Source organism: Eupeodes corollae, chromosome 1 (assembly GCF_945859685.1).
Source record: "Eupeodes corollae chromosome 1, idEupCoro1.1, whole genome shotgun sequence".
Lineage (NCBI taxonomy): Eukaryota > Metazoa > Arthropoda > Insecta > Diptera > Syrphidae > Eupeodes > Eupeodes corollae.
Window position 1 is genome coordinate 265,144,244 of NC_079147.1, and position 72,089 is coordinate 265,216,332.

At 31.4% G+C, this 72,089-nt stretch overlaps 2 protein-coding genes and 1 non-coding gene across 3 annotated transcripts; 2 read left to right on the plus strand and 1 right to left on the minus strand.

Moving 5' to 3' along the window:
- Positions 1-15,754: 15,754 nt before the first annotated feature.
- Trnad-guc (transfer RNA aspartic acid (anticodon GUC)) lies at positions 15,755-15,826 on the plus strand. The gene has a single exon. It is a non-coding gene; the product is annotated as a tRNA-Asp (tRNA).
- A 5,190-nt stretch (positions 15,827-21,016) lies between these two features.
- On the plus strand, positions 21,017-22,158 carry LOC129941416 (enhancer of split malpha protein). The gene has a single exon (XM_056050038.1). The coding sequence runs from the start codon at positions 21,093-21,095 to the stop codon at positions 21,564-21,566; it is 474 nt and encodes a 157-aa protein (XP_055906013.1). The 5' UTR covers positions 21,017-21,092; the 3' UTR covers positions 21,567-22,158.
- A 20,545-nt stretch (positions 22,159-42,703) lies between these two features.
- LOC129939296 (enhancer of split malpha protein) lies at positions 42,704-43,516 on the minus strand. The gene has a single exon (XM_056047267.1). It carries the CDS (start codon positions 43,390-43,392, stop codon positions 42,916-42,918), a length of 477 nt encoding a protein of 158 aa, XP_055903242.1. The 5' UTR covers positions 43,393-43,516; the 3' UTR covers positions 42,704-42,915.
- Between the last annotated feature and the right edge of the window lie 28,573 nt (positions 43,517-72,089).

Consider the following 72,089-nt stretch of genomic DNA (forward strand, 5'->3'; position numbering starts at 1 on the left):
TTTAGCTCCACGTTCCTTCCAACGAAACGGTACGATGGAGTTCAACACAAAATATGTAACTTTAGTTTTTAAGGCTTAGAGTAAGAAAATCATTGTCTTCCGGTTTGTTTGTTTTGCTTAGAATTAAGAAATATTTTGTAAATACTACAAAATATATATAATAAATAAAATTTGTATATATTGTAAAAAAAATTATATTTCTTTTTATTTTTCAATTGAAAAACAAAAACACTTTCTTCTTATTTAGGTTGGTGTTGATTGGGAAATGTGTGGTTCACTTTTCGATTTTCTCTTCCTCATTTGTTGTGATATTTTTGATGCGTTGTCTTATAAGAACATTTCAAGGGATTCAAAAATTTATTTTTGAAATCACTCTGTCGAACATTTACAAATATTGGTCTGAAAACATTTTTTAAATTAAAAACATGCACATTTTTTCAAAGTTAATGCTGGTTTTTGTTTAAGTTTTGTTTTCATTTACATTAAATGCATTATGTTTGTATATTGGACGATCATGTCTCAAGACTAGAAATTGAATTTTGATCTAGCTATTATTGCATACAATTGAGATGTATGTTGTTAGAAAGCTTAGCCCTATAACTTGCTTTCTTTTTGTGTATGTACATTTTACAGATTTTGTTTATAGATATTAAGCTGTAAACCATGGGACTTGTGCAATATGAGGCAATAGACATCGAAATAAAGGATATTTTGTACCATAGCCCATTAAAATTAATGAATAACATGGTCGGCGAATAATTCATTTAACAATATGAAAATGTTCCTTTTATATTCAATTAAGTTAATGCAATTAATGGAAATAGTAATGTATCTGGTGCGCACAATTGTGATGTGTAACGTTCGAAAAAGCGTCATTTCTGATTATGGCAAATAGTTGTGAAGCCAATTTTTTCTAAGTGTTTTTATTTTTTTTAAGGCACTATGCCCATTCTTATTTTTTTCACATTTTTAAGGTTGATGTTAAGTTATAATATTCTAAATTATAAAAAAAAGATTATTTTATTATCACTTAAAGTTTTTAAATCACATAAAACTTTATAGATCCATATGATTCTTATTTTTAATTCTTTTTCAAATTTATATATAAATTGGGTAGCGCAACAGTCCATGAAGAACCAGGGCCTAGTTACTCACAACTCTCAACCATTCCCGTGTGCGAGTTATGTTGTCAGAGATGAAGGGGACCTACAGTTTATATGCCGAATCCGAACTGCTGATTTAAGAAATCGCTTTTCATGACAAGAATTACTCTTGGAGGATTTGTCAATTCCTCGTAAGAGGCAGTACCCTTGAAAAAAATTAGTTAGTTTTTCAAATTTACTTGTGTTTTTAATGCCAACGTATTTTGTTTAATAATTAAATATTTGTTTCTTTAAACGATTTCATTAGAGGTATACAAATTTAAAATCTTTACCTTTGTCTTCTTTTCACATAAATTGAAGTCCTGAATGAAAACAGGAATTTGAATTAAAAAATAAACACAAATTGAAGTTTAAAATAATCCGAAGTTTTGACTGGTTATTATAATTTTATGGCCCAAAACATTGTTAAACAAGTTTCGTAATCGTTTGGTGTTCATGTTGATAAAAATAATAGATATTTGACTAATGATACTTAACTGATTGCACTTATTTTGTTTTAAATCTCTTGCTTTACTTACAGACAATCATAATCTCTGACAATAAATGAACTTTTAAACAAAAGAGTTGATGCAAGAGATTTCTTCGTGTGGTTTGTGAAAGCACACAACGTTATTTTTCAATAATTATGGAAAATCTTTTTCTTCTAAATTTCAATTGTAAGAATGTTAAGCTTCAAGAAATCGATGTTTTCGAAAAAATAATCTTTTTATGTCTCGTAACTCAAGAGGACCTTAAGAATTAAATATGAATTGAAGTTTATCTAGTGCTTAACTACTTTAAATATTTATTTTCAAAGGAAACATATTTGTTTTATGGTTAGAATTACATATACATATTCAGGTTGTTTATTTATATGATTGTACTTATTATTTGTCAACAATTTTAAAATGTGTTTAACGTTTTTTGTATCTAGAGAATACATATCTGTTATGAAAGACCTAACAAAGCTCAAAATTTACACTAACATTACTTGGAAACAACAAAGTTTTAAGAGATTAAAATATATTCTTAACATATGCACAGCCATGGACAGAATAGACATTTTTAACCACAATGTCCGTCATAGTAAAGGTTTTTTTTAACATTTTTTGTTGTTTTATGTTGTCAGCAATTAAAACAACAATTAAAATTTTAGCAGCGCAGTTGATGTCATACATTTTCATTAGTTACTCAAAAAACTTATTTAATTTGATTGTTTTACTAATATTGCTAAGGTTAATACAAAATATAGGCGGAAACTGCATTGTTCTCCAGAAAAAAGTGGCTTAATCTTCGATCTTAGTGAAGAAGGTAAGATTACAACTCAAATTTAGCAATTATTGAAATGATCAACGAATAAAATAGTGTAAAATGCAATTAATTCGGCTGGCCCTTAGTTAAAAGCAAAAATACTCCATATACCAAGATCGGTATCTTTCATGAGTTTCACTCTCCAAAACCCGTTTGTTTACATTGTTGTATTTGTAATTTTGACAATTAGTCCATGAATATATTTGAAAACCAAAAAAAAAACGATGCCGTGGGCTAGCGGCACCTTGCAAAGCAACCACAAAATGGGGAGGTTAATAAGTTTTTTTTCCATATTTTTCTTTTTACTTTTTTCGATTAAAAAGTTTTTAAAGATTAAGCTTTAGTTTTTCAGTCATTTTGTTGATTGCGTCTTGAAAAAAGCATGTTCAACATCAGTTTAATATAAATAATTCATTCATTTACAGCAGTCACTACGAAATTCTTTAAATTTCATAATCACCTTCGGATTATTGTATCAAAGATGCGTTCGAAGAACCATCAAGTTAAGGGTGCGAGCGCAATTTATTATATTCAAAATTTGTTTGCAAGTAATTAAAATCTGTAACAATTTAATTAATCCAAGTATATTTATAGTTTGTTTTTGATGATTTAAGCTTGTAACTATTTTTCAATTCCATTTTGATTACAAAATATTAAATTTAAAAAAAGAATCGAAAAATACCTCATCCATTACATTCTTGATTGATGGAAGCATACATATATTTGCTATCAAAACAAATTATGCTTCAAAGGAACACCAATATTTAAAAAAAATAATCAGAATGATTATAGCGAACTTGTTGAATAAATTCAGATAAAAAAATGCAAATTTTGACGTTTATCACAAAATGAAAACGTCAAAAAATCGTTCTGAATTCATGCACAACTCATTCAATAGATCATGTAATCGACATGAATGTTTATTGTCGTACAAAACTTTCTTTTAGGGAATTCCCACAGTTTAACGCAAAATACAATTTTCATTAATTCCTTAAAAATGTTTAATTACCAAAGTTCTAGTTTACTTATTATTGTTTGAAGGGTATGTTTAGTAAAAATTCTGCTAATAATGAAAACAAATTAATGAGTTTTACGTATATGTTTTTCGTTTTCTTAATATAATAAATACTACCATAGATTACTTTTTATAAATGCAGAACATAAAAGAAAATATACATAAACAATAGTTTTGAGATATAAAGCAGAGGTTAGCTTAGAAAAATATTTTTAAGGAAGCCAATAATATTTATTGCATCCAATTATTGGGTGTTCAGTTTCCCCATGTTGGAATAAAAAAAGTTACTTAAATCTATTTATTGCACTCATTTAGTTGGTATTGTGTGTAACCATATTGCCTATTTCTATTCCTTAAAGATGATTTACACAAAGCAAATTATTTTTAAAACATGGTTCCCTCAAATTTTTATTCCAAAATCTAACTACAAACAAAATTCTTACTCTAACATAGTCCCTCACAAAGAAATTTTCGGTAATATTTGTGCAACAAACAAAACTTAAATTCGGTCTTGCAATTACCGAACTGCTTAAATGATGAAAATAGTAATCTAATTGAGGAATCTGAACTAGCTAAAGTTTGCAATGTATGCTTCCCGCCTAGCCTATTGTTTCCACCTGAACTTCTAACTTCACCAAAAAACTGCTATAAGCTGCTCTAAGCAAACTACAGCTGAACAAATGTTCTGTTTTGTGGTTTTACAAAGTATTGAGTTACACTTTTGTCCATTTGCAGTTATACTTAGCCAGTTGCAGCTCATATTGCGTTCGCAAATAATTTAAATAAACAAAAAAGCACTAATAATTCATTAAATATATATTTGCTCAATCTTATTTCATTTAATATACATTTACAACATTTATTTGGATTGAAATTAAAAAGCTATACAAATCTTCCAATTTAAGACCGTGTCAGTACTTCAGATTCTGTTGGTTCGGATTGTTTCGTTTTTGAACGAAGGCCAAAATGAAACATTTAGATGTGCCTGAGGACAAAAATGAAGCATTTTGATGGGCCGGAACACTAAATGTGATAATGTGTTTGGTTTTTGCATGATTTCACGCATACTATCTCACATTTAGTGTGCAGTTAGCTTGTAATCGAACCGATATGTCAGTCTGAGATTCCGATTTTGGTAATGGAATATTTTTGGTTAAAAGTAAACAATACAATTTCGAATGCCACATCTTCGAAAAACTTCAACGTGTGCTGTAGGACCATCGTGAGAAAGAGCAATATCGACCCATTTTATTCATCCCGTATCATCAACATCGAAATCTCAACTTAAAATTATCGAATAGGCTTGTAAGAAGGCAACTAAACAACTACCTAAAGAAATATGTATATTTTTAGAAAATAGTTGTATGGACTGATGACCCTAAGATAAACCTCATCATTCCTCTCAGAAAAACGTTTGTGCATCGCCAAGCCTACAACCCAAAGTGTACTTTAAAGACGGTCTAATACATAGCGTTTTCTTGGTCCGTTTATGGGTCAGTGGGTAAGAATAAATGGTACGATGGATAAATTTTCATATTTGAACATAATGAGAACAATATGAAACCATTTACGTTTGAGCCAATTCCGAGTGACTAACCAATAAATACATCAACTCTTTGATTTGCCGGCCAAATACAGTCAGTATCTAAACCCTATAGAAAATGTATACAATGATGTAAGAGTTAAGATCCGGCACCAAGAATTTAAAAATTTAATGGAACTTTCATTCCCCAGAGTAGGTACCAAAAGTTGGTGGAAAATTAAACTCGAAGATGACCGGCAATGTTTGAAAACTTTGGTCGATCAACAAAATACTAGTTAGGTAAATACAATACATTTGGACATTTGTTTTTAAATTAACATGTACTTTTTCAACAGTTATTCGAATGTGTGCTATTTCTACGTCCAAGAAAAAATACGTCCTCACATAATGTTTAAGAAATTATTTTAGTTCTATGCCTATTTCTTCACTGCGAATAAGAATACATATTTCGTTATTTTTTTATAAATAAAAAACTATATAATTTTTTGAAAATAGTGTGCTAGTTCTCTGCCCAAAGCTTATGGCTAAATTCGCTCTATTCTTTGAAATCCTAAAATGTATACATTATATTTACAAATTTACTTGATTCATAATAAGAATATTTTTCGGCGATATGATCTCATTCCGTTTTTTTTTTTTTAATTTTTATTTTGATGCTTTGTAAAGACGTAAATGTTAATGATCATAAAAACATTCAACAGTTTAAGGGTAAATAACAAGAGGGTTTGGATCTAGAAACAAAAAAAAGAATGATTGAAAAATTCTTTGAATAAAATATTATCGAAATAGGATTCAAATTAAAATTCGTCTAAATTAAATTTGTATCTCCTCCAACTCGTAAAAGGAACCAGGAAATATTGGAAAATTATGTCAGAAATGGAGAAGACTACAGCATGACAGTCTTACATGCACCTAACAAATACCTACATAGAGATTCAACTTTACCTCCTTAATGCAGAAAAGAAGATTGTACAACATGTTTATAAAATAATACTTGTTACAATTTGATTTTCTCAAAAAGTGTATTGTTTCAGTTATTGTGTCTTACCATTGTTTTTATTATTATTATTATTACAAACAAAAACGACTGAAAATATCAGCTTTAAGTTCAATCAACTGAATTTTACTAAAGCCTTCTTCAAGCGCTAATCTTCATTATTTCATGTGAATTTTAAGAATTTTCTTTCGTTTTTTTTTTGTATGATCAAAAAATTATGTACGATGGGAATCAATATTATTGAATACTTTTTTTTACAATAAATTATGATACTTCAAGGATCTTTATACCTTGGTCATATCTCATCACCTTCAATTTTTTGTGTCTTCAAACAGGTTTTAAAGTAAGCACACCAAAAATTGTTATCAAATTACATAAACAATATAGCAACTTGATACTGTCACTTTGGTTGGATCACACTTGAAGTTGATGATGCGATGTTGAAAAAATAACCACAATGTGACCATATGCCACACCATATCAATTTCAAGCTAGGAACAAAAAACCATCAATAACTCAAATAAGACACTAAGACTCCATCAAACAACAAGAATATTCCCATAAGTCATATAAAGTAAACAACCAGTATTTTCTTTTTTTGATTTTTTTGTAAAATGTTTACAAAAAAATATTTTTTATTATAAAATTTACATATTTACAATTCCTTATAAAATAAATTTTTCAAAAGCAAAACAAACAAACCGGAAGACAATGATTTTTGTTTTGTTAACTTAACTAAATTGTTCTTAAAACTAAAATCAATTCGGAAGACATTGGATTATTTAATTCTAAATTCTTCTAATGCGTTGCTATCACAGGCTGCATCATTCATCATCGTTTGTGAGATGACGAATTTATTAATTGGATACTTTTAGTTTTTTTTTTTAATTAAAGCTCTTCTCCTGAATGCGTCCAATGGAATTTGATTCCATTGCCTGAAGGGATTCTTCTTTGAAGGTGACCCAATTTTTAGTTAGTGTGGATTGGTGTTGTTGTGCTTTTCAACTTCTTCAATCCAACTGAGTGATTTTGAGCGATAGTTGATGGAACCTCAGCAGAATATCCAAGACCATATTATCCCGAAGGATAAGTCCTCTATTAACAAAGACACCTTACATCGATGGCTGTGTGAGTTAGACTGATTTTTTCCAAACCCAGTCGCTTCTTTTATACCCGAGAAGAAGAAAATTCAAGCACCTACTTTAAGATTTCAGAACGTTCTCGATCTCTCATTGGTATCGAAATCGAGGGTGTCTCAGGTTGAAGGATCAATTTTGGTTTTCTTTTCTTTGCACTTTGATTTTGTTTTCTTATTCAACTTCTTAGTTTTCTTATCTTTTCGATTTCGGTTCTATACAAATAAATAATACAGAAGATACAATATTTAGGGGTCTTTTTTCTGTTTTTTGTGTGATAATCTTTTGTAAAAATCGTGGGAAAGTAAAGAAATTCTTACAACCCCTATATTAATGGATGGTAATAAAGAAAATATGTCTCATGTGACAAATATATTCCAGACTGGTTGTGATGGTTTTTGATAAAAATAAGGTGCCATCACCTACTCCTTTACTTTTTTGTGTTGAAGATAAAAAAGTATCTAAAGAATGTATGTCATGTGTTAGCCATAATATTGTGGTAGATGATACCCTGTGGTGCCATCAATATCAACGGTTTTTTCCTTAAGATTAAATACAAGAACAATATTTGTTGATTAGGATTTATCTATCTGAGTTTTATTTCAACTTACTGAAGGAGTTAACACACACCCTTTTATGAGGCTTTGTCAATGTTTGAAGTTCATTCTTAGATCGCACGTGTTTTGGACATCACACTGAATTCGATCTTAAGGTTTGAGAACAAAACAAAAACCGAAATTTTTGGTTTTACACTTGTTTCACACTTTTTTTTTGTTATGTTTTGTTTGTCTATTATTGGAATTTTTGGGATATTTTAGGATTTTAAGTTAAGAAAATTCTATGGCTCATAAATATGATGATGGCAAGTGTTGTGTATAGTTCAGTTCATTTACTTGTTTGACATTCCCTTCTTAATTCAGATAAATTAGTGTGTCATTGTTAAATGGGGTAGTACTCTTGTATGCTTGAAGGTATGCGGTATGTAGGTATGGGGTGAAGACTCGATCTTTTGGTAACCCCGTTTTTTTTTCTGGGGATCTTCCACATACCGCGGACTAATCAATGCGTGGGTCCTTAGCGTTGGTATTTTTAAGAAATTGCGACTTGTCTATTAACAATAAAAGGGGAGATTTTTAACGAATGATGTTCTTAGAAATAATTTCCCATGAAAGGGGTCTCATTACTCATTTAAGAAAAAAATCAGTTCAAAGGCCCTTGAGACAATCAAAAGGGGGGCAGATAAAATGTATATGAGTTAATATTTTAAAATTTCTTCTAAAACGTTTCAACAACTTTAATTTATTTTAAGCTGTTTTCTATTAATAATTCGAGTTTTCAAATCAAGTTATTAGTATTGTTGCAGATTTTGATTTTCTAGAACAAAGTCTGTGCATTAAAATTTAAAATTTCAGTCAAAAATTACTTAACAAATAATTGCTTGACATTAAAAGAAAAATGATTGAGATCAAAAAGCTCTAAGTTTATTTTTTCAAAAAAAAAAATACCAAATGCTAACAACAATATCTCGTTTATATGAGACTAGCTGGTTTACCCGACTTCACCCGGGAGGTATTTAACTATTTTATATAAAAAATTAGGATGAAAAACTACTATTTTCTTATATTGTACCTTTTTTATTTAATAATTTTTATAAAGTATCTCTATACATATTTCTATTATGGTTAAAATACTCTTTTGTAAGCATACAGATTTTTTGCCGAGCTGACACGGAAGCAAGCAACATAAAATTGTCCGTGGGTAAAACAGGGATTTGTGATATAAATGCCTGCAACCCTCAGTGTCCGTGTCTTATTGATAGAGCTTTATAGGGCATTCGTTAGTAATCATCAGTATCCTGGGAATGAAAACGCTTTGGCCTTGAGCTGAACCGGAAAGAATTTTAGCTTCAATCGCTTTCTCCTGCATAGTTATACTATCCGTAATCTAGTACCATTGCATAATTTCGGTGCATTTAATTCCTTATAAGTATTATTGGAGCCGCAATTTTCAAGTCTAGTTTATGCCAAGGAAGTTCTAATGCATTCAAAGTATTCAAAAATTCGATTGGAATATCAATAGCATCATCTTGATCAGTCAGATTATCAATAGAAAAATAATTTTGTTGATGGGCTTCAAACATTGAAAGAATTTTATGATTTATGCTTGGAACAGAATCGTTTTTAGGTTCTAAAATCACTCGTTCGCGTTACCAGTCATCCGTTTTTTCTGAAATTTGGGCGACGGGAAAACATTAGCTTTTAATTCATCTTGTCTAGTTACGCTAGTAGCAAATGTTGGTTCTATTAGTACTTCACCATCATTATTTAAAATATTTACATTTCCTATATCCAAAAGAGTTCTTGAAAATTGTGCTGCATTACTATCACCACCCAAATGTACGCGCATATTTGTGGTCAATCTTTAAAGTTTGACAGAAGTCCACAGAAACGACGATTTAATACCTCTTGGCACACCTGCAAACAGCATCACAACACCTCTCATCGGACGTTACTCAGTTTTAAAATTCCTAAGTGTACGATCCAGAGCTTCAGGCTGGTCGCGGCATTATTAATTAAACTTCACTTCACTTTTAATTAAACTTCACTTCACTTCAATCCATTTCTCAATTATTTATTTAATAGAAATAGTTTTAATATTGATTTCTTACAAATATCAAATTGTCATCCATACATAGCTGTCATTTTACGTCAATTACATAGCTGTCATTTGCGTTTTGTTATTCCAAGTCTGATTCTTTTTTGTTATACCACGTTTTATAGTGACTGACGTTTCATGTCAAGTCACACGGGAACGCTGTCGAACGGGATAAAAAGTATCCTATGTCCGTCTCCTGGCTCTAAGCTACCTCCCTACCAATTTTCAGCCAAATCTGTTCTGCCGTTCTTGAGTTATAAGTGGTGTAACTAACACGACTTTCTTTTATATATATAGATAAGTTTCAAAATCAATGTCTTTATTTCTTCAAAAAATATTTGAGTCAATTGACAATTTTGTCAATTTTAACATTTTTAGTCATTTTCTTTTTGGGAGTTTTTATTTGTGTAAAAAAAAATATTATTTGGATTAACGACTAAAAATCATTCTTTATCAGTTTTAAACTCTTCTTAAATAAGCATCATTTTTGTCCCTATTTTGAAATTCCATTCTGCTTAATTAATTTCAGGAATATTTCTATAGATCGTTTATAATATCTTCCATTTCTAAGCTAACTAAAAATATCAAGTGTAATATGAAAAAATAATCATGATCGGTTTTTATATAAGAAATAAATAAATTCGTCATATATATTACAGCAACTTTAAAACATATCTGGAGCCCTAATTTTCAGCTATATATTACTCCATTAAGAAGCACACACAAATTATAACCTCTCAACGAATCCTCTGTCCTGAAATCTAAAACAGGTATCCTTGCAGGGTTATTAAAAATTTTAACTCGTTAGACCCGTTCGAACTTGATTGTCTATTATCAGTAATTTTTTTTAAGTTTCATGGTTTCTTTAAGATCTTTTATGCTTATTGATCCCTTCATACGTACCTCTAAACTTCGTTTACAAGTGCCATTTAGAAATTCTTTAAAAGGAATTCATAAAACTAATCCTTTTTTTAAATTCTAATTGTTCAAGCCAATGAACCTTGAAATCCTTTTACAATTTACCTTGAGTTGTATTAGACATCAGTTTTTAAATTAAAATTATGCCTTTCAAATGGATCACATTACAAGACACGGATAGATCTATAATGATTTGATTATTATTAACTTCAAAACCCTTTTCAATCCAGTAAATTATTAAAACGATGGTCATGTCATGAATATTTTATAATTAAATAAAAAGGTCTAATATTAAAAATAGGTATTCCTATGATATGATCTTTGTCTTGTATTTAAAAAACTTCTTAAATAGTCTCGGTGGTAAGGTTAAATTTTCTTGAATACAAGTTTTTCAACATGATTTCCTTAAATTCAAATATGAAGAAAGTGTCAAAATTAAGTAGTTAACACAAGACTTTGGGCTCTAAAATAATGTTTCAATATAATTTGTGTTTCATTAGGAAAAATTATGTACTTTCCTTCCATCATAAATTCTTTAAGAAAATCACGTTTAGATATCCAAAGTGCAAGGAATACATTTTTTGAACAACCATTCGAAACGATTAGTTGTCTCATTTGTTGGAAGATTGAACTCTCAGACTATGAACTTAACCATTCCTTAACAATTTGTTTGTTATTAATTTTTCAAAATAAGATTGAAATTGAGATCAAACACGATATGCTCCTGATATGGTGATTGAAAGAATGAAACAAAATAAAGAGATGAAAAATAATTTTGAACTCATTTAATAGGGAAAGGTTATATTATACTCAGTAAGCTATTAAATTTCCTTTTGTTTGGGAAAGACTCGTGAGGAAGGTAAAATTACAATTTTGCGGTGGCGGCCGCCGCCGTCATGGCGTGTCTTAATAATTTAACCTGCATCGTTGTTCTTTTTATTTTGTTATGGTTTTTAATTAAGTCGTCATGTTTAACTTAATTGTTTTTCTTTGTCAGGTATAAAATCTTGGAGGTACTAAAATATTTGTTGAGAATAGCATATCGTTGTCATCTATTCGAATAGTAAGGCTTCATATTAGTATACATTTGTACATATTACTTAAGCTTTTTCTTAATGTATAAGTTTAAAAAAAATATTTTGTTTGATTGTTAACAATTTTTTTTATTTTATATATTGCATTCTATAGTTTTGCTCATTTCATTAATTGATTTTATTATAATTGTGAGACTTTAGGGAAAGTTGTAATTATTTACAAGTAGTTTTGGAAAATTTAAAACACCGAAAAGAAACCTGTGGGTGTCAGTAGTGTTACAGAATTTTAATCAAGTTCCTTCTTTTCATTGGCAGCAAAGAAATGTTGTCGGTCCTTGGTAACCAAAAACGTTTTAAAATAATATTTCTCCTTTAAAAAAGGAATACAAAATTTTTAAAAATTGTAGTAATACTACAATTTCACAAAAAATTGTGTACAATTATTTTCGAAAGTCTTCGCAGATTATTTTTTTAATAGCAAATTTCGTGTCTCTATTAAACAAACATAAGATTTAAGTTCCAATACATTTTAAGCGTTCATCGGATTCAATTTTGGGAGTTCAAAATCAAATTAGAACCATCTCTGTATTTGATGGTAGACAAAGTAAAGTTAAATTATAGTAGTTAGAGATGCCAGTCACAAGCAGCCCTTGCTGCGCTATTCAATTATTCTTGGAAAGCGCCATTTTGGTACCAAATCACAAAATAAAAATATAAGTTTATGACGCATTTATATTGACAATATTAGCGATAATATAGAAAGGAAACTAGGTCTTTGAGTTTCGTGTCGGAAATTTTATCAAGAGCTTTGAGGAACGCCCTTTGAAGCTTAACATTCCAGAACGGGCCAGAGGAATATTTACCCTTTCTGCAAGTGAGCTATGAGTAACTGATCCTTGCCAGCCCAGCTGACCTAGAACCAACCCACGAAGGTTGATGTTGGAGCTGTAATTTCTTTTAGCTCTGTGCACTGGAAGATGCAAATATTTAATGTGTATGTCTAGGCCTCCACAAATGAGAGGCCCCCACAATAGAAACTTTTAACTAGTAAACATCTTTCTCTTTGATACGTATTTTTTTTTTACACTTTTACTTTTACCTGCAGCCTACAGTACCTTGTACATACATGATTATTTAATTATATTAATATTTAATAACAGAAATCATTGATCCATTTTTGTTCACTCCAATCAGTGAAATATCAAAATCTCAATTCTTTGGATTCGTGCAGAGTTTGTACACGTTCTTCACAGCCAGTACAGAGCGGCACCGAATTCTGATTGAAAAATTACCGGAGAAGAAAAGTGGCCAGTTTTTAGTCTTTAAAAAGCACAGTGACACTCGTTGGTCTTGTCGAGCTGAAGCTACGAAAGCCTTCGTCAACGGATATTCGGAAATCGAAGAAGCTCTAACCAGCATAACTTCCAACAAATAGCAAAAAAACATCTTGAGGAATGAAGCAACGCACCTTCTACAGAAGATAAGTTATCTCAAAACCACTTTGCTTGCATCATTTTGGAACGATATCTTAGAACCGCTCAACGCTACAAATAAGATGTTGCAAGATCCGAAAATCATTCTTGAATCGGCAATGCCTGCACTATGATCATTGAAAGCATTCGTGAAATCCATACGAAATAATTTTGATAAATACGAGGAAGCAGCCAAAAAAATATCCCATACTGTTGAATATGTACAATCACGCACCCGCACCAGAAATGTGAGGTTGAATCCGCTGGATTACGGGAAAGCAAATCTGTCATCCAAGGAAAAATACAAAGTACACGCCTTCATCCCAGTGATTGACAAGCTATCCGTTTCTCTTACTGAAAGATTGCATTCCTATGAAGCTGTACGTTCGAGATTTGAATTCCTGAATCACATCGAGAGGATGGATGCTGAAAATTTGCACGCTGCAAAAGAGACATTAATGAATAATCCGGATACACGACGATTTAGAGCCTTGCCTTGGTAATGAGTTATTTCAATTTGTGTCTTTGATTGACTCATACAAAAAGGAAAAGGTCTATGGAACAGATCAATCGCTGGAACTATTTTACTACCAAATTCTTAAAAATCAAAATTCCAGAGCTACATTCTCAAACCTCGAAATTGCAATGAGAATATATTTGGTTTTGATGGTAATAAATTGCACTGTAGAGCGCTCATTTTCAAAAATGAAAATTATAAAAAATAGGCTTCGAGCCACGATGCCACGAGCTTCTATCGAAGCTTTCTCTCCTGAGCATTGAAAACGATTTCGAGAACTGGATTTCAACGCAATCATCAACGATTTTTCGGCGAATAATAATAATTCTTTTTTCCGTTTATATTTGTATGTAAATGTTCAATATTAAAGGAATCTACTTGGTTTCACAAAATATTATTTATTGACAAACTCGAGTGCAAAAAAAATGTACTTTATTTTGAAAACGATTGGGGCGAGGGGTCCTCCGCTCCTTTATTGCACCGAGGTCCTGAACCTCTAAATCTGGCCCTGCCACCCTCGGTGTTCCTCTACTCACATGTTTGGAAGAGATTACATATGTTACCTAAAGAAGCTTCAATCTTTCTATCACTTAGCATAGAAATTATCCATTTTTGAATAAAATAAGTGGTTCGTGAATCTATTCAGTAAGGACGTTATTGAAATCACCTTTAACATCTAAGAAGGTAGTAAGAGTAAATTCTTTACAATCAATAATTGTATTCTCAATGGCACGCAATACCTCATGCAGGGCCGTCTCAGTAGACTTGCTTTTGCAATACGACTGCTGAGATTCTTCTAGTGGACATTCTTCGAGAACTTCCCTCATATGGGTATCTAGGAAGCGTTTCAGTGTCTTAAGCGCAAAAGAGGTCAAGCTTATTGACCGAAAATCCTTCGCTTATTCATGGCCACGCCTAATAACTTTCGAGATAAAAACTGTTTTAACCTGTATCCATGTTTCTGATGTTACATAAAGATATACAGGAATCTTTGGAAAATGGTCTTCATCCATGTTGCTGGTATGGCTTGCAATTTTTGTAGGATTAATTGTAGTAAGCCATCCAAATCCGGAAGTTTAAAGGGAAAGCAAGTATTTATAGCCCAGGAAATGCTTTCTCTTGTTTAAACAGAATTTATTTGTTGTATATAAACTAGATTGATGTTTGAAGTTCTAAACATTGTGGGGTTCCAATTCTCACAACGGGAAAAATGTGTCGCCATCAGTATACTTCCAAGTGTACTCAGCTGGAGCTGTTAAACACAATTCATCAGGTTTCTTCAGAAAAGATGGATGTCAATGCTACGATAAGGCTTTACTAAGAGTGAGAGAATCTGTTTTGTCTTCAATCCCTCCAACTTTGTTGGAAAAAGCTAGTTTTGAGATATTTGACCTTGAATTACTACGCAAATACGATATTTAATGAAACTATGTATGATATGTTCAGAACACCTTAAATGAATTTCCAGCTTATTCATTAATTGAGTTTTTTCACCTTATTTCAATGGAATAAAACCAAATCTAAATTTTCTTTAAATGCAAGAATTTTACTCAATCTATTACTGCTAAGAACATAATGAAACGCAATTTATTATAATTTTCTTTTAAGCAAATCACCCTGTTTCTGGTTAAACCCAGACGACGACGTTATAAAGTTATCTACACATTTAAATGTTTGATAAAGTATACATATATATTTCCACTAAACATTTGTTTCTGTTTAAGAATATTAGAATTTTGAAGCACTTATTGTTTTAATTAATGACAATTTAGCGATTATCAATCATGTGAATTTATTACCTTATTAAGTCTTTTGTTTAAAAGACTTCAAAAATGTTGCTTTTGTTTATACGAAGCAGAAATAGGTATTAGGTATTTTTATTGTATGTATCTTTTGATATTACTCTTTCTACCGAAATTGGAAGTTTTGAAAGTAATTCCAATAAGACAACACTCCATTCGTACTCATTTTTCTTATTAACGTTATTTTTTAAATTAAACATAAATTTTCAACATCCTCGATAGTATAGTGGTCAGTATCCCCGCCTGTCACGCGGGAGACCGGGGTTCAATTCCCCGTCGGGGAGAACGATGTGAAGTTCTTTTTTTTTTAATTTATAAATTTGATTTATGGTTAATTTTGTTAATTGGTGTTTATTGTTACTAATTTTGTAATTGTAAGAAAGAGAATTATTTCTTCGTGGAACATTAAACTTTAATTTAAATAATTTCAGCATTATTTGGTGTAAAAATGTTTTTTTTTTTAATAGATTTATAGAGTTAGGTCATTGTTTTGATTTTTACTAACACAAGATATTTTTATTATAAAATGAAAAATATGTTTTTGTTTATATTTATTTTGAAGATTTAATCTAATGTTATTAAATTACATTTTACTTTGCTTAGAAAATGGTCCAAGCATCTTAACGTATCCATTAAAATGTAACGAAATTGAAAATCATTTTAATTATTTTGCTAAATCCATAACTTCTAAGTTTCTTAAATACGAAATTAATAGGATCGTTCCTAAGATAAAGAAATTACCAAACTTTGTGTTTCATTGTCTCTAATTTGTGTTACATTCGATGTCAAGGCGGATCCAGATTTTTAATTATGGAGGCTCACACACTAAACATACAGAGTTTTTGAACACCGCTTAAAAATGTTCTTCAATGTTCCATAAAGAAGGCTGATCAAATTAGAACAAATTAATATATTATTTTAACCTTATATTAACTATTTCAATGTCAGTTTTTGTTATAAGATTTAGAAATTGAAACGTTTCTTTGTCCAAAAAAAATATATTTTGTTCTTGTTGCCTTTTCTACAAAAAGCCAGAAAATAAGAAAATTTACGAGATAAATAAGTTTTTCTTTCCTAAGAAAAAGAGAAGAAAGCTTTTATGAAGAATTTTCTGCTGTATTTTCTTCGACACAATTTCGGGGAGTTTATTATCACTATCATTTTCAGTCAGTGATTCGTAAACTAAAACTGATGCTAGAAAAGAAATTTTTAAATTTTTTGTTGTGAACATTTTTGAGAAAGAAAAATGTTTGGTTCCTCAATTTCACGAAATAGTTGTATTCAAGTACAAAAATTAATAAAATAAGGAACATTATGTTTTTCAATAAGTCAATTTTTGGACACTTCTATTCTTGAAATTTATAAAATTCATTGCAAAAAGTTGGTTTCTTCTACTAATTATGATCTTAAAAGATTTCGTTATTACATAGGTACAGTGCACATTGGTTTTGAATTCGTAAATATTGCAATGGCTGTTAAAGACAGAGTGTGGAAAGGCATTCTACATTCGCTAATACGTCTAAAAAAGGAATCTCTGTGACACTACAACCGAAGTTGGGCTCGAGAGTATATTGATGAGCAATCCTAGAAGCGCGAGTACAACGGTTGAACGGTTTAAGGGTAATGCAACTGGCTATTTTTCTAGAGCATAAACCATTAAAATAATAGTAAAAGAGGATGACACAAGAAACATTTCGACGATGTCCAAGCAACGTAAATGATCTTATGATGGTAATATTACCAATCAATTTAAATGCCCTTCGTTCAATACTGTCAAAGAGGCTTAAATTAGTTGCAGGAGCACCTGCCCAGATATGGGAGTTATACTCAAGCTTTGGACGTATAAGTCTTGCAGATAACAGCCAGATCAGAGGGGGAGAAAAACTTCTTGCACCGCCTTAGAAAACCCAAAATATCTTGCGGCATTTTTGGCGACATCGCGTATGTGATCGTTCCAAAAAATGTGGTTGATGATACACATACCAAGAATATCAAGATGTACAGTCTCTTCGATGCAAATGAAAAGCTAAGAGTATTATCTTCAGCGAATCAATGTATTGCACTTGAAGTTGCAGACAGGTGATCATCAATACAAATGAGAAAGAGTGTTGGATATAGAACAGAGCCCTGTGGCAAACCAGCATTTATTTTGTGGTTTTCAGAATAGAATCCATCCAATACAACTTGTATTGAACAATTCGAAAGGTAATTACTAATCCAATGAAGGAGTTAATTATGAAAACCGAAAGCACGCATTTTGGATAAGATAGCCTGATGCCAAACCCTATCAAATGCTTTCGAAATATCAAGTGCAATAATGTTACTTTCTCCAAATCGATGTAAAGATTTGCTCCACTGTTCGGTGTGATGAACCATGAGATCACCAGTCTACCTAAGAAGCTTTCGATCTTCAAGATATTTCTTGAGCTAATAATAAATCAGCGTTTCCATGACCTTGGAAATAAGGGACGTAAGTACAATCGGTAGATACTTAAAGGGTGAGCAAGATTCGAATTTTTTGGGAATAGGCTGTTTTCCATTCTTTCGAAACGAGACCTGAGGTTTTGATAGCGTTGAAAAACACATCTTCTGAAATTTAAATTCAAAGGAATTCCTACAAAAATTTAACAAAATTTTTTCGCAAGGGTTGGGTCGAATAGTTATGGCCATGGATATATAGGAGGACAGTTATTATTTAAATCATATATTCAATTCAATAAATTACTATATTCTACGTCTTCAGATAGAAGCATTAAGCTATAAGTTAAATTTAAGTTCAAATAACATTTTAATGATCTTATTTCAAATGTATGGTAATTCTGTAAACATTATTCAAGAAACTATTATGATATTTTGACTGTTGCATAAATGTAGTTTAATTTAAACTAGTTGCCCATTTTGGCATAATTGGAATTAAGGTTAAGAGAAATACATTTTTACTTGCTCCTACTTCTAAATTTTACTCTTATGACTTACATTTGGGGCTATTATAATGCGTATAAAATTATCAAGATTTAATTAAATGTGAAAGCAATTCATAATTGACCGGTTTAATTTATAAAAAATGTTATTGATCTGTACTTTGATGGTAAATTTATTTTATTTTACTATTTTACTTTTTTCGCAAGAGATATGTTCTCATAGTAAAAGATAAAAAAGGACTTTTTATGCTGAAATCTCACAAGTTAATTTTTTTTTCTAGTCTGTCGCCATATTTTTTTATTTGAAATAAATAGAATTCCTGAAATGTTAAGTTTTGTTAAAATTAATTTAAAATCTAATACAAAAGATTGAATCATTTCTAAAGTAAAATAGGGACTAAAATCTCTCTAAACATAATTTGCTTACAAAACTTTTATTATCGAAACTCTGTAAATGTCACATTTAAGAACCCCAACACGATTATTTAAGTTGATACAAAGTATATTAAAGGTTCATTCACTCTTTTCCCCTAGATACACATATATTTTTTTAATCCCTCAAAAGTCCCCCTCGTACAATTACATACACAAGTACTTTGTGAAAATAATAAATCTCTAACTAGTTCTTTTCCAAAAACGAGTTCTTCCACTTCAACTATATCATCCCAATCATCAATTTTCTGATGCTTCTTTTTCTGTATTCTTTTGAAAAGAAAAACAAAATTCAAAATAATAAATGCAACAAGTGTTTGAACAACTCGTAAGAGCAATCTTCTCTCCAAAAGGGGACATCCAGAAACTTGAAATTGAAAGCCTTATATAAAAACCATAAACAACCTCTAAAAAAAACTCACTAAACCTGAATAAATTCCCTTTTCATATGGACCCTTTTATTTTTGAATTTATTCACGTCATCTCGTATCGTCATGGACGCGGTGTGCTCCCCTCTTCTTAAAGATTCTCTTTTTAATTATATTTTACATACTACACGAATCTCTCGATAGGATAATGAAAACAAGTGATGATGATAAAAAAAAAAAACAAAAATAATAATAATAAAAATAATTCCGTAATCTCGCGAGGACCCCTAACATCACACATAATATACGATCACATAGGTACAAGACTGAAGCCCCCGCTTCTCTGAATCACGTTTGTTTTTGTTTTTCTTCTTTTTATTCTTGAAAAATACCCCCGCGATGGTCTTATGTAGTCGTGTCATCATCATCTTCTATAGATACCTCCTGGAAATAACTGAAAATAACAACCAGGACGAACTCTATATCTACCAAATAGGATCAAATTACTGCTTAACCGGTCCCGACACGTCAACTTGCTTTGCATGCATGAATTAAAAATTTCCTTCTTCCTTATCCCTGGATGCCCTCTTTTGCTGAATGATGTTGATGATGAAGATGATGATGACGATGACTCAAAGATCAGATTTGGTAAACAAACCCCAAAACACAGCCCTGTGCTTAAGACATAATGCGATGCTGAAAGTGACCAGGGAAGAAACTGGTATAGATTGGAAATGAAAGGCGAAGTAAGTGCAGTTCTGTAATAAATTTGACTGTTTTTACTTATGTATTATATATTTTGAAGACACTAAAATTTCCACTCGGTAAACCTTTTTCTAAATGCAAGATGCGGTCAAGGAAGAAGAAAAGATCAAAAAGACTTCAATTGGAGGGCAACTTATTACGATTGAGTGGAGAGTTAAAATTAATTTTATTATATTTGCTTTTATTTTATTTCATTTAAATTTATGTTTTATTTTATTTTATTGTCATTTATTTATTTTAATTGTATTTTATTGCACTTAAATAATATTTAACAAATAAATAACCTCAAGAACTGTGTCAAATTCTGAACGGGTATGAGCCCTGCACCCTTAATACTACAAATTCCGTCCCCTGAATATCTTCAATCTCTTATAAGACAACACATACAGAAATTTCTTTACGGGGGATCACGTTTTTAAAAACACAAAACTATCCTTGTACCACCACCAACACCATATGGTGCATCAACCACCAAAAATCACTTGTGTGTGTCATTAAAGATTTTTGGGAAACAAAACAGAAATAGAAAAAAAATCTCAAAAACGTTTTTCGGCCCAGAGTTTCCCACGGTTTTCAAGGAGAGAAGATCCTTTTTATGTCCAAAGATTTTTTCTGTTGTTTTTGTTTTGTTTATTATGGGGTATGCTTGTGCATACTGATTGCTGCTGATGACGGGCTCCGAAAGGGTCTTCTTCCAATAGCACAGAAGAACAAAAATAAGACGGAGAAGATTAAGGGAAGAAAAAACACTTTACAGCTCAGAGATTGGGATATATTTTTCTTGTGGGAACCTGATTCCCATCACAGCAGAGAGAGCGCTGTACTTTCTTGTAGGAGAGATGAAATATGAAACACCTGCACGACGCAGCGATCCCATTGGCTAAGACGATCGTAAAATACTCTTCAGGGAGTTCGTTTTACCTTCATCGGTTCGAAAAAGTATAAATACCAGTTGCGCAAACTGATACTCGATACAACATATTGGACTTTTATCCAAGCAAGACATCGTCAGTGTGTTCTTTGAGTTCCTCTAAAAAATAAAAATTCTACAATCTACTATCATCATGACTGCGTGCTTGAATCAATCATACAATATTTACGCACAACCATCAGCGTTAGTTGCGAGCAAAAGTCAAAAATCAAAAATATCAACATCGCGAAAAATCAAAAACATTCTCAAGCCCGTTTTGGGAAGGATCTTCAAGACAAAAAAGGCGCCAAAACGTAGTTCCTACATTGCCTCTGCCGAAAAGGATTACGATTTCGAGTGGATCAATGAAATTGAGAACCTTGCAAATGAAGAACTTGAGAATCGCATCATCGATGAGATCCATAACTGCTCTGAGGATGCAGCTATCTATGTTTACAATGAGGATGGCAGCAGACAATTGGAATCCGTTGATAAGGAGAACTTCTATGTTCCTGTTCACTTTGCCCGCACCCATGCTGGAACCTTCTTCTGGACATCAATTCAACGTGAGACTATCGAACCTTATCAGATCGAATGGAATTTCCTAGATCGTTGGGGACAAGCTTGAAGGAATTCAAATCAAATCATCAGACTGAAACACCTGAAACACACATTTTGAGGCTTTAAAAATAGTGATGCTGTGATGATCTTGATGCGATCTAGCGCGTGACTTTCAAGTTTTTTGTGATAATGGCTGTGAGTAGGACAGGAAAATTTCTGCATTTTGGACTTTTTTACTGCGACAAGGGAAGGAGGACAACGACATTTCAACCGGTGACATTTGTACCAGGATGACAAATCATTTGTGTTGAATACGACAGAATCCTAGATGGGGATAAATGGGCGGGAGTAGGTAGAATATACTTGATCATCAAAATTGTTTTATTTCACTTGACATAATTATTTCATTTTGGTAATTATTTGTTTTAAGAGAAAGAAAACAATGATTTTTTGAATAAAAAAGTAAATGGTTTTAGCTTTATCAAAATTTTATATTCACATTATATATAATTTTAGAGACACAGTCTTCCAGTTAACATTTTGTAATAATTTTAATGATAAAGAAATATGTAAACAATTTCAAAATCAGGGATATTATACTTTAATTTTACAAGCACATTAATGTATTATTAGATGTAAGAACAATTTCATGTAACAAAAGGAAATTTAATAAAAACAATTTATTTTGAAAAAAAAAATCAAAAATTCTTCTTTCTGAAAATAACACTTTACAGGTTTCACTTTATCTTTTGCTTTTGGAGTTAAATTTGGTGATGGAAATATGATTCTTTTGTTTTCAGCAGGTTTTTACCTTTAAGGTGCCTGAAATAGATATTGCTTAATTTTTGCAATGGTATATTTATGGAAGATGTCACTGGTTTTGAGTAAATGTGAATTGTTACAAAATCAAGTCAATATTTGGTTTGTTTTGATAAATTTAAATAAGTAAATATATACAAAAAATTCTATCCAAACTGACTCTGGCCCAACAATTTTTTCTGTTTTACCTATTATAGAATAAAACTTTCTAAATAAAAGAGCTGACGTTCGAACATGCAGTTTATTGTTTATTCTTTCCGTAGAGTGAATCAGAATTTATGAGTCTAGTAAGCCAATACAAGTTCATTAAGATTTTAATCTTATTATAACTGTTAAAATTTGTGTGGGTTGATTTGAAGCGGCGGAGCTAATAAGTTTTCCAAACCAAAAAATAGAAATTGGATATAGGTACTTCATTTTGGATTTATTGTAATTAGACTGAAGAGTATGCTAATAAGGTGATAGTTTTATTAGTGATATCAATTTTTTGAAATTTTTGATTTCTTAAAAATGTATGTATTTATAGGAGTTCAAAAACGGATAATACTTTATTACATATAAATGTGAAAAGTTGTTATAATTAGTAACATTTCAAATTATTCATTCACAACATTCATAAGAATGTTTGTATGCTTTTGTATATTATATATATTCAAGTTATTCAATCTATGGCTTGTATCATAATTAAACTTAAATCATAAAATATTTTATTATATTTTGTTTTAGTTACATTTTTTAAAGCTAATTTTACATCGTTGTAGATAATCCCTGAGTTAACAAATGTTAAAGAGTTGATTTATAAAATGTTAGCTTAAGGGTTAATTTAAACATTCTCATCCTTTGAGACTATAAGATTTGGATAAATATTGAAAAGTTCAGGGCACTCGTGCCTTAACTTTTCTGACGAAAATTATCAAAGCGATAGCTGAGAACGATATTGTCAGAAGTTTGCTTTACGTAGTACTAAAGTTCTTTTTTCGTCTATCGTTCTTGCTGAATTATTTTGCGATTATATTTGATAAGTTAAAGTTTTCATCAAGTTTTACGAAATTGCTTTTTTTCTATGATTCTTTGCAGCAAATTGTAAATATTTTTGAGAAATTTCAAGTTACAAAACAGACTTCATTCTACTGTTTAAATATGTATTTTTATTTCTGACATTCACATCAATATACAATTTGTTTTTAATATTGTGCATTCTTTTGTTTAGTCGAAAATGTAAGTAAAACATAAATTGAAGAAAAATAATACTAAATAAATACTTTAGATCTATAACACCATCACCGTTTCGGATTCTGGTAGATTTTTTTTGGTGACCATCCAGAATTGGCAACAGGATATATTCCAACTGGCAAAAGAAGATAGACTTCCAAAGGAGACTGTAACAGCGTGGAAAAAAACAAGTCATTTACAGAGTGTAGACACACAAAATTAATTTTAAAGTTTTGGACTGATTAAAATAAATTATTACTGATTACAATTTGCTGCCTTACAAGAGAAGAAGTCCCAATTTCAGATTTGGGGGAGAACTCAATTCAAATTAGTTAACACTGTTTTTGAGGACCGTTCATCATATGAAGAAAATGATAATTTAGTAGAAAATCTCCGAGGATTCCTCGAAAGTTCTACAAAAAATTCAAGAGTAGCATACAAACGGTAGAATTTATCAATCTTTTTCTTACTATTTATTAACTTGCGTTTTTCATTTTCTTCGAAGATTTGGCACAGAGGTCGGGAAGTAGTTTGAAGTGGGGTCCAGATACATTTAAAAACATTTTAAGCCAGGTCTAGAAAAAAAAATTAAAAGAGTTTTGTAGTTTTTATTTTGCTTCATTTAAGTAACTGTAATATGAAAAAAAAACTAAAACGATGGTCTTGAGGCAGTTTTTTATAGTTTGGTTCACGTCTTTCTCAAAAAATTCATTTTTCGATTCGACGATTCGCATATATGTACATATATGTCGATCCAAACTTAGTAGCCAAGTTGGTAGCTAACTTTTTCAAATTTTGATATTTTTTTGGAACATGCTTACCCCAAAATTCTTCAGTGGATGCAGTTTTAAATATATCCAGTAAAATATCTTCTTGAAGGTCAATTTATTCCAATAGTAATGAAGATTTTGAAAGATCGAATAACTTTGCAGCCACTTAAGTCTATTCTGCTACTGCGGTGACTTCATAAGGAACGGACACGCTTTGTATTAAGTATAGCATATTAATTTCCCATTTAATTGTAACTGGATGTTAAACTCATTGAAATATTCAGAAAATCTTTTAGAAAAGCCAAAGCTTGTACATTGGGCTCTTTTGTTATGAAATAAATTGTAATAAATTGTAAAAAAATTATAAATTTACATACGTACATATGTTATTAAATTGAATTGGAAGTATGGCTAAGTTTGACCTTTCGAGGTTCCGCGGTGCGCAGTTTGACCTTTCCGTTTGCGGACCGTGGTCCGCATGTTATTTTGGCCAAACATTTTTTCTTATTTACTAAATTTTGAATAAGTGCAGTGTAGGCGATGGGAGACCAGATTTTTAAAGAGGTCAATAAACTAAAAATATAATGGAATGAACAAAAACTATAAAGCAAGTATAGGTATTGTCCGCGATTCACAAAGCTACTGCAGTTAAAGTGGAATTAAATAAAATTAAAAAAAAGTTTTAGTTTTTTAATTTGAAAATCTAATATTACTTCAACCTAACCTGGATTCTCCATTAGCGCAGTTTTTGAGCGTTTAAGTTTCATTAATAGAAAATAATTCTTTAGACTCAAACTATCAACTTTTTATTAATTGAATTCGCATGAAATTTATAAGATATACTGCCTCCCCACAATCTTAACCCACTAGATCAAAATGTACTACCTTAATTTTCAAAAAATGGTTATTCTAATTTCTATTTCCCAAACACACAAAATCTAAAAAAACTGATCTTAGGGAATAGTTCCTAAAAACCGATTTTTTTTCTAAGCAATTCTACTTTTTATTAAGAAGTAGCTGAAATAAATAAGTTACAAGGATCATCGCTTTTGAAACTTTTTTCAGATAAGGATTCGAGTTGCATTGCAAAATTGAAGGTAGAAAATACCATTTCTCTGTAAATTGTGCAATCTAGTTATACGAAAAAAATTTAATTTATTATTATTTACAGTATTCATGGGCAATCATCTTCAGATTTGTGCAATGTGCATATCATGCAGATCTCTTACAAACTAAAATTTTTTGCTTGCTTAACAAAATTTGAAAACTCATAGATACTTTTTAAAATATATAAAGCTTAAATAAAACCTTGGAAATGAGAAGTTCGTGAAATGCAAAGATTGGCTTTTATAGGGTAAAAGTACTATTACTATAATAATAGATTCCATAAAGCAACCTTTAGCAAGGGCAACATTTCTTCAAACTTTTCTAAAGCAGCACTTTTATTTACTACTATATTCCAATATACTTTTTCTATTCTAAATTTTAAACGTAACACTTTTTGATTTCTGAAGGACGATAATTTCTTTTTTTGCACTTGTCTTATTGCATTTTATAGAGTCAATCTTTTAAAGAATTGAAAAATTATTTTGAGAACAGCGCATTGTCTAGAAATTGTTTGTATTTTATCTGTACGTTTGTTAAGTGATATAAATCTGTCAATTCTGAATTATTTTCATTGACAAAAATCAACAATTAAGTAACCGTCAGCAAAATTTTGAAATTCGTTCTAACCGTTAAAGTTGTCTTCTTTTTTGCAAACGAAATATCTCCTTCACAATTAACTTTCATTTATAGTCCTATTTTCAAAAACTCTAAATTGAAAGTAAATTTCAAATACTATTACACATTGGAAAATGTTTGTATGAAAAGTCTAATTTTATAAAGTGCACGTGTTTGAATGATTTTCTGTTACATTGTGGCGGTTATTGTGTCTTCAAAATCTGCTTCAAATTTCCCTTTTTACTTGCGACATATAGGAACTATATGGCAAGTTTTGCATTCGTGCAAAATTTCGAACTCGAGATTTTAATCAAACATGATATTACGATGGTAGAGAAGTCGAAAAAAGTGGGTCCCGTGATTCCGTCCGGTCGGTTTTGTCTGTCTGTCCACGCTCCTACAGCCTAAACCATTGGGTCGATTGAGTTCAAACTTGGAAGTTAAGGTTTTGAGCAGATTCGCGTTAGGCGTTTTTTTCATTTTTTTTTTAAGATCAAAACTAACAGTGGCCACCATACAATTTTTTTGGTCAAAAAACGAAAATTCGAATTTTCTCAAAAACAAACCGATAGATTTTCTTTAAATTTTCTCTAAAATTTTATTTCTTAACTTGGCTTCTTTTAATAAGAAAAACAAATTTTTGTATTGCTCAGGAAAGGTACCGCTCATAGAACCGTTATTTTGTTTTTTAATTTTCTCAGCAACTTATAAACCGATTTCAATAATTTTTTTTCTGAAAAAGCTCTTATATTGCTTTAACAATATTTGATTATCAAAAGTGCAATTTTTTATTGTTTGGATTTTTAAAAAAATATTGAAGTTTATTTTTTCAAAATTCGATATCTCAAAAACGGGTCAACATTTTTTGACGAAATTCAAACGTATAGCGTATATTAACAATCTCTAAAAAACTGCGTACCAAAAATATTTTTAGAACAAAACTGAAAATTTTTATATATAAAAAATTAATTTAAAAAAAAACCGCTCTAACGATTTTCATAAAAAAAATTTGAAAAATCAAATGTTTTTGTATTTATAAAATGGCATTTAAATTTTTGAAGACAAACTTATTTTTCGGGCGAAATTTTGAATCTTAAAATAGTTTTTTTTTAATATTTTAACTGTGCATGAGCCCAAAAGAGCGCATTATTTTGACAAAATTGTAATAACATTCCTAGCTTTTATCTAAATTAGTGCATTTGGAACATATTTATGTATTTTTATAACTAAAATTATTGTAAATACCAACAAGGGCCGCCCATGTAGCGGAACTGTATCGGATTAACGAATATGATATATTTAATCAACAATCTATTTTAAAGTGTCTATCAAGAAGTAATATCTTGGTAACTTTGTATATTTGTATTTTTAAAATATTATTCTTTAGGAATAAGTTTCTTTCACACATGATATACCTACTTGCCTTCGCCTATATAAAAGAATAAATACTTAGTACAAGTATACAATTCAAATGACTTTTGCAGAATCTGTATGGACGAGGAAGAGGAAGAAACGGCTCTTCATCTTCTCTGCACATGCCCTGCTCTAGCTCGAAAACGCAAGAATTACCTAGGAGAATTCTTCTTTAACGATCTAAACGATCTAAATCATATCAGTATAATCAGCCTCTCACGTTTCGTAAGGGACTCTAACTGGTTCCATTGAGCTTAGGAGGAAGCCTCAAGATTCATGTGGTATCACAATGGGCCATTAAACTGGCCTAAATGTGTACATTTCCATCTTGGACAGCCACTATAAACTAACCTATATCCTAACCTAGTACAAGTTAAAGAAACGGGCCAGAAAGAGTAGGTATACATATGTATTTTCATTAGAATCACTTTTACAACGTATACACATTAACCTATTTATAAAGGTATTACGTACAACTTCTACAACTACTGCTTACGTGTCACTTCATAACTTAAATGCAAAACGCACAAAAGCCTGGCTGAAAAGAACACATGATAAGCAATTTCTTGTACCTGTTCGTATGCTGGTTATTTTTTTTAAACTTTAGCAAAATAACTAAACTGAACGTACAAATTCCATGTTTGCCCTGAAAACTTGTAGTAAATAAGGAATGTAGTATGTACCTTTTAGCTACCAATAACATTCCTTCATTATCATCATAAACATGTCCTTATCTATCTATCTGCATAAAGCTAAGAACGCCAATGAACTATTCTTTATTTGTTTTAGACATCGACCTGCTACCTAACTACACAACCAATAGGCGATCGCTTTACAATTTAAACATTCATGGTCTGCCTCTTTCTTATCTTATTTATTTTCCATCCTGGTTCTTCTAATATGAAATTACAATAAAGCTATCTTAAGGAAAAAAGCTTTGAAGGAACAAGTTGAATCTATATGAATCGCATCGTACCCAAGTAAAAGCAGACTTATGAATGTAAATAATAACAAATATCGGTAAAAGATCCTAAACAGCTGACGTAAGCATGCAAAAGTTTGTTTCATCCCCTTATTAGATACAATATTAAGCCATTTTGTTTTTTATATAAAGTGCATTGATATAAATAAAACAAAAACAAATTCATCAACCTTCATATCGAAGCTCTTTATGTGAAAATATATACAAGGATAGACTCAAATATAATGAAGGAAATTGTGTAGACTTTTTGGGTCGAAAATTAATTATCTCCCTTATTCTGCTGGCTGCTTATGGGAATGGAAATAATATTTTTGTCTCGCTCCAGCTGAATTTCTCCACTTTCGATACTAACCTAACGCCACGCCAACGACTCTGCATCTGGTCGCCCTAAAAGTTTCTGCTCATGAGAGTACTATGGTTTTCATTATGTACAATTGTACATAATGGCATTTATATCTTTGAAGACAAACTTAATTTACAGGTATATTTTTAAATCTTATATAAGTACTTTTTTAAACATACTCTTAGCATACAGGAGCAAGTTCGTGCGACCCAGTCGTGCATTTTATTTTCACTTACTATTTCTCTATTATTAATTTGTTAACAAAAATTCCTGACCAAAGGAATCCGATTTGAAAATGTTTTATAAACTCTTATTAGTTTCAAAATGTATTCCTATAGGCACGGTATATAATTTCTGTCCTAAACATAGATGGAGCTACAAAATTCCAATATTAAAACGATGCTTCGAAACTGTACCTGAGATCTTTGGAAACTGTACCTCTCAAACACAATTTACTTTTCATGAAAACTGTACCAATTTCCATTTTCGTGTTCAAACATGCCCAATCATCTTTTCCTAACAAAAAAAAGAAAAAACTAAATTGTTTCGTGGGAAAAGGGAAAAATCCAATTCGAGTTGCTCATCTAAAAATATAACAATTGATTTGAATCTATTGAATTCTCCAGAACACAATAGAAAGATTTAAAAAAGGAACAACAAAAATCAAAAATAGGAAAGATAAAAAAGGATTTCGACCCAAAATTCCTAGACATGAGTAATGTGCACCTCAGGTAGTTTTTCAGCTACCTGCTCCCAAAATAACAACAAAAGACCAGATCAGAATCAGAGAACCCGAAAAATACAATAATAAAAGATAAATGCATAGAAATATTTTTGATTGATTTGTTTTTTTATTTGTCTTGTTTTTTCTTTTTTCATTTCATTTTAACTATAAATAGATTTTTACATTTTTGGATTTTGCGTATCTATCAGGATACATAATTAGATCCTTTAGAAGACCCTTTTTTCCTTTCATTTTATGTAATTGCGTCTGGGATGCGGGTGATGTCGAGATTAGAATTCGAATTCCTTTCAATTTTCACTGCGCTTCGGCTGCTTTCCCACGATCGTGAATAGTGTGCATATATGAATACGATATTTTCATAGTCAATATTGGTGATCCCTTTCTTTGCAAGAAATTCACTTCCTTAATGTCCTGTTCATATCTTCAAATGAGTAATCACTGGTTGGCAAGTTGAGCTTCTAGACGTTCGTTTTCCAAATTCTGCTTCTCTTCGTCACTGATGAAGGAGTCGATTTCGACTGTTGGCTCTTGGTGTTCATTTGGAAGGATTTCCAAAATTGATGCGTCACCATTGAACTGGATTTCTGATTCTTTAGTTGACTTCTTGAAGAATTTACGAACTGATTTGAGGATCTTCTTGATCTTATAAGATGGTCTGAATGTGTTTCTCGGCTTGTAGGCGATGAAGTTGCTGGTCTCTTCAAAGCCAAAGGTAATGTTGTGTGGTTGATGGGCAAGAACTTGGTATGTGGCCATTTTAGTTGAGTTTTTTGATTTTTATTTTCTTGAGAGAGAAATTTGAAAATGCTGCTTTGATGCTGCTATCGAGAATGACAGAAGAATACTGATACTTTTCTGGTCTCCTTCGTGGCTATTTATACAATTTCGAAAATCGAAGGAAAAATCTCTTCAACCAATGACGAACGAGAAAAACGCCAGGTGAATTTTTTGTTGAATCATGATAAGTATCTTCAGGATTTACTACCTGCTTTTCACAAATCGATCGTGGGAAAGATATTTCGGATCACAGAAACATTTTGTAATTTAGGTACACCATCACAATGTCCTTTCACTCTTCATTGTTAAATCTTCTTCTTTCATTCATTATTGACGTATACACGTTCGTCGTTTACAAAATATCTACCTTTCAGGACCTGCCTTTGAAAAACCCACCAAACTCCCATTTATTAAAAATGAATACAACAACTACAACAAAATAATAACTGAACAAAATCAAATGAAAACCAATCTCGTGAGAAATTATCTTATTCCGTGAGTAATAAAAATTGCATTTCGAAAAGAAAATAAACCCTCGTTAACCATATGTTGCTGAAATTCAAAATTCACACTCGATTCACTCATTTAGAGATAATTTTTTAAAACGGGGCAAGAGGGAATAAGGGATACAAGTATGGAGTGTAATACTTGTATTAATTTATCTTGTTTAAATTGGTATCTTATAAAAGTAACATTATAGAGAAGTGTTTGTTTGAGATATATTTTATTAAAAAGGACTATAGGACGACGACGATGGCTTGCGGCTCATGGTGATGGCTTGTGGACTTGTGGTGATGGTGCTAGTGTGTCTTTGAGGTAGGTAAAGGTCATCCTAATGTGATGGGTTCTTTTAAGGAGTTGTGGGTATATGTTGTTTTTTGATGGAATTGGCTTCTTGTGGTCCATAATGGGAAAACAGGTCCACAGAAAAGATACACTTGATGGAGAATAATAAATAAAGTGCACTCAAATTGACTTTTATTTCTTTTTTCTTGAAGTGGGTACATAAATATTGAAGAACTGTAATCTTGTAGTTAGAACATAAATACCGCACTTAATCGAAAGAAAGAAAAAAAGAATACTATCAACATTCTGATAACCAACAAAATTAAGGATGTTTTGTAAGGTTCTTATGCTCTGTTGATGTATGCGCACTATTTAGAGTGCTGATAATATTAACGATAAATAAACACAAATTGCAATCAAAGAATTTTATGATAGCAGATCAAATATGTTCGAGGCCTTATATTTTAAATAAAGGGTATTTTACACATTTCTTGTTTATAGACTTTATCCAACTTTGAACCTAGTAAAGAGATTCTAACTATTAAATGAACTCTTTTGTATATTTTGAAACATAAATAGCAGAGTTATCCTTGTGAAAGATTCATTCCACCGCTAATTTTTCATCCGTATATGTTTGTGATTTTTTTCTGGTAGAAACAGCAGCTTATGGCACTCAAATCAGCAACGTACCACTTTTAATATTCACACCACTTCTGTGCTGATTTTCGGTTCGTTTATCATGTCAACATTTTTAGCAACTATCTCCTGCTCAATTTTGTCTCCTTCGAAAAAATTGATACCTTTCTGCGAACGTCAATCTTTTCGCTTTTTGACGAGTATAAGTTTTGGTTTCGGGACGTGTTTCGCATATTGGTGACATATTGAGGTTTAAAATGTTAACAATTTTCTCGGGGTTTATCTATTCATTTGTATTAATTTAGGTTTTTACTTGAACTTCACTTAACTTCATAATTTTACCTCAGCTTTTAGAAAATGTCTATTAAAGTTTTACTTTATGAAAGTATCCCAGTAATTTGGCTAGGTCTTCCTCTGTTCTCGGTAATTTGATATTTGATATTTATAGATTTAAAAAAAACAGCTGTTCATCAAGATTGACTTATAAATAGTACAGGATATAATACAATATTTATTAAGGATAATGCAAGTATGCAAACACTATGTTTAAAACAATTGTAGCAAACTATTAATAATTTATTAAATAACAATCAATTAAAAACAAAATTAAAAACTAAAGTCAGAAGAAGAAGAAATTACAATAATTACAAAAAAGTTACCTAATTACAAAGAAGTTACCTCGGTTCAAATTTGAGAAATATTCAAAGCAAAGTTGATAAAACCTTCCAGACCCAGAGGATTATTAAACAGTCTGACAGCATAAACGAAAAATTGCCTCCGTGATGTCAAACAGGTAAACCTGGGGGAGCGCAACAAGGTAAAACGATTTGAAGAGCAAAAATCAAGCTTATTAAACAATATAAACAATTAAAATTTACAACACCGATATTTAAAAAAAAACTTCTATGTTGCAATTTAAAGTTGACGAGCCTGAGAGGTTGAAAACAAACCGAGCAATAGCATTGAATGCTACCTTTAGCTTACGAAGCGAGTTTGAGTCAGGATCTGCAAATGTCTCACACCCATACGTTACTATTGGTATGATAAGTGATTTAACCAGCTTTAATTTAACTTGAGTAGGCAGAATTGATCTAGCAACAGATAGTCCTCGGATTGAAGCATACATTTTGGAGATAACAGCATCGATATGGATGTCACACGTTAACCTTCTGTTGAAAGTTATACCTAGGTTTTTTGCATTTGTGACATATTTGATTGGGCAGGCGTTTAAGTAAAGTGGTGGAAATTTTCAAGATGGGGTTTATTTTTACATATTGGAATAGCTTTTGTTTTTTCTGGATTAAGTACAAGTTCATTCCGAGTTGACCAATCGAATATTGATCATAAATCAATGTTCATTTTTTCTATCGCATCTTCAATCATACCGATAGGAAAGCTTATTTATAATTGTACATCATCAGCGTAGGTGTGAAACTGGTGAACTGGTTGGATAAAACAGATGACAAATCGTTTATAAACATAGAGAACAGTAAAGGACCAAAGATAGATCCTTGAGGAACACCTATATTGACAGGAAGAAAGGAAGACATTTTACCGTTACACGATACGGCTTGCATGCGATTAGTCAAGTACGAATGAATAAGATTTTTGGTTGTGTTAGAAAAATTGAAATAATTCGTCAGTTTATCACAGAGAAGGTTAGAGTTAACAATCAAATGCTTTGGAAAAGTCAAGTACTGGTACCACAGTTGTATAATTATAGTCCAAATCTTGGCTTATATCTTTAGAAACTTTTAAAAGGGCTGAGATTCTGCTGTATCCAGATCTAAATCTCGGTTGGAGAGGTTTAAGAAGACGTGTATCTTCAGTATAATTTTTGATCTGGTTACTTATGTATGAAGTATGAAAGGAAATCAATGTTGTCGTCGGAAAAAGTGTAATCTCCTCTTTAACCAATACTCTTGACTTCTTTCAAAAAATACTTGGAGGAACGATTTTAGTTGAACCTGTTGTTATACAAATTTGCTTAGCTGATTTTATTAATTTAGTCACAAGGTTCCGAGATGTTGTGAATTGCCGAAGCATTTCTAGGTATGAAACGTCTCTTGTTTTCATAGCATTAATGATCTCAAGAGAAAGCCAGGGACAACTACGCGATCTAATTTGACTAGTTTTAATGGGAACGTGTTTATTAAAAAGATAAGTAATTGTAACCGAAAGACATTCAATTTGATAATCAACGTTTGATGTTGCAAAAATTGAGTACAAGGCAATGAGTAATCACTAAATAAAGATTCGACATTTATGTTACGAAATACTCAAAGTATTGCGAAAATTCATTTTCAAGACATAAATCGAAAGGTAATCAGAAACAAGACCCTGCACTTCTTTGGATAATGACGTTCAGGAGAGTCTTAATGGCTTGACGTTTTTTTTATTGTTATTTCAAAAAAATGAGTTTTTCTGAGAAAAATTTGATTGTCGTTTGGATCTGGAACCGAGAGAATTGCATTTATTGCTCAGAAAATAAGTCTTTATCTTTTTAAGAGTTTTTAACTTTCTGTAGCGATAGCTGCCAAACTTGTTGTTATATAAATAAATTGTTTTTAGCAACAGTTGCCTAATCATAACGAAAACCTTACACCAGAACAACAATTAAAAATTTATTTTCAAAATTCAAGCTCTGTTCGATAGGCTTATGGACCATTTTTTTTTTCAAATTATCTTTTGATTAGTTTTGGAATAGATAAAGAACAATTGTTATAAGACTCTTGAGTCTCAATTAATTTTAAAAATCTACTAATACCCGTGATTTCTGAACGCTTTATATACATTTTGGTATTTATTAAAATTCTTCAATGTCATTGCAAATTATTTTCAGACAAATATTAAATTAAATTATATAAATAAATACAAATATTAAAGTAAATTATTCCAAAAATCCGACATTAAATTTGTTGTGAGCTAATGAAGACAATTTATTTGCATTTTTTGTGCAACTAAAAAGTTATACGCCCCTAAAAAACACCTAGTTAATTGTTCTCCATATCTATTACATCTTAAAATGGTAAGTTTAATTGAAGTATCTAAAAAACCTTAAGGAAAAATATTTTGTCATTTGTCGAGACAAGACTGCAAAACAAAATGTTCATAAGATAAAAAAGAGTGTCCTACGAATGGGACATTTTTCAACTTTTATCAAATATGTCTAATCCGTTCCCATTTGTAGCCCCATCTTGGTGCCGTGAAATGGAGCCAAGTGAAATAAGGCCAACTTTCAATCATTGGCTTTATTGCACTTTACAGTAGTGAAAAGCGGCTAGTTCTTGAAATTTGGCCTCATTTCACTTGGCTATATTTCATTGGGGAGTACCATTTGAAACTGATAGATTTATAGAACCATTTTCCTCCCTGTTTTTAAACTGTTTTAGGTAACACCAAATGACTGTTTTTGTTTAAACTATATTTAAATTAAATTATAATTGCCTTTTATTATACAATTGAAACAATACATTTATAATATTTTAGACGTTTCGTTTGTAAAATGTAAATATAATTTTTATGAATTTCTTTGTATAGCAGTATTTTTGGAATTTGTAACTTAATATCAAGCCTGAACACATTTAATTTTCAGCGAAAACAGTAGGCTCATAAAAACTAGTCGTCAGTTTTATTTCATTAACAATCAATATACCATTATTATTCAATCGACAAATTGGAACAAAAACGTTATTTACTTTAAAATACTTTTATATTTTTAATTATTTTGTGGATCAAAATATCTTTCTTTGGATTTTCATTAAATTCTTTTCATGCGTCAAATTGAATTGAAAATTCACAATCAAATCAAAATAAACAAAAAGCCATAACATGCCTAAAGCAGAAACAACAAAAATACTCTCGCGTATTAAAATTTCTGTTTATAAGCTCTAAAGAACAATCTTACACATTTCAAGCACCCTCACCAAAAAACAAATCTTTTTTTAATTGGATTTAATATAAAACGGAAGCCGAAAATTGCCAAACAAACATAAATTCATATTTCAAATGCGAAGAATATACAAAAATTTAACTCGTTCTTTCTATCTTCGGTTCCATACATATATAGTCTTTATTATGTATTGAAATGCTGGTTGCTCTGAATCCTCATGTTGAATTCAAAGTCTTAATCGTCTTAAAAAATCAATTCCATATACGAGTAGATACTTATACTCACCAGTATATATGTTATTCTATGTAAATATGATTGAATTTTTATTTTTGATACAATCAAAATTATTGGATTGAATTATGATTGACATTATTGATGGTTTCTAGCTCAAACTCACACGCATACAGCATACCAAAAAGTAACAACCACTTGATGATTAACTTATCCAATCTTTGGTTTTGATTTTATTACAGGAGAAATAAATCTTCAAAATATTATGATGGTGGTGGGACATGACAGAAGAGAAAAACGCAAGCAAATTGCTGACGCCCTATTTTTATTTCAATAAATGTTTTTAATATAATATGGCCATGGTTGCCACTCACATAAAAACTATACTTTTGATAAACGTTGTCTAGATACAAAATATTTCATCGACATTGTTATTATTTACTTTTCAAAACTTCTATTTTCTAAAATAGTAGTACCTCAAAGATTAATAGAATAAATAAATACCCCCAAAAATTGCCAAAAATGCTAGTAAAAGAAAGTTAGTTAAAGATGTAAAAATGTATGCTAAGAAACTTGATCAATGTTCAAAGCTTAAAAACGTACATTTTTGAATGGCTTGAAAAATAAGGCCAAGAAAATTATTTTCTGTCCTGATAATATTTTTTTTCCGTATGGAAAAGTTAGACTGTTTTTTGTCAACTTTAAGTTAACGTTAATGAGACAAATAAACTCAGTACAATTTCATTTACAATCTTTTAGTTTTTTTTTATAAAAGTAATATAAAAGTTCATAGAGATATATCTAATAATTATCATTTATTTTTATACTGTTTTATGGCAATATAACTTTATGACTAAAATTAAAGCTAAAACTTAAACTAAAAACTACAACAACTATAACTAAAAGTAAGTATTTTACAAAAGTCCATGTTAGCAAGCCTTCATTTGGAGTTTAACATAATATTTAGACGATCAATATTCTTTCGTGAAACGGAAGTTTTATCTGTTCTTAAATGACACGACATTGAGAATATTAAATAATTTGTTATGCTTTGTATAAAAAGTTTTTCGCCCCTAAAAAACACCCAATTAATTGTTATCCATATCTATTATATCTTAAACGGGTAAGTTTAATTGAAGGTTTTAAAAAACCCAAAAGAAATACTATTTTGTCAACTTTTTTTCAGATAAATAAAGAGACTAATACGTTCCCGTTTGTAGCACCATCGCAGTACCGTGAAATAAGACCAAGTGATATGTACCAACTTTCAAAAATTGGCATTTTACAAAAGTGAAAGGTTTGGTATATTTTATTTTGATAAATTAAAGGTACAATTAAATTAAGTAGTGATAAGTAATATTAAACTGTCTGACATTTAAGTCCATTAAAAATCTTATAAGTGGATTTGCATGGAAACTTATTCGTTCCATTTTTTTTTAGAAAGAAGACCTATTTCATACTTTATTAATGATGTAACTATGAGTAACTTCGTATATTTTTTTTGTTTGAAGATTAGTTCTTATTTGGCTTTCTTTACATTCCACGCAAAATATCAATATTTTCTGTTCAAAAACCTCAAATTCCTTTGCTACACTAGGTAAAATAGTAAATTGTGTAATTGTATTTTTAACGCTGTCTTTTTTCAAATCAATGTATTTTCCATTTGGCTAGTTGCTGATCCTTTTATTGAATGCAATGGTTCAAACTTTTTAATTTTATTTGGAATCATTTATTTTCCATCGACCATCAGATGTGGTACAGCCATTTACTAGAGAACTTAATAACCTTTATACACTTACAAATAGCTACGATGCCACTATGATTACTAAAGATTTGAATTGATCTTTTGGACGATTGGTTCAATAATGGGCCATTCTTGACCTTATTCCTTCAGACACACCGAATTCTCCATCATCGGCTCTTATTTAGACGTTTTCATTATTTCTTCAATCCTTAATCCATCATGTTATGAGAATAATGTATCAATTATTTCCGGTTGTTAAATTTTTTCAACACTGTGATCACTTTTGAAGTTTTTCATTTTGTTTCCTTTTCCTACAGAAGCTTTCAATATACAGATTGCCAAGTTTTAATCAAGTCTTTAAGTATCTTTTTCCTCTTTTTTTTTGCCAAACGTGAATAACATATCTAACATACAAAGTGATAGGCTTATTAATATTTTAAACTAAGCAATAGTTTCAAACGTTTAAAGTCATTGCAATTCATAAAATTTGAAAAATCACAAGTATAAGGATTTGTCAGATTTTTTGATTTGATTAAAACAACTCAATAGTTTATACCATCGGAACTTAAAAAAGAGTTCATCTTGCATACTGTGCCGATTGTAAAATAAAGTTGTATATCATAAAATCTCTTGGAATTTTCAATTGTGGTAACCATGCATGTATAGTTGCATCTTTCCTCAGCTATGGTTACCACCCGTAATTTTCTTAACGTTCATAATATTTATTTCTTATTTAACAACTCTTTAGAAAAATACAAAAATTCATTTAAAATATAAAAATGATAAAACCTTGTGTAAATGGTATTATTGTGTTCCATTTGATTTTAGGTTTTTTTTTAAACCAGATCTTAAATTATCTTATTTTTATTAACTTAAGACATTATACAGTTTTGGTTATTTATAAAAATAAGCTATTTTAAACAGGTAGTTTTAAAATTTTTTTAATGCTATTTTTTGTTAATATTTTGTCTGTAAGCAATGGATAAAATTAAAAATAAAATATTGATATAATTTTTCGTTAGATGACCAATGAAAAAGTATTAGCAACATCAAAATTTCAGACAGAATAAACAGAGTCTAAACTTAATTTGATGTTTTAAAACGATTTCATTAATAAACTATCGTCTCACTTTTATTTCACTGATCTAGTTTTAAGAGATGATGGATAAAAAATCATATACAATTATGAACCACTCATTATTCCGATTTCAGAAACATCAGAATAAATATTGCTCAGAACGGATATATTATGTATTATTTTCTTGTTTATCTAAACATTTCGAATATATAGAATTTTAGAATTTGTTGGAAATAGATTCCTTTAAATAATCTTTTCAAGAATTTTGAGAGTAATAAATTGTTCTTTTTATTTGAGCTTTTATTTTGTAAACTCCTAAATTTTTCATTTAAAAAAATAACAGAATATCATCAGGTAAACAGAAAAACGTATGAATATGTATATGAATTTCAAAAATGATTTTTTTTTTAATATTATAGAAAACAAGTATTTTCATTTATTGTATAAGAGAAGGGTAACAATTGTTATCAACATCATTGAATGTCCTCGAAAACTTCATGAATTCGTTTTTCTTTAGGCCTTGTATCGTATATAAAGCATTTGGCATAGACCTTATATTTAAGTGGTCTTATATTTACAATAGATATTGTTATTTAAAGTATAATTTCTTACTTTAAAAATCCCTATACTTAATTTTACAAAAATGTAAAACACAGACGAAGTTAAAGAACACAGTCTCGTCCAACACATTTTTTCCAAAATGTTCAAAATGATCCCTAGACGCTTCTTTTAAACTTAAATATCTTTTTAAAAATTAAAGATATTGGCTTTAAATTAATTTCGTCTCATTAATTTTTAATTTTCACCATTCAGTAAAATCTTGGGAAATAACGAATTGACAGTTGTTTTTCAGAAAATATAAGCATAAACAAAACATTGCTAAAATTTGGTAAAATAAATTTTAGAACTTCAAAAATGAAATGTTACTTCTTCGACGTTCAGTAAAATTTTTATAAAAATCCAATAGTTAGTTCTTTGATAAACATTAAAATCTAAAACAAAATTTTAGGATAAATTGGTAAAAAGAAGATATTGACTACAAATTGATTTCATTCATTAGTTTGCAAATCGACAGACGGGATGTGAAATTATCAGTATGGATTGCATCCTAGTCTCTTTTTTGAATTTTTAATGAACTTGTGTAAAAATTAAATGCACTGAAAAATTGTAAACAAAGTAATGTTTTCGTTTTAAAGATAAAAACATCGTTAAAGTAAGAGAACGTTCAAATATTAGTAAGAATATCCAAATCTTCTATTATTGTGATAAGAAGGGTTTACCAATAACAATTTTAATCAATAACTGCCATACGAAATTTTCTGGCTTCATGAATTTCTTATTTGGTTTAAGGCTGTAGCTATCATAAGTTGTTATTATAACAAAAATACCATGTCTTTGAAGATTTTGAGATCCATTATAAGCAAAAAGAGGGTTTGATGGATTACACTGTTCTAGAAAATTTAAGTGATATGGGAGAGGACCTTTTATGGATTTCTACAAAATGGAACAGACAATTAAAATTGAGATTTTGAAATTTTACAGTAACTGCAATTGTTTTAACAAGCTTTTAACCATTTGCATTAATTTTTACAGGCAAGTTGTCAAAATGATAAGTTTTAATATTTTTAAAACTAATACCAAGATTTAAATTATGATTTCTAAAATCGCTAAAATATGACCGAATCGTTCAAATAATCAATAACTCCCGTTACAGAATCCGGGGAACGAACTGAAATGACAGTTTCAATTATTTTAAAAAACTTTTTCCTTAACCAAATCCGACGGAAAAAAGTTGAACCAATGTCGGTATCAAGCCCTGCACCACCGACAATTTGTTCAACTTATCTTTAATCAATGTTGAAGTGTTTTTTCTTCATGAAGGAAAAAGTCAAGAATATCAAAATTCGCGACGTTTTTTTCTTACGAATAAAAATAATTTCATCTCTAAAAGAATTTCGTGCAACGAAAAAAAAAATTTTTTTACATCTGTTAAAATTAAAAAAAAATTCGAATTAACAGTTATTTTTATAAAAAATAAAACCATAAACCGTAAAAACGATTTTCTTTTAAAATATTTGGGATTATGGCTTCAAACTAATTTTATCTTATAAGAAATATCGAGTTGACAGATTTCTTTCAACAAATAAATCCTAAAAGAAAAACAATACTTAAATTTGGTAAAAATGTACTTTCCATTCAAACATCTTTCAAAAATTAAAAATATTGTCTTTTTTTGTCTCACAGAAAATATTGTTTTCGACTTTGAGTAAAGTTTTTATAAAATTCCAACAGTCCGTTTTTTCATTAAAAAAAATAAATCCACAAAAAATATTACGCCATATTGATAAAATGTATGTTAGGTTTTCGATGTCTCGTGAACAATAGAAGATATTTACTTTAAATTAAAAGAAATAAAAACTCTCAAGAAAAGCTACTAAAGTTAGTAAAAATTGTTTTTGGCTGTAAATTTCGGTAAAAAACATTGATTTTGAAATCAAACTATTTCATTATATGCAAAAATATTGTTGGTATTTTTTGATTTTTTAAGAGCAACTCAACTGACAACTTTTTTAACAAAACAGGAGAGCCTTTAAGCTTTTAAGCAAGACAAATCGGCAGACGGGATGGGAAGTTATCAGTGTGGGTCGCATCCAGATTCTTTTTAGCTTTTTGATATTAAACTATTTTCAAGTTTTTGTCTGAACAAAATTTGGATCACAAAATTAATAACTCAATTTTTTGACCAAAAAAATAAATGCCATTCTTTAGTTTCCTAATATTTTCCGAAATATCAAAAATTCCATACACATTTCGCTAATTTTGTAAATAAATACATAAGTACACCTTTAAAAAAACTAATAGACTATTTTAAAATAGTTAATTAAACATTTATTTGTATATATTTTCAGACATACGAGTATATAAACAGAAATGGTCACCACAAGCGTTTAGCATATGTAAATATTTACCAGTACCAGACCAGCACAGAATACACAACTTATAGATACTAATGGCTCTCGTATAAAAATCACCAAAAGGTTGCTCTTACCGTCGTCGTTTTTCTTTCTGTACATTAGATGTAAGCTTTCAATATCGTAAATTTAAAAATGCATATCGACATAATCTTATTCATGGTTATTCAAGCATTAAACACTCCACAACCAGAAATTCAAAATAATGTATTCCGTTTTTAATGCATCTGAATCTACATAAATATATATACAGGTTGTGACCTCTATTCGTTAACATTCATATTGAAACTTTTCATTCCATTAAATAAAAACCCCATAAAACTCCGAATACCCAAATGCCTATATCAATTGATTATTATTATTATGTACGTATTTATTTATGTGTCTCGAAAAAATATATAAAAATGACAATGTAAAAGCAAAACAACGAAAACCAACTTATCAGCATAAAATTATTGTTGTTGTTGGTATAAACTCAAGGCACACAAAAACAAGTAAACAGCTCACGCATTCTTTCGTCATTAAACGTGAAGAACGTAGATACGCCGCGCGAGTAAAAAGCGTCATGATACCTTTACACATGGCTTCAAAAACAAAAATCTTAATTTCCAATCTGACTTAAAGATAACCCCTTATCTATTCATAACTCAGAAGTGCCTACTCACTGACCACCACCAGAAACCTATAGAATTGAAAAATTTTAAAAACAAATTAAGTCCAAAATCAAGAACACATACCTATAGAAAGCATATTATGCTAACGAGGAGATTTTATCTTTTCTCGAGCTGAAAATGAAAACGAAAGACGACACCAACAAAACCAACAAACAATATGACAAATTTGAACAAAACAGAAATGCAAATAAATTTTCGTTTTATAGATTTTTTATTTATATTTTGAATTCTTAAAAATTAAAAATACATTATTCATTTTTCTTATATTAAATCTAACAAATGGAAGACAATGATCGATTTTTAAACAAAAATGGAAGATGTATACAAAATAAAAACTAAACCCTATAAAAATATTATGGATAAATAAATCACAAATATATAATATTCAAATAAAATATTTCTCTGTAGTTTTTGTTTTTCCCTAAAATCCTAAGTTAAACCTAATATCACTTATTATGGAAGTCCTGGATTAATTCTCCATATCCATAGGATATGCGAACAAACACACACTTGTTGCTGCTACTAAACTGCTACAGTTTCTTAAAGCTGGAATCCTTCGGAGTTGATGCGATCACTTTTTCACGTTGCTGCTGCTGCTGGAATTTTGTTGTTAATTTCTTCTAAGCTTGAACCCAACGATCGAGGGGTGATGGATTTCTCAACTGCTGCTTCTGGTTTTCCAGATCCATGGAGGTCCAAAAGAAAGTTCCAGTGTTGGTGCGGGCAAAGTGGACTGGGATGAATTTCTGTTCACGATGCACAGGAACCACAAATCGACGACCTCCCTGATAGACATAGATAGCTGCATCGTCCGAGCACTCCTGGACTTCGGCAATGATACGCTGTTCCAGAGCCTCATTAGCGGCATTGTCATCGTTTGCCTCCAAGGCTGATTGGTCTTTTCGCATATCTTCCAGTGAAGTGTTGCAGTCGTTCTCCTGGATTTCACCCACGCTCTTCCTCAGATACTGCTTTTTCTTGATCACCCGCAGAAGGGGCTTCAGTAACTTCTTTAAGTTGCGAATGGGCGCGAACCGATTGCGTTCGGCGAACATTGTGCTTGTTTCAAATTTGTATTGACGTGCAATAAATGACATGGTGTATTTTTAGATAGTTTTTTTCTCTCTCAACACAAAATAAAAAAATGTATCTCTTAAATCGTGCGATCGATTTTGATGTTGACTGTTCGAATGTTAGGCGACTTCTGATTCCCTAAACCAGTTGAGCCGAGGTTTATATACCCGGTTGAGAGCGATTTTCGACTGGCCAATCAGAAGCCAGGCTTACGCAGGTGTTCCAGAGAATGTATCTAAAATGCAGTGAAATGAGTGCGGAGGAGTTTGAGAAAAAAGATATTTTCTCATTGTCTCTCTCCCACTCTCTCTCCATCTCTACCTGTTTGTGCACTGAGTTTGAAAAATTTAGTTTCGTATCTTGAATATGGTGCACAAAGTGGTTTTGGAGTGGTTGCGAAGATAGATTGAAAAGAGAGACGTCGTTAAATCTCGGAATTTGAGATTTTTTTTGCTGTGTTGTGTTTTGTTGTTTCGTTCGTTGGATTTTGTTGTTGGTGTAATTTTAAAAATTCTCTGTAGGTACCTTATAGATATTGTATCTTTTGTGTTATGGGTTTGGTTGCATTTTTGGGGTCCCTTATAGTATTTTTGTTTTAGTTGGTTATTATATTGTAATATTATGCGCTTGGATCTTTTTTGTATTCAGGGATTAACAACTTCTTTTTTTTTGTTTAATTTTGAAAAAAAGGGACTTAATTTTGAATTCGTCACACATAGGAAGGATTTTAGGGAAATTCACACGTGCAAGTAGGGTTTTTTTCAGAAAAATGTATATTTCATTCGAAACATAGCTATAGCTGGTTGGCTATTGTTTATGATTTTTCCTGAAAAACCATAGAATGTAGAATATGAGTTGTTTGAATTGAATTAGCGCTTCGGGAAGTTTGAGAATATTTCAGGGTCAGGTTAATTTTAAGTTGGGAGAAGGTTTTGAATTTTGTTTAGAAAATTACCGTGACGTTAAAAATTTAACGTTTTTAGATAGATACTTTCAAAATGAGTATATACATAGGTATAGGTATAAGTCGTTATGTACCTGTACTGTACCTCTGTGCAATGTACTTGTACATCTAGAGAGATAAACAAGTTAAAGAAGTACGTGCCTTTTCTTGAAGACCTGTGTTAATGTTGTTTCCTGATGATGAAAACTTTTATGTATGTTGGGACCTATAGGTATAGTCGTGATGTACCTGTTTTCTGGTAATTCAAATTCTGATGTAGACTTAAAGATAGATAGATAGTTCTTTACCTTTTGACTATGTATACCTACCTAGGCTATCCTCTGTGCATTTAGCGGCGAACCGGCCCGACGCGACGGTTGCGGTGTGCTATGGGCATTTCCTATGTTATTTTAAGAACACGTGAAAAGGTTTTTATGATACAGCTATTTCGACGCATCCAGGAACAAGTTTCTGTTTTTTTTTTGAGTTTTTGTTGATGTTTGATAAGAAAAGAAGATAAATAAAATTTTACTTCGTTTGAATTTTATAGCTCTCAAAATAAATAAAAGGAAGAGATTTTTATATTTTATCCCGAAACATCGAGGGAAGATATACACGTTTTTAAGTCGTAAATCTTTTGATTTTTGTACAAGTTCAAGAAAGGAAGTTTTATATTATGGAAATACCAAAGTCGCAAGAGTAGCCAGTGAATGAAACTTGTTTTGGTCGGGTCAGATAACGTCTCGCTATGCTTCTCTACCTTCCTTGAAGAGACTTCTAGGGTTTTTTTGTTTTTAATTTATTCTGAGGAGAGAAAAAAACAGGAAGATTTAAATTGAAATATCAAAAGAAAGGTTTTATGATAATCTTAAAAGGCGCTAAAAGGAATTTAAATGTTTTAAACCCATTTGTTGAAAACTAATTTAGATATTTTTATACCCATATTCGATTCGACATGTTTGGTTTAATAATATCGCTTGTCTTCAATGCATTATCAAAGTTGAGAATTGTATGTGTTGAATGTCTATCGATGTTTAGAAGGTAAAGAGGTTTTTTAGGATTGACCAAAATATTGGCGATATAAGCTTAGGAATTTCACTTAAAACTAAGTTCAAAATGTTTGGCGTATGACGTCCCCGACTGTGCCTTTATGACAATATCCGTTTTTAATCAATATTTGACGTAAATTGATAAAAAGGAGTCAAATCACAAGAACGAGGTGGCCCATTCACGGTCACTAAAAACTTGCCTCAACAAATTGCTGGTCGCACGAGCTGCACGACACGTTGCACTGTCACATTTAAAAGATGTCGCCTCAAAATGAAATCTATAGTTCAAAATTTAAAATTTTTCTTCTAGCCCATGTAAAAATTGAAGCTCTTAACAAGGTTTTCCAATAAGAGGTTATTATATTCAAATAACTTAATTTTTTAAGAAAAACCAACAGACTTTCATTTCATTGTACAGAAGAGTTTATGCTAATAACATCAGAAAATCATATCATATCTGCATGTTCTCGACAATTTCAATAATTGTTGAAACTTTTTTGAACTTGCTTTTAATCTTATCTGTGGGTCCACAGAAAAAGGTCTAAAATTGTTAGATCACAAGATCTCAGTGGGCAGTTGCGGATACCTTTTCGAGAAATAACAGGGTAAGGTAAGGAAACTTTTCTTGTAAAATTGTGATTGTTTCGTTGCTTATGTGTTAACAGCACCTTCGTATTTCATACATCAGTATCTTCCGATTCTAGTTACCAAAATCATTAATAATACCTCGAAGCCTAATTTACACACCAAATGGTGCTCCAGCCACATTTTCGAATAAGTATATAAGGTCTCATCATATCGCTAGGTTAGAAAACTTACTAAATAATAACACTTTGAGAATGGTGAGGCTTTTCAATAATCATTCACAGATCTTACGAGTAGCAATGGGCGCAAATTCTGTTTATTATAAGACTTATTATGATGATTTTTGCATTAAAATCCGTAACATTTTGATGTATTCAAGAACCCAATCTGAGAGAAAATATGACTTCGAGTTCTTGTGTGGGCTTTTTAAAACCTAATGGCGTAGTTTAGTAGGCATAATGTGCTAAAGGGGGCTTACATTTTTGGGCCGATGTTGATTTTGAATATTTGGGAAATTATTATCATTTCGTTTAAGGATTTGTATGGTTAAATTATGTATGAGATAAAATATGGGACAAATGACCACCACGAATACCTTTGCAAATTTTCGATGGCTCTGAGGCATAATTGAGGTTCTATTTAGTTAATGTGCCGAATTATCCCTTGAATTCTCGCTGGCTTTTTGACATACATCAAATAACCCCATAGAAAAAATTTCAACAGTGTCAAATCACATGATTTTGGCGACCAATTGACATCGCCACCATGTGAGGTAACACGGCCATTGAATTTATCGAGCAAAAGGGCTATTGCTTTGTTAGATGTGTGGCAAATAGCACCTTCCTGTTGAAACGACATATCGGCCACATCCATATCTTCCAATTTAGGGCATACAAAGTTCGTTATCATCTCACGATAGTGAACACAATTCACAGTAACTGCCTGACCGGCCTCGCCAAGCAGTCACTATTTTTGGGTGCTTCGTTTTCTTAACAATCACTCTTGGACTATCGTTCTCCCAAATGCGGCAATTCTTTTTATTGCCACTGATGTGAAAATGCCTCATAAAATCAACTGTTGTCATTTCTTGGCACCATTTTGACCATTAAGAACGCTTAAAATGATCAATAGGCTTTAGTTCTCAAAACCATATAACTTGTAATCGAGTAAATACAAGCCATTTATCTATGAGAGGTGTAATTGTCGAGCACGACAAATTGAGGTGGAAGGTTTTTCAGCCATTCTATCTAGAACAGCAGCACATCTCAGACCTACACCTACAGAAGTTTGCTCAGATTTTTGCAGTTTTTATCCGATTGCCACAACTTCCCATCCCGTCTATCGATTTGTCTTGCTTAAAAGTTTGTAGGATTTCGTTTTGTTTTTGTTAATTTTTTTTAGGTTTTTAGTTTTTTTGTAAAAAAATGTATATTTGTTTTTTCTCAAAATGTAACTGAATATTGACAACACTATTTTTAAAAATATAAAAGTAGATTAAAGTTAAAGTTTTGAAAAGATATTTGAGTCGAAAATCAATTTTTACTAAATTTTATAATTTTTTTATTTTTGGTTTTGATTTTTTGTAAAAAAAACTATCAATTCGATTTTTTTCCGATTGTTGAAAACAATATATTTTATAAGAGAAAACTAGTTGAAAGCCATAATCTCAAATTTTTGAAAAGATATTTGTGCCGAAAAACAATGTTTACCAGCTTTTAATAAATTTTCTTTTCTGTCAATTTGATTTTTCTTAAAATTTAACCGATATTAAAAACGTTTTTTTTCTTCGCACAAAATTGTTTTGGAGATTAAATCATTTTTTATTCTTAAAATGTTCAAATTGACAAATTAATTTCAGTTTTTTTGATTAATAAAACAACCTAGTTGTATTTTTAAGAAAATATACAGGTTTGGTATCACGTTACAATACATAATATAAAATTTAATTCAAGTCTTTAGCGTTATTGGGTTGTGTGATATTTAGGCTTAACCAAAATGTTTACCTTTTTTAAATTGTTATGGTAAAAACAAAATTAGCAATTCAATTTTTTTGATAGTCATTTCTGCATCTTTTTGTATTTTTATCTGTAAAACAAAACTTATTTGAAGTCGATATCTCTTCTGATTCTTGAGCTTTGGACGACAAAAGAAACGTTTCGAACGCACATACATCTTTCTAAAACTCTTTAATTTTGACTCTATGGGCCTTGAAACGTCGAGAAATATCAACATTTTCAATTCGACAATTCAGACGGATTGCAATAACTTTTTATAGGAAGTTAATAAACCTAAATAACTTTAACGCGTTCCTCAATTGTGTATCTTTTCATGGTTCAAATTGAATAAGGCTGAAATGTAGAAATGTCAAACTAAATGCAGAAAAGAACTTGGCGTTTAGGTGTGGTTTACTCTCAACTTAAAATTTAACAACCGTTTATAATATCATTCGTAGAATACCCGATTCCTAAATTCAACAAGGATTCGACAACACTAGGTTTTCGTCAGACCTACGTGTAACAATACTCTCAGTTACTCTACATCTAAGCGCTCGGCTTTAACTCTCACATCACTGATTTGTCCCAACAGATCAATTGCTTAAACCAGTAAGCGAGTGAAGGCTTAAAGGTGCTTTAATTTTGCTTACTCCTTATTAAACAGAAAAGCATTATCGACATCTAGACTATTAGAACATTTTCTTAAATATTAAAGTTGTTAAGATCACTCTCTTTGAAGACGTGAGGAATTTAAAAACCATCGAATTTTTAGGCTATTCATAAGAGCAAAAAAAAAAAATAGAGCATTTGAAAAACCACTAAATGCTCATAAAAGTCGACAGATTTGAGTTATTACACAAACATTAATTTTCTCTTTTGATTAATTTTTGTTTAAAAATGAAAACAAAAAGATTGGCGGGTTTTTGGAATTCGGGATACTTAAAGAGCTTTAATTGCCTCTTAAGAATATTAAAATGTCATTCTTTCGAAGAAAAGTACATATCTCTTAGATTCCATTCGTATCTCATATGTGTAGTTTCATAAATCATCTAGAGTATGGTTCTTTTTATATATTCATGTTTTGTCATAGCAATTTAAAGTGATTTATTTCTTACTCCAAGTTAGTAGGTCTAGGTACATGCCTTAGAGTTAATAACCTCAAAGCAATTTTCAAGAAGCTGCATTCACTTATGCTACGAGTATATAGATACTAGCTATGTACTTATCTTGGTACCCGTTCTCGATACGATGACCTTCATTTCTTCGGAGAATCTACTGCAAAATGTCTATGTATTAAGTCGATTGATGAGCTTCATTTTGATTCCGCTCACATCTCGCACCTAAATGACCTAGGAGCACCATTCGTTCATTTCATATCATTCACCTTACGTCAGCATCTATTGTACCTACCTTACCTACCTTTGGAGCTTCCACGCGGCAGGCGCGTTGTCTCGCATGATCATCATCATCATAGCTATTATTTGCTCCAGAGTCTTCTTCTCGCACTCTGATGATGCACGATTGCCGGCTAATATACGATGATTTCTTAGAACTTGCACCTGTTGCTAGTTCACATCCCGCAAATACCTATCAAAGCTTCTTCATTTCGTATACTGATGATGCTATCGACTATAGAGATATAGAGTTTAATCAAACTATGTGATGTTGCATTGGGAACGTTTTGCAATTTCACAGATTTATTTATTTTGTGCTCCTTATTCCATTCCATCAACAGCCACTGTCTTGAGTACAGTCAGTAATGTTGGTACTGTACAACGTACATATAGCCACTTTATTGCCGCGCGCAAAAAGAAACGACAATGCGCGTGTTTTATGCTGCACAGAGAGAAAAAAGTTGAAAGCAAAAAGATACAAAATAAAAATCAAAGAAAAATCACAGCATCCAAAAGTATCCACAATCTCTTTAGCTTGCGTGTCAAGAAATGAAAAACATGCACATGCAGAGGTTGAAGCTGAGGCTAAGGCAGACCACATCAGCTCGAAAGCTATACCAAAACGTGGGGAGACCGGTATCTGAGTCTATTGCTTTATTATTCTTTTTGGTCATCAACCGGTTCTCCTTAAGGAATCAGCATCAGCCAAGCATCCAGCACCGCATTAAGACCCTTTTTTCATGCTGTACCAATGTCATTTTAAGATGTGTTTTTATTCCTTATTTTCTTCTTGTTTTATTTTTTCCTCTTCATGGCAAAGACTTATATTTGAATTGATAAAAAAAACAACAAGCTATAAAGCCAGAGGAAAGGGACCAAAACAAAATTCAAAAGAATTAAAGGGGCTTGGATCTCATTCTGGGCTGGATGAACCACAATTGTATATATGTACATAGTTTAAGTCCCCCTTTGGCATCATCAGTAAAATAACGATGATGACGAAGACGCGAAGAACGAAACGAGGCACGGTTCCGTCCAACATCATCAACAACGGTCAAAGTTGGAGCATAACCAGAGAAACCAAGACCAAACCTATACAGCTACTGCAATAAAATCAAGCAATCTCAGCTTTGGAAAAGATTTTATGGCAACAGTACTGTGAAAAGTTGTTGTTCAGGCCTTTTTTTTATTCAAAACATATTTTTCATAAAATGTTAAACATTTTTCAACATAATAATTAATACTGGATCAGAAATACTTCATCTTTAGATTTATTCGCCTGAAATGATATAACTTTTTAAATGGAAATTGTCTAAAAAAATTAAGTAATCTTGTGACTTGGATTCAAATTTGAGCTCAGAAAACAAAAATACTACATGATATATGATAAAGTCATTTGCGAATTTAAAACAACTTGTTTTTATTAACGAGTTATTCATTTAAAAAAAAAACAACAAACTCTTTAAAAATCAGTTCAAATTTTGGGAATGTTTGAACATGTGCTAAAAACAATAATAAAAAAATAGAGATGAAAAATGCAAACATTTTGTTATAAATTGATCTAATTGTTTAGCAAATCATAAAATATATCATTTAGAGCGTAAGCAACTATTTTAATATGGATAATATTCTACTCAATTACTCACAGGTTTAAGGCATAGTTTTAAAAGTTTCAATTTACTTGCTTTTTTATCATTCTTATTGGTAACAATTCTAGAAAAATTGATCTAATTCTTAAGTTTTTAATGAGAACATTTGAAATAATTTCATGAAATCATGAAATATTCACGGATTTGTAAATTTTAAACAAAATGTAATAAATATGTTTACAAATGTAAAAGCTCTTAAGTCTATTCTTATTTTTTTTTTTTTCAGAAATAGGATTTTTAACTTGAAATCTTTATTAAAAAAAAGAAATAAGAAGGATATGAAGATACAATTTTTAGTAATTTTTCCTTTATGTATATAATTATTTCAATGGTAAAATTAAACTTTGATAAGAATAGTCAAAAATAGATTTAATAATGTTTTTTAAATGCTCAAGTGCAAATGAAAATCCTTAAAAGTTTTTAAAGATTTTCATTTACTTAGTATCCTAAGATATTCTTAGATCGGTTTAACTGGTATTGTGTTTTAATTTGTACCCTTGAATCAATGTTAGAAATGTAAATTCAGAAAAAATTTGGTGGTAAAATATCTTAAGTTGACATAAGCAATTTTAATTTGTATCAATGTCGAACATAAAAACAGCTTAGTATATTTTACCAAGATCATTTCTCAATTTTATCTGATAAATAAATAAATACATAAGACGAACCTTCCTCTACTTAAGTTCTTTTAATCTTTGCAAAATCTTACGAATCAAACTTTAGCTATTGTATGAAATTTCATAACTTTCTTGTTTTAAAAGATTTATCAACAAGGTTATAAAGGAAGAATAAATAGCTTAAATCATTTGAGTCGACTTTCAAAAAATCAAATGGGGTGGCGCAACAGTCCGTTGTGAACCAGGGCCTAGTGACTTACAACTCTCAACCATTCCTGTGTGCGAGTACTGTTGTCAGGAATGGAAGGGACCTACAATTTTAGGCCGAATCCGAACGGCTAATTTGAGAAAGCACTTTTTCATGACAAGAATTACTCTTGAAGGATTTGTCAATTCCTCGCAAGAAGCAGTACCCGCGAAAATTATTATTATTATTATTTTTTTTTAAATTAAGGTGGCACAGGCAGGAATTGAACCCAAGACCCCTTGCATGACAGTCCAACGCACTAACCATCATCGACTTTAAAGTCTTTAAATTTTTAGCACAGTATCTAAAGGGTGATTTTTTAGATATTGTCTTTTTTTGGCAACACTGGTTTAAACAGCTGACGCACGCTTCGTGTTTTGTTTTACTGTCAAACGTCTTTAGTTTGGTCTTTAATTTAACAGTGAATCGTTTTTCAAACGAACAGCGTTTGCAAATTATTGAATTTTATTTTATATAAGAAAGGTTATTGCGTGCTTCTTGTGTTCAGATTTGTCGATTTTAGAGCTAATATCAGCTAGAACCATTGCAAGAGCTACCAATGCATCCATAAAAAGTCACAGTTTGATGCGTTTTATGGGCTGGTAGCATCATTGTACTGTACTTCTTTTAAGATCATACGAATCGTAACGTAATTGTGAATAGTTCCGTGAGATGATTTAAAACTTGATTTCGCCTAAAATGCAAGAGGTTAACTTGCATGACATGTGGATTCAACAAGACGATATATTCGGTTATATAAGAAGTACAAACTTTTTTAACAAAACATGAGAAACTATAAATCAACAAAAAATTGTTAAAAATTGGTTTTCGATTAAGTCTTATAAGAACAAGGAAAGATATTGACTTGAAATTATTTATATTGTTGCAAATTTTTCCACCGTATAACCGACCCGACGGACTGACTATAATTCCGATTGTTTTTAAACAATATTGGATTTCCGAATCCAATATTGTCGAAGATCGAACGCGAATTAAATTCCTCTTATCTTAAATGATTTAAAATTAAAAAAAAAAAACGAAATTGCACACCGCCGATGTGCCGCGAGAGTTATTATGACACTTTACGTCAGTCGATATGACAAACAGGTGGAAGAATTCACCACAGGTAGCAATAAAAGTATTGCCAGCCCAGTAGCTCAGCTTAAGGGGGGGTTTCGATGAGGTGAATATTTTATTAATCAAGGTTATTAATAAAATTGAAATGAAATTGATATCAAAATGATATCGAAATACGACGAGGTGAATTTCTCCAAGTCGTATTGATTATAGTGGGCGCCAGGAAACTTTTAACTGGAAGTTTACCAAAACCAGTCGCTGAAAAATTTTTCATCAAATAAACTCACGAAATAAAAGAAAGGTTTTATTTTCCCGAAAGGAAATTTAAGTTGTGTTTTATTGCCTGGAAAACCTTGGCCGAAGCCGGGATTAAAAACCAGGATCTTTTGTAAAAGGGAAAGATATAAATTGAATTATTGAGATTGACAGAAGGTCAATTCTCGATAAATGTCTTGCAAAAGAAAATGATGAATATAATAATAACAAAAAAACGATAAAAGAAATCACTCGAAGAAAATTATTTCGATAAGAAACAAAAATAAAACGGTAAACGCGTCCCGTAATAACCGAAAATTAATACTTCGACTCGATGGTCAAAAGGACGAATTTAAACCAAATGAACACCAGAAAAAAAACGCAATATTCTTAGAAACACTATACTTATCTTCTTTTTGATTTCCTCAAACGACTATCGTAATCCTTCCTCACTTTTCTCCACCGCAGAACAAAACAAAATCTTTAACTTAATAGAAACTTAAAGGAAAAAAAAACTATCGTAGAAAAATTACTTAATGTATGTCTTTTCAAAAAAAAATTCCTTCACACAATTTTTCTTTAGTCAAAAGGCTTTGGACGCAATTCAGTGGCCATCATCATGGCGAGCTTGACCCTGCCAGCTACTTGCCCTCAGGCAATCCTCTCGGACCTTTTGCTTGGTGATCGATCTGTCTCGGTCCCGCAACTTCCTCCATCCATAAAATTGGGTGTGCGACCGAGAAGCCAGATATCTTTCATCGCACGTTATCTCTTTAAAGAGGTGATGCGATCACCCAGTAGCTCAATGAGTGAGTTCAGCTCTTCACTTTCGAACCCATTCCAGTCAAGACTTTCTGGAAAAATCGTGTGGAATTCCTCGCATTACCGAGTATTTACACGCGCTAGTTTTTCATGCCTTGACGATATATGTTTATCCAATATGTGGGCCAACCGTCGCACACGTCGTTGGTGTGGAATCCTTTCGCACACTTTGGTAGGACCTTTTAAATTTGCTTTCCCAAAATGCTAGGAGAGCAGGTCACTGGCTGATGGTCCAGGTTTCTACTAGACTCTTCTAGAATTTTGGGGCCGCAGTAAGAAATCGTCAAGGGTGGTTAGCAACAAGGGAGGTGAAACTTGTTGTGGTAAAATTTACCGCAACAATATCCACAAAATATTGTTATGAATATTTCGTAAAAGTTTTAAGCAAGACAAATCGACATACTGAAAGGAACTTATCAGTGTTGGTTGCATTACAGCCGCTTGTTCAAAATTATTTAACTATGAAATTTTAAAGGGCGAAGTATTTCATCAGCATATATTGAAAATTTGGAACCAAATCTTAATGTAAATGTAGCAATATTTGAAAAATAACTAAAATCAACGCTAACAAACCCGTATTTTTTTCGAAACATTTTCATTTTGAGTTTTAAGCTTCTTGATTACTTTTTTTAATGCAAATAGAAATACAAACAAATTTAAACCTCGCGGATCTTAAAACTGTTCTATAGGCCTCTAATAAAAGGTTCTATTTTTAATAGAAAAAACCAAGACATTACTACAAATTTAACTATACACTCTTAAATACTCAATGAAATTGTTTAAATTCACTTAAAAAATATGTTAAGTATTTTGAAGTCACGCTCGTAGTTTTACAAGAAAATTGACAGTGTCAACTATTAAAGGGATAGTAATAAAAATTGATCATTGATATCTTGTGATTAAAAACAATTTCATGCTCCTTCCTTTTGGGGCCATGTAAAAAACATCAAAGTTTAATAATGGATTTGATATTGTTTTTGAGAACATACTAAAAATGTCCGGAATTTCTTTAAAATATATGCTACTGAGACAGAAATCGTTGCCGCTTCCATTGTCTTCATAATTACAACAAAAAAAAACACTACAATTTTTTAAGTAGCTACATATATGAGTTTGACTTTTATGCAAAAGAATAAAAGAAAATATTTTCTTTTAAATATTATTTAACTCTGCCTTTGTGTAATTTTGTATGTTCAGATTATTTTTTTATACACAATTCTTAAAATTCTCTGATCCATCAATGTATTCAATCTACTATTCTGAACAAACTTATTAAAATGTCAAATGAAAAGAACCTCTCTGCCTACTTATTTGTAAGAAAATCGAATAATCACCTTTTAAATAAAATTTGACATATCTTTTGGACAGTCTAGAACTCATGATATAATATTTTTTTGAAAACTATAGTTCTGTAGAAAACAATATTTTAGAACCACTATACAAATTATTTTACACAGCACTGTGAATAACAATATACATATCTGACGTAGGTTAGGAATTGAACCAGTTCTGGAGCAAGTTTTATGTTTGCCGGTCTTGAAAAAAAGCAAAACAAAAAAAATATAAATACAAACCAAGGAACGGCTCCCCGTTTCTTTTTGAAATATATAAAATATATTCCATCTTATGGTTGAAGCTAGAAGGTATATAAATATGTGGTATTGAAAAGAGAGGAAAGAAAGAGGATAGTAATCGTTTTTTCTGTGTAACAACGTACGGTCTTAAGATTTGCCCTTTTTGATTTAGTTTCAAAGAAAATAACTATATACTTAAAAAACTCGAAGATACTTTCATGTTATTGTGCTCCATAAAGGAACACAAACAACAAAATAGCCCCAAGCAGGATTCAGATAATGTTGTTTCGGATTGATCAGTCTTAAAACAAAACTTGAAAAAGACTTAAAAATATCAAAAAAAGACAAACATACCTTACAATTTATTTGCAAGGTCTTGAAGACACGAAAGGATGTAATTTTGTCGTCATAGGTATATAAGACAGGAAGAATTCACAATCATGTTCGGACATGTTCCAATAAAAAGGATTCACTTACAAAAATTTCTGTTGGAAAATAAGAAAAAAAAGAAACAAGTGTAATTTTTAAAAAAGGACAAGAAGGTAGATGTAGACAGTTTATGTCTTAAGGTTGATATTATACGATCATCTTATCTCACTGTGAAACATTCGAAGATTCCAAAGGATACCTTAACGTGATCGGACAAGTTTCGTTTGGGATTATCTCAGAACACTTATTTTCGGTACAGGTCTTTGGTAACGCTGTGTTAAGAAAAAAACCATATAACCATCATCCCAACGAATTTTCTAAGGATCTCTATGTTTTGTACAAATAGCACGTTTTTATTATTTTCCAATATCGTGCCATACAAAAACTCTTTTGAAAAATCTATATAGTAACAGGTAGACCCATGGTTCTTGTAGACACACACTCTTTCTTCAAGTTGGATGTTGTATGAAAACACGTGCAGTGTTTTTTCCATCTCGAATAGAATCAAATTTTCCAAAAACGAAAACGAACGTGTCGTAACATGTTCTTCATATGAATTTCAGTGCCCATGCTCATTGAAGGTTTTTTGGTAATTTTGTGACACAAGTGTTCAAACAAAGGAATAGTCTTCTTTGGAACTTTACATTTTAGAAAGAAATTTTAATAGTATGGTACCTATTGTAGGTGTCTAAAGAATCAACAATATCTGCACTTTGCTCTTTTGAAATTTAAGATCAAGGATATTACGATAATTTACCGAAGAAGGTTTCAAATTTGCGACTTTGTCGGAAGTTTTGAAATTTTGAAAAGAATTTGTACACCATTAAATTTTCCAAATGACATGATAATTGTGGTAATGTTAAAAGACGAAACTCAAGCGTAGGGACAAATATTGGATTTTCCCAAAATACCGTGTGAAAGTCGCAAGTGGCCTTGAGTTTGGGTTCGAAATCACTTATTTTAGTTAAACGATTTGTCTTGTCTTATGAGTTTATGACAAATAAGAATTTCTAAAAAATAGCGAGAAATGTGTTGCTTGAAGTTTTTCTGTTTGAAAACTATTAAGTGATTTAAGAGTTTATTTTAAGCCCAAGCTTTCACTACTCTGAAACACTTTGTTTTGTTTCGAAAAAAGTTCCGAGATTTCGATTCCGTTTACATAAACTCAAACCATTTAGATTATTCTGAAAAATGGTGAAAATTTTGTGCTTTTAGTTTATCGTAAATCACTTTCTCAAAAGATGTCGAAAACCAACAACGTCGTATTTTTTCCGATTTTGTCTTTCAGTAATGAATCCGTTGAAGTCTACTATAGCTATGGTGATGTGATGTAACTGTTACGGTTAATTGACACTTGGGATATAATTATTATTCTTATGATTATAATACAACGTCCTAGACAAGCAACGGAACAATCGCAATTTTTTAAAAAATGTATTAAAATTGACTAAAGTGACTTTTGATTTAAGACCTTTATCTTTGAGCCACGTGAAATATATCATCTAGGCTTATGATTCACAGCAGATGTAAGAATTTAAAGATGGAATTCTTGAGGGTTTTTACCCTTAAATGTTCGAATTCGTCTTGAAAGATTTTGTGAAATGTTTATTGCCTTGCAATCATAGCAGTTGCCGGAATTTCGGTTATATTATTTCAACAAAATAAACGCCCATAGGATGTTCAAATGGTAGACATTTACATTCAAGAGGACACAAGTTTCCACAGGTTTTTCTTAAAAACGCAGCTTTGTCTACGAACTCCTTCTCTCACCTCCAAGGCGGTGAACATTTTGTGCCACTAAACACCACTTTTTTTATCCAGGCAACAGTGGGGAATTGAATAAATGGTAACGTCTACAGTTTCAGTTAGGTTGGACAACTTAGAGAGCACCTTATAGGGCGTCTACAACACATTCGGAGTAGTGGTTATGCTGACACTCACTCTTTGACTTCAATCCAAAGACCTGGTTCTTTAGGTTGATTCCCTTGTCTGAGTGACTTTCTGATCACGTAAAGAAAAACTAGTTGCGAAGCACTAGCAACCTGTTTACCTATTAACATCCCACGAAATCCACTTGAGGACAACGAACTACAGATATGCACGTGGAATGTTAGGTCCATTAATTGACCGCTTGTAGCTGAAGAATAAGCAGAGGCCCTAGATTGCTATATAGGTAAAGCAGATATTATAGCATGGGAGATATAGGAAGGGCCGGAAAAAAGAGGCAGGAAAACTGCGATATCTACTATGGTGACTTCTATCGAAAAAACCAACTAAGCTTATTTGGATACGGCTTTGTCATGGGGGCCAGACTTAGGCAATAAGTCTCGAGCTATATAGGTGCATTATAACCACCCGCCTTATAACCACCCGCATCAAGGCTAAATTCAGCAACATTAGCCCAATATGCGCACACGCCCATACAGAAGAGAAGGATGACAAGACCAAGGATACGTTTTCGAGCTCTTGGACAAAACGTATAAGCAGTGTCCTAGCTATACTTTTAAAATTGTCATGGGCGATTTTAATGCCTAGCCAGGAATGGGAGACATGTTTGGTGGAATAATCGGGGGCCTTAATGACTGCTCATCAATTTTGATGCGGGGAACGTCATGGTAGCAAGTACGCGTTTACCACACCTCAACATCCACGAAAGAACTTGGAGTTTTGTATATAAATCTACCCTTAACTACAATTACCACATCGCCATCGCCGTAAGACTTGCTACCAGCATCATGGAAGTCCGAACTTTTGGGTTTCCAGACCCAAGACCAAAAAGGGAAATGATGGAACAAGATATAACATTGCCAAGATGCAATCAGAGAAGCCACCTCTGACGTGCTGGGTTCCAAGCAGCTACCAAAACGAAACCCCTGGTTTGATGAGGAACTAGTATGCAAGGTTTGGTTAGGAGCATGCAACAATTTATCTGTAAGACAGGAAGCATGCCCGATCAATGGAACCAAACTTTTGTATGCCCGATACTGGAAAAAGGAGACCCTCTAAACTGCATCAATTAAAGGAGAATCAGTCAACGCCCATTATCAACAACCTGACAGGTCCTTCTCAGTGTGGTTTTTGAACAGGAAAGTCCACGGTCACTCAATTATTCACATTATGGCAGATCCTGCTAAAAACCCCAGAACATCATATCAACACCCACCATCTCTTCATTGATTTCATATGAGAGCATATTATACAAGGACGAACTGCATAGAGCCATGTCTAGGTTTGGTATCTCTGCCAAACTCGACCATTTGTGCTGAATGACCATGAGAGCTCAGTTTAATGTCAATGGAGCTTCTGTGAGTATATTGAGGCAGAGGCGGCAAACATTAGTTTAACGATGAATGGGGGCAAAATAAAGTACGTACATGTTGTCATCAGGAAAGGACCTACAACACCGAAGTCTCGGTCAAAACGTCACCATCGACAGACTTAACTTTGAGGTAGTTAAGAACTTTGTCTATCTAGTCTATCGCGGAGATCAAACGAAGAATTTCTTTTGCTAACCGCTGTTTCTTTGGGCCAAGAAAGCAATTGAGTGGCAAAGCCCTCTCTCGAAGGGTCAAAGTGTTGCTATATAAGACCCTAATCATCCCTGTCCTGCTATACGGTGCAGAAGCATGGACTATGAAAAAAGCGGATGAAAGCACCTTGGGTCATTTTTCGAGAGGAAAGTTCTTCGTGGAATCTACGGTCCCTTATTCATAGGTGAGTATAGGATAAGATGGAAAGAGGGAATTTCGAAATATGTGGTTATTTAAAACTTTCCAAATAAACCATTTTACTAAACTGTATTTATTATTTTAAAATCGAACATAATCAAATAAATTAACACAGATGCACTGAGGCGTATACTTGTTTTTATTTTTGTGTTTTGTTACTATTTAGATTTTGGTTTCAAATTAAATACATAACAATAAGTGGACGCGATCAGTAGAATGATGAAGGATCTTCTTAGAACTATCATGAGCTCTTGTGATGTGTCCTTCTGACTTGTACTAATGTCGTGTGCTGTTATATCAAATTTTAGCCGCTTAAATACAGTGTATCTACCACGTACATGCGATCGAGTAATACAAGAAACTTTAAACCTTGAAAAAGTATTTCATTAAAATGAAAACAATTGTTTGGAAAAATTGAAAGTGAATATTTCTGAGCACGTTCCAATCCAACAGAAAATAATCAAAGAAAAAATATCCACAATCAATTCTCCCACAAGTCTTCTGTTTGGTAAAAATATCACGTCCCTATATTTTTACAAAACTCAATGTTTCTCATCGCATATTGTCTTTTTTGATATTGACAGATTCTTCTTTCATAAAAATATTCTTCCCACAACGAATCCTTACAATGTCCAAGAAATGAACGTGTTGCAACATGTGATCCTGTAATTTCCCACCTTCGATTTCTGCAGGCACACACAGAAAAAAAACAACACACACAGGTCCTCACTTTATCACCTAATTTAAACTACAATGACCAAAATATAATAAGAAATTGCCATACTTTACCCTAACTATTGACAAAACTGACTCAATATTGCACGGACAAAAAGGTCTTATTGTGATCATCATCAAATAATAAGAAACTGGACGTGAGAAATAGAATTTCATGAGACTTTTCGTTAAAAGATTTTCCCAGGATATACTTCCTTATTTCGTTTTTATCATCCTAAGAATAAGAAAAAAAGACAACAAATCGATTTATTTGCAATGACTTGAGAAAAAGGAAGAAGTGTGACAATATTGTGCAACACTGAAATTTTCTTATTGACACTCTTGTGGCATTAAAAAGGTAACTGATTCAAATGCAGGTATACCTTTGCCTCACCTAACGTAATCATCATTTTATTGTCACGCTTCTTGTTGAATGATAATTGAACTAAACGTGATAGAAATAATTAAAGTCAGAGGTAACTTGATCTTCATCACTTTAGATACTTCTAATAATGGTTCATCAAAGATCGTTGATGGCATCAGTTTGGAGATGAGTAGTTCATGCTTAACCTATTAACAGATCTTTGTTAAGATGTCGACTGTGTATCTCTAGGGTGATAATTTTACGATTTGATATTTTTCGTCTAAAGAAAAGAAGGTTAACTATAAACGTCTCGTTCACCGTTAAATGATTATACCTACAAGCATGCTGACATGAAAAAAGGGTAAAGCTTGAAAATAATCGTTTCAAATTAATCAATGAAGCTGAGAAAGAGGTTCGGCTAATGAAGACTGATTTAGGTTTTTGATTTCAGTGAGAAAAAGCTACTTAAAGTTACATCATTAGATGTAAATTTTGTTGGCGGAAAAACAAGTTTTCACGTTTAATAATAAATTTGACACTAATAAAGATTTCTTCAGGCTTACAGGTGGATCTTCTTTTGTATTATTTATCATTTTTGTCACGGGCTTATAATGGGCAAACCTATAACGGTTGTGTTGAGAGTGATATTTTAATTTAATTTATAATGTTAACCTGTTAAGTTCCATATTTTGAGTGTTGATTTTAACCTGAGTAAGGTTTTTCGGGAGTTAAATATATATTATGTTTAGTAAAGTTTTTTTTTTTTAATATTTGGATAGACTCTGTTAATTGAATTTTTTGTAAATACTTACGGCTGATTTCTTGATGAAGTTCTAAAATAAAATAAAATGCTCTGTTTCTATATGGAACCTAATTTTGAATATATTTAGAATTCAAGCATTTCTGGACATCTAATCATATCTGTAGGATTAGGTTTACAATCATTTTTAAGTTCTAGGAATTTTAAATCTCGGTTGAATTTAACTGAGTTCTAAAGTGTTTATTGCTTTTTTCCAGCACCCCGTAGATAGTTATGGTTCAAAATTCTGACATCTTACAAACAAAGTTTAAAAAATCTGTCAGTTTTCGTTGAAGCAGACAATTATTTAAGGAATTAGGTTTTATATTTCTTTATTTTGAAATAAATATTGAGTTTTCGTGTTTTATTTTATTTCCATCTCTTAAACAACATATGATGAATGTTAGTTAAATGTTATTGTATCGAAAAGTTTGAAGAAATCGTGTTTTCATAAGATTCAGTCGAGGGATTATTGTAAAGACGAAAAATGCAAGAATATTGATAAAAGTTGAGTATTTCTAAATATTTCTTCAGATTTACGTGTCAAAACGGACTTCTTGACTTCTATAAACAAATTTATCCAGACATTAATCTGGTCATGATATTCAATGGAAGTTCGAATATTTTAGATCGGGTGTTATTTTTCGACACAATGTACATAAATAGCTCAATAGTCTTGGTCATTGTAAAGGCTAATATGCATAATGTCCTCAGATCCATTGATTTTTAAAAAAATGTAAAAGTAAAATAAAACACGAAAAGTAAAGAATTCAATGCTTATGTAAATGCTACACATTATAAATTTGTCAGCGTCTATAATATTTTACATTGTGCAGCTAACTTTTTGCCAAACCGTCGTTTATGTATTTTCTAAATATGTATATTTTATTATTACATATACAAATCCTCATGGTCTGAAATTTAATCCAAAACCGGAATGAATTTAAAAATTAGGTATTTCGAAGATATAAAAACATTGCTAAACCGAGTTCTAATATCCTAGATTCTCAAATTTTAGGGTCTAATAAATTGAATTACTATTTTAAGCTGAGATTGAAAACAAAGTTCTTGAGAACTTGATGAAGAAATAAAAGAGAACTCAATGGGTTTCTAATTTATAAAAAAGAGACTGGGACGGGATGTGACCAGAACAGATAAATTCCCATCCTGTCTGTCGATGTGTCTATCTCAAAAGTTTGTAGGTTTTCGTGTTGGGTTAAAAAAGTTGTCAGTTGAAATATTCTTAAAAAAATGTATATAACCAAAAATAGTTTTCATATAAAAAAAACTGTCTATTTTAGTTTTCTCAAAATGTTACTAAATGTTGAAAGCAATATTTCTTAAAAGATATGAGTAGTTTAAAGCCAATATCTCAAAGTTTCGAAATGAAAAATGAGTGGAAAATCAATTTTTTCCATTTTGTTGTTTGGAGATGAAATCATTTTTTATTGGTAAAATTTTCGAAGTGACACAATTTTTTTTCGGTTAATTGGATTTTTTTTCCAAAAATATGTTGGGTTGGTATTATGTTACAATATATTATATAAAATTTAATATAAGTCTCTAGCGTCATTGGTTCGTGAGATATTTAGGGTAAACCAATATTTTCACCTTTAAACTGCCATGGTAAAAAAACCATCTACTCAATTTTCTTGAGAGCCCTTTCTGCATCTTTCTGCCATATTATCGGTATAAACAAATTTATTTGAGATCGATATCTCTTCTGGTTCTTGAGCTATGGACAACGATAAAAACATCACGAACGTACGGACGTGCGGACGTGCGGACGTGCGGATATACGGAGGTCGACATCTTTCTAAAAAAAATTTATTTCGACTCTAGGAACCTTGAATGGTCGAGAACTGTCAAAATTTTCAATTTGATATATCGGACCGATTGCAGTAACTTTCCAAGGGAAGTTAATAAACCAAGCTTTAGAGATATTATTTTTAATTAAAGTATATATGAAATGTAGTAAATAATGTTTGGTAGTACTTTGAGTGCAGTAATAATAGAGTATTTTATGATAAGGGGCTTGAAAAACATTTATATAAAACAATGAATATATTTTTAGGAAAAATCTAACTATGTTTAGCTATTTCATTCTTAGAGGGAAAACCGATATTAGGCAAAAGCCTGCTTGAGATACGGTTGCAGCATCAAATGCTTTGAATACAATTTTGTATAATCGATTCTCAAATTGGCGGCAGTCTGTATAAGATAACAAGGATATAAGGAATTATTTAAGCATTGGCATAGACCTTATAATTCACGTAACCCCCAAAATCAGGGTTTAAGGTAAATAATCACAAGGTGGCCATTTTCGGTCACTGCTTTGGGTAACAAGACGGTGAAGAAATTTTGTCAGTAAAATTGAGATTGTTTCTATGTTTGTGTGCTATGAGTGTCATCTCTTTTTAAAGAAAAGTCATCAACGGGGTGTGTTTTAAGACGTCTGTTTCTGGCAACCCTTTTTTCGGAGTTGTACTTTTTGACCACTGTCACTTTGTCAGTTGTCAGTTTGTTTTATTATTTTATAGTTAATAGACATGCTCCTGAACAACGTTTGCAAATCTTTCGTAATGTTGGTGTAGTTCACACAACCAGTAGAGCCAATTATTAGGCCAGTTAAAAGGCCAATTTTAATTCCACATGAATCTTGAGGCTTTCTTCTAAACTCATTGAAACCAGTCCCTTACGAAACGAAAAGACCGAATATGTTAATATGATTGAGATCGTTTAGATAGTAATTATAGAAGAACTCTCCTAGGTAGTATTGCTTTTTAGAGCTATAGCAGGGCTAGTACAGAGGAGATGTAGAACTGTTGCATTCTCTTCCTCATCCATACAGCTTCTGCAAAATTGATTAGTGAATTCGACATTCCCTGGTTATGACACCAAATATCGAGCATATAAGCTGAATATGGTATAGCAGGCGCCTTGAGTGCTTTAAATCTAGAGTAGGCCAGATTTTTTTCGTGACCTGACACGTGTTGATGTTATTCCACCTGATGTTTGTATTATTCATTTTTCCTTAAGCAAGGACAAGACTCATTTTATTGCCAACATTTTCAATTGGGATACTCAACAATGATTAGAAAGTCGGAATCAGTGACATTATTTTATTCGTACAGAGTACACACCTCCAACAACCCATATAAGTTAAAGTGGATTGACTGGTCTTTCAGGAATGCCCTATCCACCCAGAAATATCTCGTAGGTATAGAAATATGGAAGTTTCTGATGAAATGCAGTGGGGGGATAGTGTATGCTGTGTGCTTTCGAATTAAATCTGAATACTAAAGAATTAATCCACTGCGATGAAGCTTTGAGGCGAATAGCAGAGCTTGCAACAATTTGTTTGCTATAAGTATATAAAGTGGTGTAAGGTAGACTATATTTAGTTGGTAGTTTTTAATAGCCAAACGAGTAATGAACAAACTAAAATGATCCACCGATCTTGATCTTCACATTATCTCGCGTGCGTCATGGGGGTGAAACATCCAGGATCGTGAGATTTAACACCGCTAGACTGTGTTTTGGTGGGGTTATGTGAAGTTGCTTGTCTACGAAAAAGCTAGAAGCAATTTTTTAATAATTGGATAATCAAAATTTTAAAAATATACTAAGGCTTTCTTTAATTTGGAACCTACAAGAAACATAAATTAGTGCCTTTTCTTATGCAGCTCGGAGTTAATGATTTTTTATTAGAGCAAGCATACACTGCCGGTCATAAAGTTACAAGCAGGCATTTTCGAGAAGTAAAATCGATATTTTTCCCGTTTCAGGATGGTTTAGAAAAAAAAACAAAAATGGTATGTTAACAACAAAAAATTAAATTTGGGTAAAGGAGAGGTTTAGCTTACGAAACTTTCATGACAAATTTTTAATTGAGTCAAGAATATGCTAAAATGAAACGGGTCATTAGATAAGAAGCAGTGAATAAATCAACGTTTTTTGTAAATACATTTTTATTTCGAAAAAAAACCCTATAATTTATAAATGAATTGAACTTGATTGATTGTTAACAGAAATGGGCAACAATATATATTAGATAATAGTCGAGGAAAAGGCAGGAATAGATGTTTATTGCTCAAAAGGTCTTTTGTGCTATCTTATGGCCCGAAAATCAAATCGAAGTGATCATTGTCACAGCAATTATTTAAAAAACTATGGTTTTATTTGAAAAATTATTAAAAAAAATACTTATCTTGCCTTATCCTTAGAATAACGTTAAATTTAGCTTAATCCGCAGCTAAAACTAAGAAGAAAGATAGTGTTAAGGCCAGCTTATCCACTGTTAAATGCACGGTTCGCTATGCTAAACACTTAAAGCTCCTGAAGCTTAAGAAAAAACCATAACTTAATGACCCGTTGAAAGAAGCAACGCTTGTGTTTCGCGAAAGATGATATGAGCTGGGATGTGCAAAATAGATTGAGAGCAATTGAGAAGATTATTTTTTTTTAACGAAAAAATTTAACCTAGATGGGCCGGTTGGTTATTATTATTATTTCCATGACGTGAGGAGAGAGTTATGATTTTAAACCATCTTCTAAGAAAAAAAAGAGACATTATCGTCTAAGGCCTTGCTGCCTAATATTCCCCAATATTTGGACCAATTCCATGGATAGTTCAGCAGGTATAAACGCTTCCATACACACATCCCGAGAGGTAAAATCCCTTTTTGCGATCCATAACACCAACTTGCTGTTTTGGCAACCATATTCCGTGGACCTTAACATAATTAAAAATACGTGAGTTTAGCTTGCAAGTAAGGTACATAGAAAGGGAAACAATACTAAGATAGAATTTTGAACTTATTTTGAAGGCTGGTATCAGCACACATTATTGAAAACCTAATGAAAGCTAAAAAAATATTAAAATGTAAACACTTGCATTTTATTTCCATATATTTGATGTGCTTCTAATATAATGACCCAATTTATTTTCGCCATATTTTTGACTCATTTTAAGGTTTGTCATGAAAGTTTCGTAAGCTAAACCTCCCCTTAACCCTAATCTTATATTGTGTTGTTAACAAAATAGTACCGCATTTACCATAGTTGCTTTTTTCTAATCCATCATGTAACGAAAATGCCTGCTTCTTACCTTTATTTTACTGAAGCATACTAATAATTTAAGTATTGATAATATTTTTTTCAGTAAAATGAGACAGTCTAATGTAACCCATATTTTAAACTCTAAGATCTGAGTTCAATAAGATCCTCATCCTATTTTCATTCTACTTTCGCCTACAAATCATGAATTTATTACTTTATCTATACTTTTCTATGTAAACGTTTTTTCTTTTATAAAATAAACACAACACTTCCTCCATCCTTTGACCACATTCACTTCTCCTTATTTCCCGATCCTCCTTTAAATCCTTTCCGATATTGTATAGAGCACGTTCTTAGCTCCCATGATTCTGGTGACAACAAATAACACAATACTCTAACCATAACTCATTCAATTCTTAACGATAAACAATATATTCCTATTTCCTACCGCCACTGCCGATGACATTCTAGCATGAGCTACAAATATTCTTTCAGAACTCCCTAAAAAAACATTAAAATACCCAGAAGTGGTCTCTTCCAAAGGATTAAAGACCTTAAAACTCTTCATCGTCCATACCAATCTATATCTACCGGATTTCAGAATGAGTACATAATGTACTCCTACAATCTTGCATATAAAAGACTACAATGATGCGTCACATCTCATAGAAGTATATAGAAAATCCGTAACGGTCAATTGGAAAATGTAACGAACTTTTTCGTTGTTTTTTTTTCAGATATTTTCTAAAAAAAGAAAATTCTTCCGAATATTCTTTTATTCCTGTTTTCAGTCACAAAAGATTAACCGAAATAAATATCTCAAAAAGAACTCAAACGAACATTTATCTTTTATCTTTTTACTTAGTTTTTTTTTTGGTCCAGAGAAAGAAAACAAAAAGCAATTTTCTGACGGTGACCCTTGCACGTGTTCAAATCGGTTCTAAAACCAAATCGTATAGGAACTGACTGACACAATCCATTAAAATACGGATTGGGATTCAAAAGAGGCCCATTGTCCAGAAAGGAGGGAAAAAAACAACAAATCTTCAATTCTTGGTCCCTTTTTTCTCTCCGTTTCCAATACACCTCCTAAATAGGACTTCAATCCGAAAATAGTTTGAAAAGGGACCGAAAAAAAAAATCAAATAAATTAAACCCACACAAATTTTGGTCGGTTGAAGTTTTTATTTTGATTTCACTTTACTTTTTTTTTGTATTTAATTTTTGAATTTTGAAACAACCTTTTTTTATGATCAAACCGTCGATCATGCCAAAAGAGGTACGTCCGATATAACTACCTGTGATTATTTTTATTCTGTAAAAGGGATTCAATGCATTATTATTCAAGAATTCGCTGGAGGCAATTTTTTGATCACTTCAGTAGGGGATTTTTGCTTATCGTCCCGTTTGATCAGGGAAGGACAAAAAGGGATTGAGCAAAGGGATTAAATATAGTGTAGTGATGTTACCCTTATTCGAATTTTGCTGGTAACAACCATAGGGATACACTTTTTGAAATAAATTTTATTGTTCGATCATGAAGGAGTAATTTTATATGAAAAAAGGATATTTGAGACATTGGGATAGGGAAGTATGAAAGTGAGTTGATAGATTGATTGATCGATAGAGTGTAACCAAAGATCAAAAACAGGGTTGGATCTTTGAAAAAAGAGAAAATCAGGCGCTTTAATATGTTCGTAATAGGTCTTTTTTCACAATTTTTGATTTTCAGTTAATAATTTTTCACATGCGGGTTTTTGTATTTAGTATATTTAAAAACCCGTAGTACCACCTGTGCCACTTTAAATAAAAAAAAAATATTTTCGAGGGTAGTGCCTCTTGCGAGGAATTGACAAATCCTCCAAGAGTAATTCTTGTCATGAAAAAGTGCTTTTCAAATTAGCCGTTCGGATTTGGCATATAAACAGTAGGTGCCCTCCATCTCCATCTTACTCGCACACAGGAATGGTTGAGAGTTGTAAGTCACTAGACCCTGGTTCTTCATGGACTGTTGCGCCACCAAATTTATTTTTATTTTTATATTTAAAAACAAATTATTACCAATTGAACATCTTCTTAAAGTCTTAATTGTTCTTGTAAAATGCTCACAAACGGTTAAAGGGTTTTGACATTTCCTGTGCCCAATTTTTGTTTCAATGATGCCATTCTTTTTTTTTTGGCACCTTTCTTTTGAGTCAATTTTGTATGAGGATGTTTTTAAACTACATCTTTGTAGGGCTTTCGTATTCAGAAGTGTTCAAAGAATCATACTTTCTGATTGTTATCAATGTTGAACGTATTAAAAAATCTTCGGCAGTATGCAGTTATATTCATTGTTTGATACAAATTGAAAGGTTTATTGCTTGCTTAATTTGTGATCATTGATAAATTGATAATGCTTTCGAGGATTAAAGAAATAATTTTAAGTCTTTTAGGTCAATGCATTGTGTAAGGAACCAATATTTTCCCAATCTTTGGAAAACAGCAAAAGTTAAACTTATTCCAAAGCCAGGCAAAAATTTTAAATATCCACAAAGCTAAAGATTTGTGATTATTTGTTGATTGGTCTTAGCAAATCTTAAAAAATAATTAAAGAAACAAATTTGAAAACTGTTCCTAATGAAAAATGTCGGTTCAGAAAATTTCATAGTACTACTCACCAAGTGTTGAGAGTATGCCAGTATGTTAAACAAAATCATTTGCTTGGTAAATCAACTTTCCTAATTTTACTAGATATCGAAAAACTTTTGATACTGTGTGGCACTATGGAATGTTGCACAAATAAGTTTGCTTAGGCTTTCCAACTTATTAAAATAAAAATCATTCAAAATTTTCTGTCTGATAGGTGTTTTAGTGTCTATGTTAATAACAGTTCGTCAAATTGTTACCAATTCGATTATGGCGTTCCACAAGGAGCTGTGTTAGGGGCACTCCTTTACAATATATATACGACAGATATTCCCAAGCTTTCTGAATGTCAATTGGCTGTATTTGCTATTGATACTGGAATTTTTTCCTCGCATAAATTTGGTCATAATATAGAAACAAACTTATCCCATTTACTTACTTTAGTTGGCGCTACAGCGCATTGTAAGTAATTAAGTAAGAAAGTAATTACTTTCGCCAGCTTACTCGATCTCTAGGTTGATGCCTCCAGCTTTGAATACAAAATTAACGTGCGTTGCCCTCAACTTGATCACTCCAATTGAGGTGAGGCCTGCCGCTGCTTCTTGTTCCCTCAGGCTTGGCGTTGAGAACCTTACGGGTTGGAGCTTCGATGTTCATTCGCTCGACATGCCCTAGCACGTAGTTTTTTGAACAGTGTCAAGTCGCTGTACAGCTCGTATAATTCGTGATTATATCTTCTCCGCCAGATGTTACTTTGCTGTCGACACAAACCGGAACATAGATTGTACGCAGAACCTTCCTCTCGAAGATACCAAGAAACTCTACATCCACCTGGGAGAAGGTTCATTCTTCTGCACCATACAGCAAGACTGGGATGATTAAGGTTCTGTACAGTTTCTCTTCGCGATAGGGCGTACCTGGTACTTCGCAATAGGGCTTTATTCCTCAACTGCTTGCTTAGGCCAAAGAAACAGCGATTAGCAAGGGTAATTCTACGTTTGATCTCCGCGCTGATTTCATTTGCAGAATTAACAGCAGTGTCCGGATAAACAAACTCGTTTACAACCTCAAAGTAATATCTGTCAATTGTCACGTTTTGACCAATTCTACATTGTGAATTGACTCTATATGACGACAGTAAATATTTCGTTTTGTCCTCGCTAGGACCCATTTTCTTAGCCTCAGACTAGATATCAGAGAAGGAACCCGCCACTGCTCGTTTCGTTCTTCCCATAATGTCGATGTCATCTGCATATCCAACTTAACCCATTTAATTGAACTAATAACTCCGTATTATTCTTAATGGAAAATAAAAATAAATGCTGATAAGGTACAATCTACAATTTTTAGGAGAAAGAAAGGATAAACTAGTGGTCTCAATTATCCTTAATTCTCAAAACTTACTAAAACGTGCAAAATATTATCGAGAATGCAGAAATCAGGACTTGTTAATACTTTGGCTGATATCACTAGTCCACAAAATTAAGTTTTTTTTCTGTCATATAAACATTACATCAGTTTTTTTAAATCCACCCTTTAAAATGCTAAAGATAACTAAAACAGCGTTTTTAAGACCAAAGAAGGACACAACATATCCCTTAACAAGAATTTACAATACAAATATGTCTTCTAGATAGAGTTTAAATCTTTATAGCATCTTACTTAGTTTTTGGAAATCCTCATTCATTACGAGTCTTATTTTGACTCCGAAAAAATAGTTTGCGACACCTTGAATTTAATTTTTGCATTGCTTTGAAAAATATGTTTTAAAAGTAATTTTTAGTGCTGTTTTTGAATTGGCAAACAATCAGGAATTTTATTGAAAACTACTTCATTAAAGTAGACAGCTTAAAATCTTGTTTTTGAGAATTTTAAATTGTAAATATCTCGAAAACCTGACTTTATATAATAAATTTGAAATTGGATTTCAACCTTGTTAACAAACGTGCGGTAAAATTTTAACCAAAACTTACGGTTGCTTTTATTATTTGTCAAAAAAGTTTTGAAACTTTACTTGGATTTTTAGCTAATCACTCAAATCATTAAGAACAGTTTAAACTATTTAAAAAGCACGTGAAATGAAAAATGAAGCTCATAGGAGGTTGAAAAAAATTAAGCAAGCCTTAATTAATTAATACGGGAAGACAACTTCACTTAAGTCTTAACAAAAATTGTATTCATTTAAAATCAATCCTATTTCTTTGGGCAGACAAAACTTATAGAGTATAATGAATTTAAAATCTCATCAAACTGTTTTTGAGTTGTTTCGAAATACTTATATGTTTATTAAGATGTAAAAAATAAGGAAATTGTGTATGCCAGTCAAAAGTTAATGAATTTTTAAGATATAAAGAATCCATTGATTCTATATTTCAACACTACATCAACGGTTTTTGGAATAAAATTTGTGGAACTTAGATTTTTTTTTAAACTCGATTTACTTACTATTCTTTTAACTGATTACAAATTATTGTTTTTTTTTATTTTTTATAAGTAATGAAGACTTCAATACTTTTTTCAAAATGCTGCAAAGTTATAAGTATAAGAAAACGAACACCTTCAAGTGAAAAAAAGTTGCGGCCTTTTTATTTTGTCATATCAAATACGCCCCTGAATAGTAGACAAACAAAAAAGTAAATTGATAGTTTGAATAATAATTCACAGTGACCTGTCAAGCAGAATTCACAGTTGATTAAAAACATCAGAAATCTACGGAGACGAAGTCTAAAGAGGATAGCCCTTCAAGCACTTTCACAAAAGGTTTTACTTTGTTATTTTATTTATCCAAATG

What these genes read in the sequence shown, in the direction of transcription:
- LOC129939296 (XM_056047267.1), bottom strand. Translation starts at nt 43,392, where the DNA reads ATGTCATTTATTGCACGTCAATACAAATTTGAAACAAGCACAATGTTC.
- LOC129941416 (XM_056050038.1), top strand. Translation starts at nt 21,093, where the DNA reads ATGACTGCGTGCTTGAATCAATCATACAATATTTACGCACAACCATCA.